We start from the raw sequence: 72,089 nt of genomic DNA, 5'->3' as shown, positions 1-72,089 counted from the left end.
GCCCGTGAAGGTAGCATAAAACGGGACCTGTGTATCTGTTGCAATGGAGGAGGAGAAGAGAACGGCATGGAGAGATGAACGAGGTTAGCTGAACCAAAGTGAGAGACTCGGCTAGTTTTACTGAGGTTAACCAGCACAAAAGAGTGTGTGACTAGAAAGCTGACCGTGTGAGAGCTTCACAACAGAGTGTGGGTGAAGTGACTTTTTGTTTCAATGGTCGCACCACCGTGCTGTGTTTCCAGCTACGATCGCCGAGGCTAAAGGCTAGCCCGGACTGCTTGGCTTCGCCAAGGAGGCAGCCGCTATGGACTGTCGGAGAGCTGGACAGTGACGGGCTAACGTGCTGTAGCAGAGACAGCATCGGGTCCGCAGGGAGTGGATTTAGTGTGGGACTGGTGAACGGCGATCTACCGAGCAACGGAACTGTAAGTCAGACTTTTGTGCTCTTACTGGGGAGAAGAGGATTTTTCTCCATCGTCCGGCGTGAGCAGCAAACAGGCCTGCAACAAGTGTGAATGTGAGTGTGTGGAGCCGATGTGTGAATATTGTGTGTTTAGTGGATTTATATAACGTGTTTTGGAGTGTATGTTAGTGAGTCACTTACCAAAAGGTGATAACATAAGTTGGGTTGTTTAATATAATTTGAAAGGGAATTATTTCATTTATACAGTGTATTTCATTTGGTTAAGGAATTGGAATATCATTTGAGTTTAAAAAAGGGATGTGTTGTACAGTATTTGTCTCTGCCCTTATGTTCAGTAAACGTTTCGTTTGTGTTAAAGAGTTGTCTGGGGTCGTTTCTTTACTACTGGTTAAGTTTAACTGTGTGTGGTAGAAGTATCGGTTTTTGTACTCGGTATCGGCAAGTACTCAGATCCAAGTATCGGTATCGGATCGGTTTGAAAAAATTGGTATCGTTGCATCCCTAATTTTCATTATTGTTTTCATCACCTCAGCATACTCATCTGACAGGGTGGAGCATAAGACAGACTGATGAATAATGCAATGGTAAGAGATTAGTTCAGGATTGTCCTGTTTCATTCTTGCTACAGCTCCTTTCTCTCTCCCCATCATAGCAGGGGCTCCATCTGTGGTTATTGAAACCACTTGGTTTGGCTCTATTCCTCGCTTTGTTAACATTTCCTTAATGGCCAGGTAAATATCCTCTCCTCTTGTAGTGCTGTGAAGGGAAGTTACTCCTAGCAGGTCTTCACAGAACTCTTTCTTATCATTGTTGAAGAACCTTACATAAACTAACAGCTGAGCATTGTCAGACACATCAGTGGACTCATCTACAGCCAAGCCTACACATGGTGTCTTAACTTCTTCCAGCTGGGACAGCACATCCTGAGCTAATATTTCGCTTCTCTTTGTGGCTGTTGATGCTGACATAGGTATTTGCTTTATTTTGTCACAAAGCTCTTCTTTTTGTTTACCCTCAAGTAATGTTTCTGCTACTGCACTCATGCACTCTTTCACAACACCTACATCTGTAAAGGGCTTTTTGTGTTTACCTAAAATCCAAGCACCTCTGACGGAACAATAATGATTAAGTTGTTGGGCGGTGAAAGAGCTGGTTAAGATCCTTGTGGATTGATCATACTGGGCTGTGAGACTGCTAATTTTCTGGGACCTGAGTTCAGACTTGGGTGGGTATGATTGTTCAAAAGCTTTGTGCTTTGTCTCATAGTGGCGTTTGACATTGCCACTTTTAATCAATGCCATGGTTTCTGAACATATGAGACACACTGGTTTGCTGCTTGCGGCCGGAAGAATGAGCATATATGCGTCGGTCCATTCAGTCTTGAAAGTTCTATTTTTGGTGTCTACTTTTTTCTTTTTTGAAAGTACCATAGTTGTTTTACCTCTTGTGACTCCCACTCACGTCGTGTCTCACTGTATCGTTAATCGTCTCGCTTGTCATTCGCCTCTCACCGTCTCTTTCCTCTGTCTGTCTGTGTCTGCACTCAGCGTTGCAATCGCTTTGAATGCGCAGATGTGATTGGCTAAGTAGTGTCACGTGGGTGGCTTAACTTGCACACAATTGGTTTGTATGTTCCCTGGTCTAATACAATGTAACGTTACCGCTTAAAATTGAATCGCCCCGTCAAAATTAAATATAATTTAACATTTTGTTAACTATACGTCCGAGTCCATATAGCATGGCGTCTGGGTTCGGACTCGGACCCTGGTCCACCTGTTAGTGACCCCTGCTATATATGATTTAGAAATTAATCATTTTACTACTATAAAATCTCATCATCTAAGTAGACAAACTATGTACTAATGTACATATATTATTTACTAAAATTAATATGTTATAAAACTTATTGTTTGCAAGCTGCTGAAAATGGGAGACCAATAACTAATGGGTCTCTATTCCTATAAAGTGGACCAGAAAAAGGTTAGTTCAGTCAAAATGAAAGTAAAATTGCAGCTAATGCACGTGAGATGAAAGAAAGTGAAAGGACAACAGAGTATAGGGAACCTTTCAAACACGCCACCTCATTGTGTTTTCATTCTTTACCAGCACAGCACATCAGATCGTCCTCCATTCACAAAGCAGGTAAGATCAGTAACATAAAATATGATGTTTGCAAAGTGTAACATTAAAATTTGTTGCCGCGTGTGTGTCAGTTTCTTATTTATGTTGTTGGCATGGTGTCTTAACCTAATGGATTCTTTTAATCCTAACAGTGATGGCAGAAGCAGCTACCAGAACAAGAGGGCGAACTTGCTTCAGATTCATCAAGTGCTTGTTTGTCTTTATAATTCTGCTCATCTTATCTCTTCTTTTCCTTATTTTCATGGCAATCTGGGCCAAGGACCAAGTGGTAAATTCCTCCTTTGTCAATCTCTTGATGTGGCAGTAATTACAGGATTATTTCCACATACATGTAAATTCTTCCAGTAATTAAGAGCTCATTAAATGTTGGAATTGTTCCTTTTCTATAATGGGTTATAAAACCCACTGTTGTTCTCTCAAGGTTCAGCAAATACTGAAAAGAGTAAGTGAAGACATTAACAAACGCAAGGTGGGTCAGTTTGCAAGTTTCTTAAAAGGCTTTGAAAGTCTGTTATGTGTGCTGACAGAAAACAAAAATAATTCATTATTTAAAGTATTTTCTTTATTAATTCCTGTATAATTAACATATTATGAAGTAATCTAATTTAGGTTATTTGTGGGATTTTTTTGCCTGTGATAATTTTTAATTACCTACCTTTACCCTTACCATTACCTTCTTGGCTAACTGAATGCTCAGACAATGCCATTGGTCAGTTGTAATGTTGGTCCTGGACAAATATATGTAGCAACAACAACACAGTAATATCAGATTGTGCAAAAGTCATACAAGTATAGTATTTCCCTGTACTTACTACACTACTCAGTATAGTCGGGTAAATTTAATTGTACTATTTTTTTCCATTAGGAAGATGGCGTGTATAGAAGACCAGCAATCACAAAAATATTTAATCTCGCAAGTTCACTGGATAGCAACGAAAAACTGGTAAATTAAAATTGACCAATTTCTTAATATTAAAATATATATTTTGTAACATAAATATGACCTTCCTGTTTGATTTTTATATGCTACTGTTTATATTCTGTAACACACTCACTATGTTCTGTTCCTTTCCTTTCAGGAAATATTCAAGGAAACCATTCAAATAGCGATAGAACAGGAAGAGAGACTGAAGGTGGGTCAGTCAGTCTCCAGTTTATTCTCAGAACGTCCATAATATGAGTAGAAATACTATATGTGAAAAGTTTTATTTTTCTCCTTTAGGAAGAATCCAGGTACAAAATGACAACCCTCTCAAAACAATTCAATGAAAAAAGGAAGGAATTAGTTCGTGAATTGGAAGAAGCAATGTTATTATCACATGATTCTCCACCACTCCAGGAAATAGTTGACATTGCATTTCACATGTTGAAAAAAACCGGAGCTTACATAGACAAGAAGCTGGATTTGCTGCAAAAATAGAGAACTCGGAAAAGATAAATCACAGGAGTAAATGATGAGCTTCAGAAAATTGTAAGAGAAACAATAAATTGAACTTGTGTTTCTGTTTTCATTTGTTGACCTATGTAACGTATATCATGTATTTGTGAAAGGACATAATCTGAATTGTTTTTGTGACTTTCTTTAATTGTATACTTCTTAGCTGCGTAAGATCTTGTCCTATAATGTTCCCTGAGTGATATTATAAAGTGAAAAGCTTCACTCCTGGTGTGAGGCCTCAGCAAGGCAGTGTAGGCAGCACAACTTGTCAGTTTTCTGCAGTTATTTACGTTCCAGTGTTGCAGTTGTTTAGGCTGTGTTTAACTTCCTTATCACATAGAGACCAGAAAAAGGCAGACCTGCATAGTGTATGATCCGTTCTGTTCTGAAACTAAACCTGAGGTTTCCAAATCTAGCTAATGCTTCCACATGTATGATCTGGTGTTGGCAGCATGTAACCAGTCACAGACATGAACAGGTCTACTGGCAAGTTGTGCTCCCACCTCATGGATTCTCTGCTGACAGTAATAATATTTTGATCATATTTGCTAATGTGATCAAAACAAAACAAAAATGTTTTGATCACATTACACAAGAATATTGAACACATAAACACATATAGTACATTGTATGAGTGTGTGTGTGTGTGTGTGTTTGTTGATGTTTAATTTACTTCTTTACTTAGAAGCGTTTTTCTGATTAGAAAAATACTGCTACAGTGTATACCATTACATATTAACATATATTAATTTAGGTAATAAAAATTCTTGGTGATTTATGTCAATTAAGGATTTGTAACTGTGCAAACTGTGACATTTATGGGGAAATAAAGCGGTTGTGGCTTCTTGGTTCTTATAAACTTGAACGGTACAGTTCTGTCATGAAAGTCCAATCAGTATCAAACAATTACAATTTGAGATATATAATTATATTGTTTATAATGGCCTTTTTTCCATAAATTTAGCATAGCATATGGTCATTTTTAATGTGGTCATTATCTCATAATTATGACATAATTCATGAAATATATGAATGATTAATGGGTTAAGTTATTTAGTTCAACACGAAGGTACTGACTAAGTCTCTGGCTTTATGTCATTGAAAGTTTAATGTATGGATGAACTGAGCAGTTGTAATCATTGATTAAAGAGGGTGAAATTTGAATAATACATAAATATATTTATGAAAATCTCAATCTAAACATTTGTGAATATTTTTTGAGTGGTGTGTATGGTGTGCTCAATACACACCCATGCAGTGAGCTAATATTGAGTATGATGATGGAGGACAAGACACTGGGAATTTCCACAGACTCACGCTTGTCTGTCATGAATTCCAGCACCAGTGGTCTGAGTCCCAACAATAAAAGTGGCTAGTGTCTGTGGAATGATGGTATTACGCAAAATTAAAGTCCAGAAAGAGTAGTCAGACATATACACTACAAGTCAAAACTGTGGACACAGCTTCTCATATAATGTTTTTTCTTTATTTTCATGACTATTTACATTGTAGATTCTCACTTAAGGCATCATTACAATTTTTTTATTTACTACATAATTCCATATGTGTTTATTCATAGTTTTGACTCAAAACATGTTTTATATTTTAGATTATTCAAAATAGCCTCCCTTTGCTTTGATTACTACTATGCACACTCTTGGCATTGTCTCTATGAGCTTCATGAGGTCATCACCTGAAATGGTTTTCCCACAGTCTTGAAGAAGTTCCCAGTTCCTGTTGAAAAATAAATGATGGTCCAACTAAAAGCAAACTGGATAGGATGGCATGTTGCTGCAGGATGCTGTGGTAGACATGCAGGTTCAGTCTGCATTCAGTTTTAAATAAATCTCCAACAGTGTCACCAGCAAAGCACCACCACACCTTCACAACTCCTCCATGCTTCACGGTGGGAACCTCGCATGTAGAGACCATCTATTCCCCTTTTCTGCATCGCACAAAGACACAGTGAGTGGAACCAACAATCGCAAATTTGGAGTCATTGGATCAAAGCACAGATTTCCACCGGTCTAATGTCCATTCTTTGTGTTTCTTGGCCCAAACAAATCTCTTCTGCTTCTTACTTTTCCTTAGTAGTGGTGTCTTAGCAGCTATTTGATCACAAAGGCCTGATTCCTCTGAACAGTTGATGTAGAGATGTGTCCGCTACTGGAACTCTGTGTGGCATTTATCTGGGCTCTAATCTGAGCTGCTGTTAACTTGTGATTTCTGAGGCTGGTGACTGATAAATGTATCCTCAGCAGCAGAGGTGACTCTTGGTCTTCCTTTCCTGGGCGGTCCTCATGTTAGACAGTTCTGTCATAGCGCTTGATAGTTTTTGCGACTGCACTTGGGGACTAACTCAGAGTTTTAGCAATTTTCCAGACTGACTGACCTTCAGTTCTTAAAGTAATGATTCTTTTTACTTATGTGATTGGTTCTTACCATAATAAGAATTCTAACAGCTGTCAAATAGGGCTGTCAGCTGTGTCTGTGAAGGTTCTCAGTCATCCAGGTCATCGTAGTCAAAGGAGCTTGCAAAGAAAAGCAAGCTTGCAATTGCAAGCTCCTTTGACGACTGTCAGCTGTGTACAGTGGCGGTCTTAGCCTGTTTGGTGCCCTGGGCGAACACCCCCACTGGCACCCCCCCACCCTGTTCCCCCGGTACCCTCCACCCCAGACCCATTGTACATACATATAAAACATATTGTACTGTAAAAACTGTTGTTGGAACCATACTGAATTTAACCAGATAAACATAAACACACACACATAGATATATAGATATATATATAAATAGAGAGAGAGTATGCATAGTATGCAAACGGCTTACAAACAGCCATCATAATTCATCAGACAATGAGAACAGGACAAATCAACAACTGACAATGACTAATTAATATTGTGCTGAACACAGTCCAAAAGATTCAGTAAGCTACATCAGTGTCCACTGTTTATTCTCATAGCCAAGTGGCTAGCAAAAGTAAACTCACGTTTTCACTATCCCTACTAATTAATGTTATCTTGTTGTATCTCTGTTGTGATCAGTGCTATCCTCTATGCTGTTGAATGCTGTGGCAGCAGATTGAGGGTCACAGATGCCAACAGACTAAATAAACTGATCCACAAGGCCAGTAATGTGTTGGGGGTGGAGCTGGACTTCCTTGGGGTGGTGTCTGAGAGGCAGATGTTGTCCAAGATAAGGACAATCATGGAAAATACCTCCCACCCACTCCATGACGCACTGGCTAGTCGCAGGAGCACGTTCAGTGAGAGACTGAGATTACCAAAAGCACCACTGAACGACACAGGAAATCATTCCTGCCTGTGGCCATTTCCCTGTACAACTCCTCCATCTAACACACTTTAAACACTGCAATAGTTAGACCCTTTTTACACACACTCTTTTCTACTCTGTAATATTCTTGTCAATGTTCTTGATATATATTTATAATCACCTCTGTTAATCCTTGATATTTATAATTGAGTGATCTATATATATTGGTGCTATTTCTTAAATGTGGAAAATCTGTAACACAATGTATTGTTTGGAGTTTAGTCTGTTACTGTTACTATTTTTACCATTTCTTCTTGGAGCAACTGTAACCCACATAATTTCCTTAGGGATTAATAAAGTATTCTGATTCTGATTGTTTCAGGACACATGACCTGCCATTATCCAATGACACATCTGCTTTCCAGTATCTTTTGCTCGTTTCTTTTCTTCTTCTTTTCTCTTTTTTTCTAAACTGAGCACCTGATGGCTTTGAACTTTTCTTGTCCTCCAGTATGAACACACATCCCCCAACCCGAGGACCACCACAACATAACCTAATAGATCTACACCCTAGTTCACAGATATGCTTTGTCAAAGATTCAAATAATTTACAACCTAAGAATAAAAATGGGTTGTAAGACTTGTTTTAAAAGTGGACAGTGAAGGGGCCTGTCTAACATGCAAGAGCAAGTTATTCCATAATTTAGGAGCAACAATAGAAAAGGCCCTGTCACCTCTGAGCTTCCTCCTGGATCTTGGTACTTCCAGGATTCCAGGATTCATCCCTACACACCAACTGGGTGTGTAGGGATAAAGAAGCTCAGAGAGGTAAGGGAGGGCAAGTCTGTGAAGACATTTTAAAACAAACATAAGAATTTTAAAATGAACTCTAAAAGACATAGGCAACTAGTGCAATGAGGCCAGGACAGGGGTTGACCAACCTATAACAGCAAAACATATGCAAGTAAGGGAAAAAGAGTTTGAGGTTGTTATGTTCTGCTGTTCACAATTAAACACGTATCCATGTCCTTCCTTCCTGATCATTTCTACGAGTCTAACAAAGAGTATCACAAAAAACATTTCAGGTGCCTACATCATGCAGCGCATTGAGAGGTAGGGGTGGGGGAAAAATTGATACTGTGTAGTATCGTGATATTTTGTTTGCTAATAATGTATCGATACAGGTACAGCAGAAATCAATATTTTGTTACAAAAAAGGTTTTTGTGCTCTGACTTCAGAGCATGTTGATCCTTTTTCTGAGCAAGACTCCTGACATTCCTTCACTGTCCAAATGTGTTTAGCGTTTTTTTGGCAGCAATAAACATGACAGTTTACTTATTTTAATTTAAGACATATTTTATTTTAATTAAGTTTAAAACTTTTTTATTTAATGTAAAATTATATTTTGTTTTAATTTACTTTCAAATTCTTCAGTTGCTGAAGGGGCTGCATAGTTTTCATAATTTGCATAGTTCAGAATAGCTATAATTGTACCAGATGGTTGCATTCAGTTAAGTTGGACTAGACTGTAATACAAACTGTTCAGTTTGTCAACAATAAAACTGACTGAAATGAGAGAAAGACTGAGTGCGAGACTTTGATATTAGATAAAATTAATATTGATAAAGTTTACCTTTATGTACAGAATCTGAATATAACAAAATATTTTTAAAAATTCCAATAATATTGTATCGTGCGTTAAGTATTGTGATAATATCGTATCGTGGGATGTATGGTGATTCCCACCTCTATTGAGAGGAGGTCAAGGGTTTGCAGCGCTGTCAACAAAGCTACTTGGCTGGCTACTTTGAGGAATTTTAAAATATAAGGCATATTTAGAGTTATTTATCAATTTGTTCTTTGCTACATAATTCCATATACTGTCATGGTCCTGGGTCAGTGACCCAGTGTTTTTGGTTATGTACTTTTACTTTTGATAGTTTTGTATTTTCTAGGGTTTAGTGGTGTTCCCTCTGGTTGGTGTCTTCCCTGCTTGTGCATTCCCTTAGTGTAGTAGGTCTCTGTGTTTAGTCCGCGTCTCTGAGTCTGTGTCATTACGTGTATGTGTTTCCTGTTTTACTTTGAAGGGCTCTGTCTTATGTCAGTGTGTTCTGTTTACGTTTCCCCTGCCTCGTCAGTTGTCATGTATTCCAGGTGTGTTCCCCTCCTGTTTCCCATCCCCTGATTCCTGGCGTGTGTATTTATAGTGTGTGTTACCGTGTCCTCGTTGCTGGTTCGTCTGTGTTGTTTCCCCTCGGTCTCCCTGCGTCTCTCCGTATGTATGTACCTCCCTGCATCTTCGTTTCTGTTTTGTTAGTTTTACCCAGTTTAGGTTCTAGTTTTATGTTCCCAGTGCCATTGTTGTTTGTATTTCCTTTTGTTTAATAAATACTCACCTGCACCTGAGCTGCCGCATTTTGGGTCCTAATATATTCCACACGTCTGCACACCGGACGTGACATATACATTGCTTCATATATTTGATGTCTTCAGTATGTATCTACAGTATAGAAAGTAGCAAATATAAAGAAAAATCATTAAATAAGAAGGTGTGTCCGGACTGGACTTTTGACCGGTAGTGCATATCCCTTCCTTGAGAGCAGTGTGATGTGACGTGAAAGAAATAAAAGCTTGTTTGCAGTTATTTCTGCCAAGGGTGGCACAACAGTAAGGCTTAGGGGCGGTTACTTTTTCACATAGGGGCAGGAAGGTTTGGATAACTTTTTTTTTCCATTAAGAAGTGAAGGTTTTATTTAGAAACAGCATTTTGTATTTACTCTGGTTATCTTTGTGTAATAATAACATAATGGTGATTCCTTACTGCTAGAGGTAACACAGTGTCCCACTGCAACCAGCAGCGACCACATGCAAGCACACACACACACACACACACACACACACACAATGCTGAGGCTAATTATGGAAGTGGACACAGCTTTGAGAATAGGACAGAGGTGTAAATAATCAGGATATTCACAAGGGGGAGGCAAGACTCAAAGCAAGACAGCAGAATAACAATAAACTCATTAACACTAAACAGTAACTAAAAAGTAGCCTAAATCAATAACAAATAAAAGTCAAAAATACTAAAATATAAAAAAATAAATTTGAGTATTACATATCAGTCTTCAACCTAAAATGTACATAATGTAATAATGTATTACTGCTCTGTCCTCTGCTACAAATGTATAACACAGATGATTGACGTCAACAGTCTTGTTGACTCTGTCAGTGCCCTGACTGTGTGTTATAAATCCTTCATATCTAATAAAATTAATGAATGTATAAATGCATTTTTTTACAGTCAGTGTTGAGGGAATTTCCAACTTATTGGTTAAAAGTAACACACTCAAAGACAAGATAATGATCTACACCAACACTAGACTCTACAAAATAAAAAGACCAACCATATATTTGTGTTCAAGTTTTAGTAGAAAATAATAAAAATAAGAAGAGGATAGTGAAAGCATTCATATATATATATATATATATATATATACATATATATATATATATCCAAAATGGGAGACGCCCCCAAGGGTGGTGGAGAATGACCAAGCTAAGATCCTGTGGGACTTCCAGATGCAGACGGACAAAATGGTGGTGGCTTTTTTTTTTTTTTCTTAACCTGTCCCGTTTGGTTCTTTTGCCATCAGAATTATTGTCTAAAGGCGAAGAAAGATGCCCAACGGATTTACTTTACCAAATGGACCATCCCAGCCTTGCCGTAATGGTCCATCTGATTCACTTTTTATTGTTTATTTTATTTTCACTTGCTGAATACGGGACAGACTTGACTGGTGGAAAGAAAGGGGAGAAAGAAAGAGGGAAAGAAAAAAAAGAAAAAAAAAAACCTGAGAAGAGGGACGGGGAAAAAGGGCAAAAAACAAAGACCAACAGAATAAGCAGACAAAAAAAAAAAAAAAAATACATATCGATCACCTGGATCACCTGTTGAGAAAGAAAAAAGAAAGCAAGCAGAAGAAGACAAGAGTAATAAACAAGATCACAATGATATATGGGAATATGACAGTAAATACTAAATATTAAACATTATGGTGCAGCACGTAAGATCGACAGCGCACAGTGTGCTTTAAGGTAGGAGCCCAAAAGGGTGTAGTTTGTGTGTGTGATCACCCGTGTGTACACCTGTGAGCATGGACGCGCTTGCTTTTAAAAGGTTCCTTCATGTAATGATCTGCTAGAGGGTGTGGGGGGCCACTGCCCCGACCTCCAGGGCATGAAGCAGGTATGGAGGAGATCAAAACTCCAGACATCCAGAGGCCCCCAGAACACAAGAGACCAAGGAAGACCAACAGAGGGGCAGCCACGCCACTATACCAGAAAGAGCTGAGGAGAGTCCCAGATGAGGGGTCACTCAGCAGCCGCGGAGCAGAAGCCAGGGGGGGTTGCAGTGACGTGCCCATGAGCTCCGCCGGCAGCCAGCTGTGCCTGAGTGAGCCCCGGGCCGAGAGGCCGAGGGCACCCCATCCCCGAAGTGGCCCGAGCGAGCCCCAGGCTCCATGCCCCGATAAGCAGCCGCCAAGGAGTGAGCCGGTGGGTACCTGGGCGCCCACCCCCGGACACAAAGAACCACCAATGCACCGATGTCTGAGGGCGTCTGCCACCGGCAGGGGAAGTGGTGGGGGGAGATGGGCCTCCAAACCTTGGAGGGCCTGAGATGTCCCCAGAGAGGTGGGGTCTGATACCCAACCTGACATATAGACACAGACAAACAGGCACACACAGATACAAACATCTATTCCCACCCTCATGCTCTCAACACTCACCCAACGTGGAGACAGACATAGAGAGACACTGTACACACAATCACACTCCCCAAGCGTACTCTAAGCCCTGGGTCTAGGTACCCTTGCCCCTGGAGGGGGAAACTGCGCCCAGACCCAGGTGGTGTTACCCTTTTCCCTGCGGTGGGGAGAAGCAGACCGCCCCGACTCCGCAGCAGCAGGGAGGCCCCACATTCCAGACCCCAGTCGGACGGCCAACTCCTCCTCCTAGCCCCCCGCTCCAGCTGGCCGCAGAGAACGGGGGTGTAGGAAGACTCCAAACCTCCCTCCACCCGCTCATATGTAGTGTTGATGTATGTGTGTTCTAAGGTGCATTTAAAACCCAGGAGGGCATGGAGCTACCTGCCAGAGCAGCAGGTAAGCGCATAGCCCCTCCTGCTAGCCCTCAATGTCTACGTGTATTTAAAATTGAGAGGTGGGCAGCGACGCCAGGGGTGAGGTGTACACCCTGATGGTGATTGGAATCCGTGTAGCGTGCCCACCCCCAAGATCCTATATGTATGTGTAATGAGAGTGTGAGTAATGTGAATGTCTAAGTTGTGGGATAAAATTGAGGCAGAGGCAGCCAGAAGGGGACAGAGGGGGGGGATGTCTCCTCTGCACCCTGGTGACACACCCCTACCCCAAGGCCCTACATGTGTGGGTGATTGTGGTGGAGCGGGAAGAGGGAGGCAGCTGGAGATGGGGAGGGAAGGAAGGGAGGGGCAAGTGACCCCTCCCTGGGGTCAGCTCCCCCGCTGACCCCAGTAGGCACCCCATACTCTGCAACCCGCCAGGGAAAGGGGGGCCCAGGCCCATCCAGACCGGGGCCCAGTGGAGCAGCGCCTCCTGGCCCCACAGAGCCCGGGACAGTCCACCTGACCCCACCACAGAGAAAACTGCACCCACCCCATCATCCACTCATCTTCCAGACTACACAAGACAATAGACGCCCAGGCTGAGATCTTCCTCCACCTCTCCTGTATCTCCCCCTCCTGCAGAGAGAGTTCCTGAAGAGAGGAAGGCTCCTGCAGGATGTGACAACCTCCCCCACCAGTTGAAGAGCCCCCCAGGTGGTTCAATGCACAGGCGGCACCCTGCGCCAGGACTGGGCCCCCATACACCCACCCGCCCACAACCCCGGCAACACACCAACCAGGACCCAAGCCCCTGAGGCTTGGCCAGGGCCCCAGCCCAGAGACGGAGTGCCCCCAGAACCTCACGCCCATCCCGGACCCACCCAGGGGCAGCCAGGCTACCAGGTCAGTAACCCACGTCCGTCAGCACAGACCCTCCCCTAGCCCTGCTGCACGCAGCCACGAGGAAACCGTCACCTAAGAGCCAACACAAAATGGTGGTGGCTAACCAACCGGACATAGTGACAGAAGAAGACGGCCGTAGTGATCGATGTAGCGGTTCTGAATGACAGCAACATCAGAAAGAAGGAACACGAGAAGCTGGAGAAATACCAAGGGCTCAGAGAAGAGCTCGAGAGGATGTGGAGGGTGAAGGTAACGGTGGTCCCCGTAGTAATCGGAGCACTAGGTGCGGTGACTCCCAAGCTAGGCGAGTGGCTCCAGCAGATCCCGGGAATAACATCGGAGATCTCTGTCCAGAAGAGCGCAGTCCTGGGAACAGCTAAGATACTGCGCAGGACCCTCAAGCTCCCAGGCCTCTGGTAGAGGACCCGAGCTTGAAGGATAAACCGCCCGCAGGGGCGTGCTGGGTGTTCATATATATATATATATATGTATGGCGGATTAATTCACGTTAAAGCGTTAATTTTGACAGCACTAGTATATTTACATAGTGTTAAATATATGCTAATAATTATCATTTTTACACATCAACACAAATCCTTATGCTCACGAGGATACAATCATTATTTAAATTGTTTAGATTTATGAAAATAAGATCAAAAAACAAGAAAGCATCTTCTAAGCAACTGTCATAGTGATTGTGTTGTAGAAACAGTTGCAGCTGAAAATGGAGGGTACAAAGCTACAAGCGCCACTGCCTGTTAATGCCTTTGTTACTTGCTGTAGATCAACCTATAGTTGCTGAGCTGGAGTCAACATGCACTCCACTACATAATTCTGGATTGGCTAGCTTTTTGTTAGCATTCTGTCTGTGTACATGTTTTCAAAGAGCTGAAGTTGTGGTAGCAATATTATAAAGATTGTTCCTGTCTTGACGCAGTTTACATTTTACCATCATACATTGCTAGTAATGTCCATGTCTCCACTTCTCAACCATTTTCCTTCGCCTGCACTTGAACTGACTGTAGCAGTGCAAGAAGAAAATAACATATTCATCCAATTTTTTTCTTTTAACATTTGATATGCAGATGTGGAGATTGCATGTGTCCCTATGGTCGTGTAGGTGTGCTCCGTGTATCCCAAATGGGTTATGGAAAGAGAACAAGAATGTGGAGCTGCTTAAGCATTCTATTTGTATTGAAGTGAAAGTTATCTGTATTCATGTCAATATAAAATATTTACCTAAGTATCTGGGGGCCTTACAAGGTTGCTGGCTTGCTTGGTTGAAAAGCTAACGTGTAGCCACCCAGGAGAAATAAAGAAAACCAAAGATCATGTGGATAACTATGACAATATGTGAACTGTCACAGTGTGACGATATATGATATAGCAAGAGACATATTTATTTGTAAAAACAATTACAGTAACAGTTACAGTCACTGCAAGTCACCATAGGCTCTTTAATGGTTGGAACTTTACAACATAGTAGTATGTAAAACTCAAGCAAGTAAAACATGTCCTCTTTCTTCAAATTTCAGAAAAACAAAGAACATGAGAAAGAAGCAAAAGAAATGGTGAGTCATTAGGTCTCATGTTGATCACGTTTTCAATAAAGTTTGGTCACACATACAGGCGATAAACAAAGAACTAAACTGTGAACTCAAAAAATTGGATTTCCTATTAGAATGTTTTTAGTGATGTGATACACTGCACATTGAGAGAACTGCAACTCATTTAAGTGTCGGGCTACAATATACACAATACAGTCAACAGAAATTGATGTGTTAAAAAATATTTTCTACAACAAGGAGGATACAAACACATGAGGAAAAAATTATTTAAAAGTATTTAAGCTCGACAGCAACTTTTTACAACAGTGCTCCAGTTCATTGGATTTTCTGGGTATTCATTCTCTTGAAGTCCCACCACAGCATATAAATTCGGTTAAGATCTGGACTTTCCCTGGGAAATAGAAACACCTTGGTTTTCTTTTCAGCCATTCTGTTGTAGCTTTGCTGGTGTGCTTTGGATCAGTGTCCTGTTGCATGACCCAATCAGATAGATGGCTTCTGGGATCCTTTAGAGGAATTCATGGTCAACTCTGGGGTGGCCAGGTCCTGTGGCTTCAAAATCAAGCCTAAAGAAACACCCCTCCACCATCGTGCTTGATAGTTGGTTTGAGGACTTTGATTTACCTTATTTTAAAACCTTACACAACCAGAAGATTTTTATTATGTTTTGATATGTACACATATTTACCATTTCTGCATATGTAGCCCTGAAATATGGTAGGGTAGGTATACTGTCTGTAAAAATGGTCTCAGAGCTGATGAGGGTGATACATTTAGGTCCATTCCTTTTCACAATTTATGATAATACCTTGAAAGGTCTTAGAAAAATGCACACACTATCGGTCCTAAGGGCACAAAACGGCCACGCCCCAAAAAGTGCTATAAAATTATTATTTATTCATATTTTTTTCCACTTTAAATTGGTCAGTCTTTTACAACTACTTCTCCCTGAAATATTCATATAAAGTTTTAATTATATTTTCGTTGTTTTAACCCTTTAAATCCCAGTTTAATTACATGAGCGCCCTGTTTTTTTAGCCCCAAAAAACAAAAAAATTAAATATTTTCCAAAAAAAACATTTGAAGTAATATTCGTTTGTTATTATAATTAGGCCTTTAGATGGACCAAAGATTGGCACCAACATTCATTTTGATCCCCTTTTATTTTTTTTGCAGGAGCCCATTTCAAAAAATGCACACACTATCGGTCCTAAGGGCACAAAATGGCCACGCCCCAAAAAGTGCTATAAAATTATTATTTATTCATATTTTTTTCCACTTTAAATTGGTCAGTCTTTTACAACTACTTCTCCCTGAAATATTCATATAAAGTTTTAATTATATTTTCGTTGTTTTAACCCTTTAAATCCCAGTTTAATTACATGAGCGCCCTGTTTTTTTAGCCCCAAAAAACAAAAAAACAAAATATTTTCCATAAAAAACATTTGAAGTAATATTCGTTTGTTATTATAATTAGGCCTTTAGATGGATCAAAGATTGGCACCAACATTCATTTCGATCCACTTTATTTTTTTTTGCAGGAGCAGATTTTAAAAAATGCACCCTCCAGAAGCCCTAAGGTCCCGCCCGAGCAGCCGGCCAAGCTGCTGCTGCACCCCGGGAGGAGTCTGCCTGTCCCGCGGGTCTGTCTCGAACAGCCACGGGGCATAGTGGTTGGGTCCCCGTGTCCCCAACACACACGTCCGATACCACGTGAAAACAAATAATATTCTGTTGTAGCCCTCAAAATAGAATGTAAGGATACTCATTTCTCATTTTTGTTTTTCATGACACAAACACGTAGTGTCTTTGTGTCATGAAGATGCGCATAATCCCAAATAGGGATGGGTATCGAAAACCGGTTCTTGTTGAGAACCGGTTCCCACTGTTTCAATTCCTTGGAATCGTTTGCCATTTTTGCAAACGATTCCCTTATCGATTCCAGTCGCCCCGAATAACGTCACCACGTTGCGGAGCGTTGGAGCGTACCTGGCAGGAAACACGGCGCCTAAGCGGCTCAAACGCTTAAAAGTTCGGTTATACTTTACGAGAATGGATGACAACAGGGCAGCTTGCAAAGTAGATATTTCATTAAGGGAGGAAACACTACGAATATGCAAAAGTATTTGCTCACAAAACACGCGATGAACTTAAATGAATGTTGTGTTTTTAATTCCGCTCCAGACTCGTGAATCTCAACCCAGCAGCAGCAGCGGTAACGTTCGCACGTCCTCTCCCGTTAATGCGGCAGGTAAATAATCAACTAACAGTGTATATTATGTTAGCGCGATCTGCCTTATTACAAAACCTGCCATTACTGTGCATTTAGGTGACCGTGATGAGACAGACAGACAGAGTCTGGCTGGCGCTCGCTGGCAGTTGTCCTTGCAGTCCACCGGTAGCGTCTCTTTTCAGGCCTGAATGTCACCGAGCAGTGACTAAGTTTGTGGTAAAAACCTTGCACCCGTTTGCCACAGCAGATGGTAAGTGAATGTGTTTAATTGTAGGCAGGGACATTACTGGATATTCTTGTGTAATTGCTACAGAATAATTTATGTTATACTTTGTTATTGCTACAGAAGAATATTTATTTTATTGTTTTACATTTACATTTTCTTTTTCCTGGGGACCCTGTGACACCCCATTGAAGAGCCATAGGCTGGATCTCTTAAGATCTCACTGTTGGGTTTATAAGGCCATGTTACTCCTAAATTTCTATCTTGTTCAAAGAGAAGATATAAAACAAAATTCTAAGCTAATCGACCTTAGTGTTCTCCTTTTTAAAAATAAGAATCGATAAGAGAATCAATAAAGAATCGAAACGTTAAACAGAATTGAAAATGGAATCGGAATCGTTAAAATCTTATCAATACCCATCCCTAATCCCAAATAGTGGAAAACATTTTCCAACATTTAATTTGGCACGGCAGGTCACATAGCACGATAGCAAGAAAGATTCTTTCTTCTTTTTTTGTCACATGCAGACTAATACAAGCACAACGCACTGAAATATATCAAAACAAAGAGCGGAGCGCTGTTTACTCACCGGAGCCTGTGCGCCGGATTAGCCCCATGGCCGCAGTCGTGCAGGCGGTGCAGCCGGACAGGCTGGTCGGGTTTAAAAGTGTCCAAGATTAGATGTGCAACCTTATCACCGACGTTTAGAAGTGATCTATTGTCGTTTACTATAAAACTAGACGATTTTATACGACGAAAAGATAGCGATTGCACCAGGATTAGCCAGAGGACGTAACCAAAGCTATACCGGAAGGAAGTCGTCGTGACGTCAAATTCCCGCGATCAGATTTAAAAATATACATTTTTGTTGTAACCATCAAACGCAATGGTAATGTAGCGATACTTATTTTTCACTTTTTCAAACAAAACATCACCATTTTTCGTACCTCAGAAAGCATGAGCTGTGTTCACTGTGCGCATTTGACGCACGCCGAGTCCAGCTCTGTACGCTGCTTCCGGAGCCTCGTCATTGTCCGTGAATTTGTCGAAATCATCCTGTGGCTCTTTCCATCGGTCTCCCCATTCGCTCACAATTTGCAGATAATTGGTGTCTCTACATGATCGATTGACAGTGTGAGATGACAGAAGCTCCATTTTCAGCTCAATTTCCAAAGCAGTTTCTTAGCGTTCCATCAATGACTACTACCAGGTCAGAGGTCATTAGACCGCAGCTACATTTAAAAATATTTTTTGAAGGGAAAAATAAAATCAATTTGTTTTTGGTCCATGCTTTTATATTTAATTTGTTTGCATTGCAATGTGGCCGTCTGAGAGAAAATACTTTTGAAAGCTTTTGAATACATTTGAAGAAAAAAAGTGTGTTTGTGTTTTTTTTTCTTTTTTTAGGCATAAAGACCTTTATATTCTTTTAAAAATATAAATGTCATCCATAGTGACACACAGCACCACTCTTTTTTTCCACTTTTTAAAGCAGAAAGACACGCTCAAAACCTGAATTTTTGGCCTTCCTTTGTAGGATCCTCAAAAATGAAATAAGGGCGCCACCTGATGGACAAATAAAAGAAAATTACAATTTTAAGGCCCTGACTCCAAAATGATACCCTGGCTTTGAGGATGCGTCTAAAAAAAGTTCAAATGATGGTGCATTGAAAAATAGCGTTTATAATGGGTTTCAATGGGGCACAAGTCGACCACTAAGACCGATAGTGTAAGTTTATTTGTAGCTTAGCCACTGAAGCTAATTTAAGGAAGTCAGACTGAAATTTTAAAATAAAATGTAACAAAACTTTTTTTTGGAAAATTTGGCTATATTCCATCCAACACAGTGCAAATGGCTTGGAACTGAAAAACCAAAAAGCCACAAAACGGCCCCAAGACCATTTATTAAAGATACAATATTTTATTGTATTGCTGACTCTGCTTAACTTGACATCACGATACTTTAATGTTGTCCAAGCTGTGGTTAATAAGACAATTAATGATTATGAAAACCTTGGCTTTTTTCAATACATGACAAACTTCAAACATTGTGTGTAGGTTGAATGTGTCTAATGTTTGTTTGGTTCTTATGGTTTGGCGCCCTCTTGTGATCTCAGTCAGTATTCTGTGAGCTTTGTCATATCTGACTACCTCAATACAAGTGCTCAGTTAGACGTGCAGTTTTTATTCTAGTAATTCTTTTGGTCCATGTATGGACCAAAATTAGAAAATTATGCATAAAGTGTCAAAGTTAAAAATAACTTCCATGTTTATTAGATCAGGCATGGTCAGAGCTGCCACCACCCTCTCAATCATCATCACAGCTTTCTTTACTAATATGTTTAAAAAAAAAAAAAAAACATTAACAACTTCTTCACACTCTTTCTTCCCGACATCACACATATTGTTCTAGGTGGTTAGTAAAATGAAACTCAATCACTTACGTTTTTTTACTCGCTAACACTATCTGTGTTTCCACAATAAGGCAAATGTTGTTGCAGAACTCAGAGCCAGCAGCAATTTGCAACAATTGCCAACTGCTGCCAAAAGATGGCAGCAACATAAAGGATGGATACAAACAGGGAGAAGCTTTATGACAGCTGTCTGAGAGAAATATTGATTTACTTTGGTAGATTATTTTTTATGTATATTTTTAGATTTGACAAGGCAAGCACTGCTAGCTTTGCTTGTCCGGATGGAAGATAACTAGTTTGCTGCTGATTGACATGTGCAGCTTTTCTCTTTAATTTTCAATGGAACTCCAATTAAAGACCAGTTAAACAAATTTAGCAAAAAGATATAAACAAAAAATCATGGATTCCCATAACCTGACAGCATGTACACAGACATGTAAAGTCTCTGCTTGTCAGTGAATTCTGGTTGGAGTGATGAATCTGTGACATATCTGCTTTTCGCAGAGACATTGTGTTTCTGTGTACATTAGTGATGGGAAGTTCAGCTCTTTCCAAAGAGCCGGTTCTTGTGGCACGGCTCCCAAAGAAGAGCTGGCTCTTTTGGCTCCCTAATGGCTCTTAAATTGCAGTCAGATGCTGCTTCATTTACATGTGTCAGTAATATTTATGTGTTTTTGCGATGCACTTGCACTCTCCTCCTCAACATCTCACTTACTGACTGAGGGGTAGTGACGTGACGGGCGATCCTGAAATATTCCAATACCAGCATTTCATGTTGCAGGATCAATTCCCTTATGAAAATATCAATATTTAATTTGATTAAATTTGGTTTTAATTGTAAATATGACATAAAGACAAAAGTAAACTCTGCAATAAGCGGGATAGTTGGCAATACCCTGTTAACAGGAACTACAATCGCCTTCCGCCTCTCATTCATGTGCGTGCTACGTACCAAAACCCAAGGCACAAAACATTCGACCACAAAACACACAATCTTGACTTGTTCACAGATCATAACTGCGTTTACTTTCAACATAGAAATTATTCTGTGTGCGATGTATGTGGGAAGCCAGTTAAATACTGTGGCAACACAACAAACCTCGTTAAAAAAAGTGGGGAGCAGGCTCTCACTCAATGGGAGTTGTCTCTTCTGATTCACTACAAAACATCGGCTGATGTTTTTGCGCATGACACATTACTAGTGTACATGCTGTCAGGATAACAAGGGAATCCATGCTTTATGTTCAGAGTCGTTTTAAGTGTGTTTGGTAGTTACAGAAATAGTTTTTCTACCTTGTAGCTGATTTACTCTTGAATGGAGTGGTAGTAAATGTGCTGATGTACCATAAACTTTTAGTGAATTCACTGATACACTTTATTTCAAAACTTTACAGAATTTGTGAAATGTGAACAATGTTCATTCAAAATCAAAATACTTTTTCATAGTTAAATCAAACAATATAACTTTAAATAGTGCGTTTTTTAATGTGGTGTACGTCCAAAAGCATAATGGATTCATTTCAAATAGTAATCCATGTAAGTGAACCTCCTCAAAATCAAATAGTTTTGGGGATTTCTGCTGTGATTAATGCACTGGTGTTTTCCTCTTTTGAAATCTCAACTATGAAAATACATGAAGAACTAAACCAAGGTTTTTTTTAGATTGTTAGTGAGTTTCCCCATTTTCATTTGTTAGAGTCACAAATGCTTTTGTTTTGAAAGCAACTGAACACAAACATTTGTAGTACTCATAGTAACTAGCACATTTGGCACACTGGGACAACTACATTTCTAGCACTTCACCTGTAACCATGCCTCCTTATACTTTTCTGCTTTAGTGTCTTGAAAAGCACAAAATAATTAACAAATCCCCCAAAATGATCTGATCTTCTGCAAGTCTTTTGCACACTCTCAATATATCCCAAAAAAGGCACGGACCTCACATTTCTCAGCTTCATCTAAGTGCTTATATCCCCCGTGCACTAAATAGATGGGACTATGATGTTCTTTGAGACTGTATTGATAGGAAAATGAAACTGTCACTCAGGTAAAAAATAGCAGTTGCGACAGTTAATCATGTGAGCACATGATTAACCAAAGGTTGAAAAGCTGTATGGGGTGGCTGTTATACCGGCAGGTATAACAGCCACCCCATAAGTATTCAGTGGGCCAAAAAGGGTGTGTGAAATGATGATATCTGCTGATCTCAAACTAAGTGCTTATTTCCCCCGTGCACTAAATAGATGGGGATACGATGTTCTTTGAGATTGTATTGATAGGAAAATGAAACTGTCACTCAGGTCAAAAGAACAAAGCGGTTGTGACAGTTAATCATGTGGGGTGGCTGTTATACCGGCAGGTACAGCTAAGTATTCAGTGTGTCAAAAAGGGTGTGTTAAATGATGGTATCTGCTTATCTCAAACTAAGTGCTTATTTCCCCCGTGCACTAAATAGATGGGACTATGATGTTCTTTGAGACTGTATTGATAGGAAAATGAAACTGTCACTCAGGTAAAAAATAGCAGTTGCGACAGTTAATCATGTGAGCACATGATTAACCAAAGGTTGAAAAGCTGTATGGGGTGGCTGTTATACCGGCAGGTATAGCTAAGTATTCAGTGTGCCAAAAAGGGTGTGTTAAATGATGATATCTGCATATCTCAAACTTAGCAAACAGTTCGACAGGTTTTAGAGCAAAACTAATCAGTGATTTATTTTTCACTGTGATGATGCCCCCACATAATCTTCAAAATATAATTCATCCACATACCAACCAATCCCACTGCCCCACAATGTATTATACCTTGGATCCCTCAGTGCTGAACATAAATAAGTCTCACAGGACAAAGCAGTAGTGATGTAGCTCACCAGAAAACCTGTGAGAATAGCTTCAAACCCTTCCAAAAATATAGCTGCAGCAGGTGAAGGTGAAGATTTAAACTGTTGCAGGATGTTGCTTATGCTTACTTACACTTAGCTGTCGGTTTCTAGGGGGTTTTTTTTCTTTTTTTTCTGTGGATCTCAGTGCAGCTTCCATTGCTCTAATAGAATTAGGTTTATTGCCCTTTAGTATTATGTTCCAGTTTGTATAATATAGAGATTAACCTTCAGTTAGTTCTGTTTGTGTTCTCTATTTCCCTATTTAGTTTTGCCTGTTTAGGTTCCTCCCAGTGTGTGTCTGTGGACTCCCTTCCCTTTGGATGTCCAGTTATGTATTTGTGTTTCATCTCCCTGTTCTGTTCTCATGTTCTTCTCCTTGTGTTTCATTCCATGTGCCCCATCTGTAATGTGTATCCATGTAGGTTTCCGCAGCCAGTGATGTCTCTCTCTCTTGCTCTCGTGTCTCGTGTTTTCCCTCGTCATATTCATGTGTATTTGTTGTATAAGTGTTCCTTCATTTGTTGTCAGGTCCTCTGTTTATCATGGGTCATTTACATGTATGTTGTGTTCAAGATGTTCCATGTTTCTGGTTATGTTTTGTTTGCCCAGTTTTGTTCAGATTATTGCTCTCTTAGTGTCCGTCTGCCTTTGTTTCTCATTCTTGCATTCGTCAAGATCCCTCCTCATCTGGTTTGTCTGCATTTGGGTCCTCACTTTCAACACATCAGCCACCGGGTCATGACAATGTCCCTATAAATGCATGAAAACACTGAGTCGCAAACCCAGTACCGTGACCGTTGCATAGTTTTCACTGCATGTTGATTTTTTCTTTCTGTCAGGTAGTCATTTATGCATTTCATGTGACAATAATTTATGTACACATAATCATGTAGTGTGTGAGTGAGGCAGATATCTGTGAAACAAAAGTGAATACGCTCAGGTAAATCTTACTGCTTCTACACAACAGGAAAAACATTATGACACACACACAAAGCAGAATGAGGACAGTAAAATGGGAGATGGAAACAGGAGTATATGTATGAAAGGACACTATGATGTCGTATCTCTTCATTTGTTCATTCACCAGCTTCTTTTCACATCACAGGTAAGTTCAGAAATTAAAACTCTTCATATGAAAGCTGATTCTAAGGCGTTGAACATATGTATTTAAAAATGTTATTAATGTGTTGCATTTTAGTTAATTTTTACATTTTTAAAATTTTTAGCATAATAATAAAACTAGAATTTAAAAATCTTCAGTCTGGAACCTTACTATTTAACTTTTGTGCTTTCATCTTCAAGACAGATTTACTCAGTCACAAACAGTGATGGCAGCAGCTCTAGCCTCAAGCAGTGGAGTGACTGTTTCCAGCACCACCAAAGGCCTTGTTCTCATGTTCACCCTGCTGTCTCTAGTTTGTCTTTCAAATGTCCTGATAGACAAGGACCAACTGGTAAACTGTCTTTTGCATTATCTTCACTGTAATTTGCAAGTTAATAGACTCTGTGAGTGACCACAAATAAAGTTTCTGATGAAATGTTTTTTTTTAATTACTTATTATTAGTAATTAAAATTACTTATTAATTATTTATTTTATTTTATTTTATTTTATTTTATTTCTCATGCAGTTTGTTGTGATGACTTCAATTCAATTCAATTTTATTTATATAGCACCAAATCACAACAGCAGTCGCCTCAAGGCCCTTTATATTGTGCATTAGATACAGAGAAAAGGATTTTGAATTCAATTCTTGATTTCACAGGAAGCCAATGAAGGGAAGCCAATACAGGAGAAATATGCTCTCTCTTTCTAGTCCCTGTCAGTACTCTTGCTGCAGCATTTTGGATTAACTGAAGGCTTTTCAGGGAGTTTTTAGGACTTCCTGAAAAGTATTTCTTTGTGCCCCCCCTGGCCCCCTGGCAAAACTTTGCTTGACCCGCCCCTGCACAGTTACCAGTTGTCAGCTACAAAGGATCCTGGTGTTATTTGTCTTTCAGAGACAGTTCATAAGTTCCCTTCAACTCATTCATGTCACCTAAAAGGTAAACCTGTTTCTCCATCACCTGTTCAGCTCTGATGATTCAGTAAGGACATCTAATGGTTTCACCTTCATGTTTCTCTCTCACCAGATATACAAACCGATATCATGATCAGCAGCTTTTACAGCTGTGGCTCCAGCAAACATCAGCTGATACTAGAAATTAATATTAAATAAATTCTAACAACAGCTGATCAAGCTTAAACGTGCTGCTGTTATTTAGCGCGACATCCACTAGTTTCCTAGCGATAAAGAAACAAGACAGACAGGATTTGCGACAGAAATGCCGATCAGCTGATCATTGATCAGTTTCATGACTGAAGTAGCAACAGAAGAGGGAGGGGGAGAGAATGAGAGAAGAAGAGGCAGCTGACAGCGAAAGAGGTGGTGGCTTGTGACATCCACTCCAGCTTTGTGTCTTTTTCCATTGTAGTTGAAGTACAGGAAAAACCTGCGTTCCGTCTCAGCTCAATAAGAAAAGCTTAATATTTTCACTGAATACGGGATGATTCCAGTTTTTACGGGACGGTTGGCAACTCTACTAACTAACCTTATGAATAAAATAAAGTTCACTATCAGTGACATCATAGCACCCACCCAGCTGTATAGAAACTCTGTCATGCTAGCTAGTACGCAGTACGAGTTATTGTAACTGACTGTTAAAAGTCAGCACAAGGAAAATGAACTCCACCTAAACTTGGTTTATATCTGACCCAGATAGACTGCAGCTCATAACTTCTTACCCAATGTTCAGTTCACCTGACACTCGGACCGGCGGCCGCCTCAGGTCTCTCCTCCTCCTGCCTCCCCTTTCCCTCATCCACCTGCTGGCCTCTGTGGAAGCTCCGCCACAGCCACCACCAAACAGCTTAGTTATTTTTACACATTGGCCAGCATCTGGCCAATCCACCACCTTCCACTGTTTATACCGTTACCAAAACAAAAAAAACCAAAACAAAGAAAAAACATCAGCCATCAGCCCACCGGGCCTTGCCCGGTATGCCTGATGGCCAGTCCAGCTATGTGGATCTACCAAACTGTAACCATGTCAATGTTTACTTTGGAATATCAGGAAAAATTCAAAGAAAACTATCAGAAATCACACCAGCAGCTGGAAAAACTGAAGGTCAGTACATGTTTCTCACATACTTGACAAACATTGTCTAAGAATACTGGTGCATTAGGAACTGTAATAAGTGACTCAAGTACATGTATGACCAAATATAATGTGGCAAGAGTAAACTGAATTTGTGGAATGTTATGAAATTGATTAAATGTTCTCCTATCAGATTGTGTTCAAACAACATGTGACTGACTCCAAACAACGAGTGACTGAGATCAAACAACAAAGAGACTTCATTACAGAGATGTTGAAGAAAACTGAGGCTTACATTGATAGGGAGGAAGAGCGTTTGGGAGGAGAAATAGAAGAAATTGAAAAGAATCTACAAAAACAGAATGAATTTATTGAATTCCTTGAGGAACTGCAAGCTGAATTGTAACTTCTGTCTCAGTGATTTCCCTTTTCTCTGATTTTCCATTTCTTTAGTTCCCTTATCATATAGTACTTGTTTAAGTTTGGTTTAATTTTTTTTTGAAGTGTCCCCCTTCTTTACAATTTTACATAAACTAGGATTTTACTATTAGCTATCATTGTCCAGATGATTTTATGTGTTAAAGATAATGTTTAAGGAATACATTTACAGAATTTAGATTTTTTTTTTCAACCATTACTTGATTTCTGCAGTGGAAACAATGTTTGTATGACCTGTCAGATAATAAAAACATTGACCTGCTACTGTTACTATTTGTTGTCAGAATATCTATCTCAAAATATACAACTTTTTTGCCGTATCCCCAGCAGTCAGCCACAAAAATGGATTAACTAAAATGCATTTGACCGATTTACAAATTATGTAAAGATAAACAAAATTGTTCAGTTTTAAAATATATTTACAGATTGCATTTATAATTTAGTGCACTCTGTAGTGCTTCACTTTCTTTTCTCCTCATGTTGTCGTTAAGGCATTTGCATGTGTCTCACAGCAACACTGTGCATGTTCCTGTAAAGACAAACAGGCAAATGAAGTTATTTGTAAAACAAATGTGAAGGCCTGAGCTTCAAAGTTAAGCTAAGATGAAAGTCTTACTGCATCTACACACATACAAACACAGTGCAACACACCTGCAAACAACCCACCCAAAACGCACACAAAAGATCTGAGCACTATTTTACCACAGAGACTGGAAGACACTGTTCCCAGTTTAAGGAAATGCACTGCACTGGTTTAAATCATATCTACCTGACAAATTTCAGTTTGTAAATGTAAGTTGGGAGTCTGCTTCATGTACAAAAGTTAGTCATGGAGTTTCAAAGAATTCTGTGCTGGGTACAATTCTGTTCACATTAAACTTGTTTCCCTTAGGCAGTACTGTAAGAAAACACTGCATACATTTTCATCGCTATAACCAGCTATATATATATCAAGGTAAGCATATGACACAAATCATTTAGTTTCAATATTGGCATGACCAGGCAAATATCTGTGAAACAAAAGTGAAAGCCTGAGTTACAACAATAAGCTCAGGTAAGTGTGACTGTTTCTGCACACCAGGAAACCAGGAAACACGCACACACACAGCAGCATTAAGCTGAGCAAAAGGGGAGGTGGAAAAATAAGTATGTGTGTAAAAGGACATTGTGATGTGCTATTTTCTTAGAAACTCAAACTCACCATATGAAATTTTCTTATTTTCAAAGAAGACATTTTAGATTCAGTTCTATTTTAAAAACTTCCTTTGTGATGCCACTTTATACTCTTTTCTCATTTTTTTTAAATAACTCTGCTGGAATTTAAAGATGTTCAGCTGGAGTTTGTACATTTTCCATTCAACTCTTAATGCTTTGCAATGTACATTTTCTCTTTAGAGACAGATTTACTCAGAACAGCGATGGCAGCAGTGACTGTTTCCAGCACCACCAAAGGCCTGTTCCTCATGTTCACCCTGCTGTCTCTGGTTTGTCTTTCAAGTGCCCTGATAAGGACCAACTGGTAAAGTGTTTGTTTTTTCTTAACCTTCAGTAATTTTGAGAGGCACTACAAATGCATTTGCTGTTTTAATCTTCCTTTTAGGGCTCTGCTTCAGTGCGGATGAGCAGATGAAGCAGATAACCACACTGATGATGAAAACTATGAAACTATTACCTGATGAAATTCCTCCAGTGGAGGGAAATCTCCCATTGACAGGCAGAATGAGGAGTTGGGTCTCCCTGGTTCCCCCTGTCATATCCAGCTTTGCTTAACTTCCCTTTTAAATCTTTTAGAGCTTTCCTTCTTCTTTACAGTCTGATTTAAAAAAATATAAAAACAAATTTGCTATCAGCTGAGTAATGTGGTCATCAAAATGGAAAACAGAATTTAACAATTTTCAATAACAAACCCTATCATGCAATAATAATACACATCTCCAAACAAAAATACACATTTCAAAGTTTTTGATCATTTATTGAATGTTGAGACATATTGCTGTGAAAACCACACGCACTGTGTCACCATGATTGCACACTGTTCACTGAGACCATGAGCGTCACTTCTTTGAAGCATTCTTCTTTTACTTTGTATCAACAGTGAAACAGCAGAAACATCATGAGCTGCTTTTATCTACCAAAAGGAAAAAGCAGAATATCTGACCTGGCTGGTTGGTTTAGGTGCATTTGGTGCCCTGTTGTCGTTAACTAAATGTCTTTGCTCACTTTCTGACTGGGCTGTATGTGGGGTTACATCATGTCAATTTGGACAGCAGTACGTGTCCACTGTAAGGCTTAGCAAGTTTCTCCAAGGTATTTAGCTCGCAGTGAACGTGAGTAGAGCTTCTAGCACATCTGTGGCTGTGCAGGCTGCCAGTTTTTTGATTGCTCTTTTTTACCCCACTGGTTTTGAGTGTGTACCCCCCACTAGTTATCTTTGGTTGCAGTTAACTTGGGTGTTAACAGTGAGTCTCTCATGACAAAATGAAAAAGAACTATGTGGGATACATACATTTCACAATTCTTGCATATATCTCTATTAATGAATCTGACTTGAGGTCTGCCATTTTTAAATTCAGTTATGTCTCTCATTAACATCAACACTCTGACTTCTTAGACTGTAAGCTTTAGTTTGTGCACAACCAAAGATGTAGAAGCCATCACTCAAACTGTCTTATGGTAACAAGAAAAAAAGACGTTTCACTACACGGCCTCATATATTTGTTCCGAGACTTCTTCTGAATTCTTTTTCTGCTGGTTTGAAACAAATAAACCATAAAAAGGATGATTTAGTCATTTTATTTGCATCATGCAGCTTCAGTCCTATGTCAGTAAGACTGTACTGTACATATATGTGAGAAATGCTGGTCTAATTATGGCCCAATTATGTTCAAATGAATTAGAGACTAACAATGTCTTCTATGTGAGAATGTTTCGTGCTGACAGACCTGCAAACTGTTCAGACTACTTGTAGCTGTCCTCGTATGTCAGGTAATACATTTATATTTATGTCACACCTCTGTCTGCTTTCCCATTTTTATAATCCTTACTTAGATTTTGATTAGATAATTTCAGTTTGTAAATTATCAGATTACATAAATGGAATACAATTCATCCATCCTCTTCCCCTTATCCAGTTCAGGGTTGCACCAGGGTTTGAGCCCTAACAACAGCTAGAATAAAACCAACCTGAGCTGTTTCAGATGCTTTTTACAATTCTGAGCTCTGACCTCAGTGTAAGGGGGCTGTATCCTCACTGCGGCTGCTTCTTGAAAGCACTTTTGCGTTCTTGTGTTCCCCCAGTGTTGCAGTGGCGTGTCTAGAAAATTTTTGTTGGGGGGGCCAGGTAGGGGCACAGATTTGGAGAAGGGTGGCAGATGTAATTGGCAGATAATGTTAAAAAAAAATTCTACCAACCGTTAAGTGTTTAGTCAGCATTCAAGGACACCAATATTTGCATAGTATTTTTACTGACATATAGTGCACATATGTTTTGGGCAAAAACATTTTTGAATATTAAAATACGAACATTTTTAACATACAGTTGGCAAATTAGCCAATGCCAATGCAAAACTTAATCTGCCTATTAAAAAAAGAAGATAATCTTCTCAAAAATTGGTGTTTGATTTTGAAACAGGGAAAAAGTGGGGAAACAACTGAAAAGACTAACATTTGAATAAAACCTGAAAGCAAGTAAATACTTTCTATGCTGCCTTATGGTAAACTTTGGTAATATTGATGTATAAAGAACAACACTGGCTGATGATGAAATACAGTCAGCTGGCATGGTGACACTGCCAGTATTAACCTGCAGGGCTGGACTGGGACAAAAAATCGGGCATTTTGACTACAGACCGGCCCACCAGGTATTAAAGCCATAAAGCCTCTGAATGAAAACAAACGCTGTTGTGACATTGATGTACACTGTCCTTTGGTACATGTATGATTTCTATACATTTTACGTCAGATAAAAACTTTTTTCGCAAGAATCAGATAATTATTTAATAAAAGCTAGATATTTTAAATGAGAATAAGTAAGAAAAGTATTTCTTTGTGTCCACCTTTCCCTGTTAATGCCCTACCTGGCCCCCCGGCATAACTTTGCTAGATCCGCCCCTGCACATTTACCAGCTGTCAGCTACATAGAAAAGGATCCTGGTGTTATTTGTCTCTCAGAAACAGTTGATAACTTCCCTTCAACTCATTCATGTCACCTAAAAGGTAAACCTGTTTCTCCATCACCTGTTCAGCTCTGATGATTCAGTAAGGACATCTCCTGGTTTCATCTTCATGTTTCCCTCTCACCAGATATACAAACCGACATAATGACCAGCAGCTTTTACGGCTGTGGCTCCAGCAAACATCAGCTGATACTAGAAATTAATATTAAATAAATTCTAACAACAGCTGACCAAGCTTAAACGTGCTGCTGTTGTTTAGTGCGACATCCGGCGGTTTCCTCTTTCTGGCGCAAAGTGGGCGATAAACAAACAAGAGAGAAAAGCCGATCAGCTGATCATTGATCAGTTTCATGATTGAAGTAGCAACAGAAGAGAGAGGGAGAGAATGAGAAAGAAGAGGCAGCTGTGCAGCATAAGGACAGAATAACTCCAGCTTTGTGTCTTTTTTTCATTCTAGCTGAAGTACGGGACAAACTGCGTCTCTTCTCAGCTCAATACGAAACGCGTATTGTCTCTGAATGAGGGACCATTCCCTTTTTTAAGGAGCCGTTGGCAACTGTACTAACTAACCTTATGAATAAAATAAAGTTCACTATCAGTAACATCATAGCACCCACCCAGCTGTATAGAAACTCCGTCATGCTAGCTAGTACGCAGTACGAGTTATTGTAACTGATTGTAAAAAGTCAGCACAAGGTAGCCTAAAGCAGATAACTCGTAAGCTGGAGAGGAAATGGCGTGTCACAAATTTAGAGGATCATCATTTAGCCTGGAGAAATAGTTTGCTGCTTTATAAGAAAGCCCTCCGCAAAGCCAGAACATCTTACTATTCGTCACTGATTGAAGAAAATAAGAACAACCCCAGGTTTCTCTTCAGCACTGTAGCCAGGCTGACAAAAAGTCAGAGCTCTACTGAGCCAACAATCCCTTTAACGTTAACTAGTAATGACTTCATGAACTTCTTCACAAATAAAATTTTTATCATTAGAGAAAAAATTACCAATAATCATCCCACAGATGTAATATTATCTACAGCTACTCTTAGTACCATCAATGTTAAGTTAGACTCTTTTTCTCCAATTGATCTTTCTGAGTTAACTTCAATAATTAATTCCTCCAAACCATCAACGTGTCTTTTAGACCCCATTCCTACAAAACTGCTCAAAGAAGTCCTGCCATTAATTAATTCTTCGATCTTAAATATGATCAACCTATCTCTAATAATCGGCTATGTACCACAGGCCTTCAAGGTGGCTGTAGTTAAACCTTTACTTAAAAAGCCATCTCTAGACCCAGCTGTCTTAGCTAATTATAGGCCAATCTCCAACCTTCCTTTCATATCAAAAATCCTTGAAAGAGTAGTTGTCAAACAGCTAACTGATCATCTGCAGAGGAATGGCTTATTTGAAGAGTTTCAGTCAGGTTTCAGAGCTCATCACAGCACAGAAACAGCTTTAGTGAAGGTTACAAATGATCTTCTTATGGCCTCTGACAGTGGACTCATCTCTGTGCTTGTCCTGCTAGACCTCAGTGCTGCATTCGATACTGTTGACCATAATATCCTATTAGAGCGATTAGAACATGCTGTAGGTATTACAGGTACTGCACTGCAGTGGTTTGTATCATATCTATCTAATAGACTCCAATTTGTACATGTAAATGGAGAGTCCTCTTCAGACACTAAGGTCAATTATGGTGTTCCACAGGGTTCAGTGCTAGGACCAATTCTGTTTACATTATACATGCTTCCCTTAGGCAGCATCATTAGAAGACAGCATAAATTTTCACTGCTATGCAGATGACACGCAGCTCTATCTATCCATGAAGCCAGGTATCACAGACCAATTAGTTAAACTGCAGGAATGTCTTAAAAACATAAAGACCTGGATGGCCGCTAACTTTCTGCTTCTTAATTCAGATAAAATTGAGGTTATTGTACTCGGCCCTGAAAATCTTAGAAATATGGTATCTAACCAGATTCTTACTCTGGATGGCATTACCTTGGCCTCCAGTAACACTGTGAGAAACCTTGGAGTCATTTTTGACCAGGACATGTCCTTCAACGCACATATTAAACAAATATGTAAGACTGCTTTCTTCCATTTGCGCAACATCTCTAAAATTAGAAATATCCTGTCTCAGAGTGATGCTGAAAAACTAGTTCATGCATTTATTACTTCCAGGCTGGACTACTGTAATTCTTTATTATCAGGATGTCCTAAAAACTCGCTGAGAAGCCTTCAGCTAATCCAAAATGCTGCAGCAAGAGTACTGACAGGGACTAGAAAGAGAGAGCAGATTTCTCCTGTTTTGGCTTCCCTTCATTGGCTTCCTGTTAAATCCAGAATTGAATTCAAAATTCTGCTCCTCACATACAAGGTCTTAAATAATCAGGCCCCATCTTATCTTAATGACCTTGTAGTACCATATCACCCTATTAGAGCACTTCGCTCTTGCACTGCAGGCCTACTTGTTGTTCCTAGAGTATTTAAAAGTAGAATGGGAGGCAGAGCCTTCAGTTTTCAGGCCCCTCTTCTGTGGAACCAACTTCCAGTTTGGATTCGGGAGACAGACACTATCTCTACTTTCAAGATTAGGCTTAAAACTTTCCTTTTTGCTAAAGCATATAGTTAGGGCTGGACCAGGTGACCCTGAATCCTCCCTTAGTTATGCTGCAATAGACGTAGGCTGCCGGGGATTCCCATGATGCATTGAGTTTTTCCCTTCCAGTCACCTTTCTCACTCACTATGTGCTAATAGACCTCTCTGCATCGAATCATATCTGTTATTAATCTCTGTCTTTCTTCCACAGCATGTCTTTCATCCTGCTTTCCTTCTTTCACCCCAACCGGTCGCAGCAGATGGCCGCCCCTCCCTGAGCCTGGTTCTGCCGGAGGTTTCTTCCTGTTAAAAGGGAGTTTTTCCTTCCCACTGTCGCCAAAGTGCTTGCTCATAGGAGGTCATATGATTGTTGGGTTTTTCTCTGTATTTATTATTGTGCTATCTACTGTACAATATAAAGCGCCTTGAGGCGACTTTTGTTGTGATTTGGTGCTATATAAATAAAATTGAATTGAATTGAATTGAAGGAAAATAAACTACCCCTAAACTTGGTTTATATCTGACCCAGATAGACTGCACGTCATAACCTCTTACCTGAAGTTCAGTTCACCTGACAATCGGACTGGCGGCCGCCTCGGGTCTCTCCTCCTCCTGCCTCCCCTTCCCTCATCCACCTGCTGGCCTCCGTGGAAGCTCTGCCATAGCCACCACCAAACAACTAAGTTATTTTTACACATTGGCCAGCATCTGGCCAATCCACCACCTCTCATTGTTCATGCCGTTACAAAAAAAAAAAAAAAAGTCATCAGCCGACCGGGCAAATGCCCGGTATGCCCGATGGCCAGTCCAGCTATGTTAAACTGTTAATCTTCCTGAAAAATTGTTTTCTGCGGTGCCGTCTTTCGTGCTTGGCTCTCCTACCTTTGCTAAGGTGATGCTCATAGTGCAGAAGCCCATGCTGCATTCACTTACACTCGGATATCTGAGCTTCACTGTGAAAACATGATCGTACATTTGATGTTTCATTGAATTTTATTGTTTTAGCTTCGGGGTGGCACCTGGGGTGGCCAGTCTGGTTGGGGGGGTGGCCTCCACCCCACTGGACACGCCACTGCAGTGTTGACCTCTTGCCCTTAATATCATTCACTGTACCTTAGGAACAACAAACCCTTGTCTTCCTTTAACCCTTTCACGCATGAATTATGACAACCTCAATCATGAAATTTTTTTTTCTTAAGTATTTTTATTCATCTTTAGGCATGAAAAAAGATTTTAGGTGGACAACACTGGCTGACCAGTGGGTGGCAGCAGGGTATGGAGTGACACATCAGTGTCCAATGTAGTGGTTTATGTGCAAGTATCAACATTGACACAAATACAAGAAAACAGCCTTTGAATAGCTGTCCACTGTAGTGACCACTATGTGTGAAAGGGTTAAGAAGTACATTCATAAAGAGGTAATCTATGGAAACACACTGGTTCACCCTCTAGTAGAGAAATCAGTTTCTCTGAAACATTTCCATAAACGAACATATGGGGAATTAATGAAATGAGTTTTTGAGGTGAAACCAGTCCCACAGTGATGAATGAAACTTCTCTGGATTCTTCTGTGGAAGAAGATGCCAGATACTGTCCTGGAAAATGTTTAACAAATACAAGACCACTATGTCAATGACAGTTACGTTAAAAGCAAATATTAAGTATTGTTGCTCACCTCTTTTTCTGATAATGTCACTTTTTAAAAAAATCATATCCTGTCAGCTCACATGGGTGAAATTTGTCTTTGGGGGTCTGGGAGCAGAAAAAACTTTTCGTTTTTTCTGCTTTTACTCGTAACTTAATTAACTAACAAATTAATTAGTCATGACAGAAGCTAATATTTCTCTCTTGACATCGTTTAAACAGTAACCGCTTTACTACAATATAAGCTAACCTTTACAACCTGGGCAATATAGAACAAACTGAGGAATAACTGAATAAACTTAAACACAAACCATGATACAAAATTACGTCAAAACGCAAGAACTCAAAGCAAGGACCATGACACACATAAAACGCACACACACACACACAAATGCACATACAGTGACGTTTTATACCTTCTCCAGAATACTGTATATACTGTATATAGTATGGCCAAACGTTTGCATCATGGGGCTAGTCCAGAATCCTTATTTTTTTTATTCCTAGTGCTATAATGATAAAGTAATAAGAATAAAAAATAAAGTAATAAATATAAAGTAAAGTATTTTTGGTGATTCATTTTGTTTCACTATCCATTCTATGCAAGGCAGAAAGCTTATTAAATGTTTAAACTGTAGATACAATAATTTTACTGATGAAAATCAGCATTTTGTCATGTTTGAAATATAAATCTAATATAATCTGTCTTAATGTATTTTCTTTAAAATACAGTGTGTGTGTTTTTATATTGTAATTATAATAGTCCATAATTATGTGAATATGCGTATTAAATAATATAATCCCTGAAATATAAGTCCTAAAGAGCCCTGCCTCACTTTAAAACTAAATATGCTCCCTAAAACGATTGACAGAGCTACAGACCCATGACACCCTTACCCAGTTAGCTCCCACCTAATGACCAGAACTACTTTTGCAGTTAATAAAAGGACAGGTAATGTTTTGTTGCAGGGAGAGGTTAATTGGAAACTGTAAATTGCCCGTAGGTCTGAACGTGGGAGTGAATGTGAGTGCGAACAGTTGTCTGTGTACATGTGTTAGCCCTGCAACAGACGGGTGACCAGACTCTTGTCGATTGTAATGGAGTCAACTGGATCTGCTCTCCCTGCCCAGTGCATGCACCTGCCGCAGGGGAAGCAAATTCTGCTGGGGAAACCAGTGAGAGTAGATTCTGGAGTTCTCCCATGCTCTTGTTAGTGATCCTCCATCCAAACGAGTGATAACCTTCAGAACAAACTAGCAGCAGTTGAAGGCCACTACAGGCCGATATCTATAGGCTGATTTCCACTAATGACACCCATTATCCATTGTTGGGCTGGACAGAGGTAAAATAGCAGGAAAGTGAGTAAATAAATAGATAAAAATAAAATGAAGAAATATTTGATTATCCAAATACTTTGGACATATAAACAAATATCTAAATATGGATTAATGATTCCATCATTTATGCTTGACCTGAAGGACTTATGATCAAAACATAGGAAGCAAACAAACACTGTCATCATCTTTGTTGTCAGTGAATAGGGGATTATGATACAGTTTCTACATATATCATCTCTGATTTTTTTTTTTTTTTTTTACTTTAGGGTTTGACAAAGGAAGCACAAGAAAAATTCTTTACATACCACATTTATTTAGAATGCATAGAAACCTATAATGTCTAAATAAAAGAATCACTGGCCAAGATCAGTAAAACAAAAGAACTCCCCAGTTTACTACAACTTTGTGCCAAATTAATATAAAGAAGTCACATATGTATAACTTGAAGGAAATGTATTTTTTTTTATGATTTAGAAACAACAAAAAATGGTTTTCATAAAAACTAAATATGCACAAACTAGAACAGACATAGAGACAGAAATGTAAGCAGTTCAATTTGTTGTTTCGTCTACAGTTTTGTGAAGCTCCCCATCACACCCAGTTTCTTTTCTGTTCTCTATTCTTGTAGCAAAGTCATCTTCTTGTCCATGTAAGTTCGGAAGTTCTTCATAAAGTGCAAACCAACCTTAATTACTTCCTTCACTGGTGGATAATCAGCTAACATATCCAGTTCTGACTGATGAATGTATTTCTCAAACAATTTATCCAATACTGTTGCTGCCATTTTGTACTTGTCTCCTGCCTGAATGGGAAAAATAAACATTTTAGCACAAACGATATAACATTTAATTCCATTTCAATGTTGTCCATTTGCAGTGTATCAGATGCCTAAAGGTATGCTGATGTTACTGTAGGTTTTGAGTTATTAATTTTATGAATTAAAAACTTTCTCAGTTAACATGTGAGTAACTTTGACTGACAGACCCACCGTTTCCTCTTGTTTTACAGCACTGCGTAGGGTTTCCTGGAATAGTTCCTGAATATTTTCCAGAAAAAAACAGCACGGTGAGTGTGACAGCTGCTGAAGAACACAATGAAAACCACAGAAGAGCCTTCTTACAGGAAGAGATTAATTATGTAAAACTATTGAACAAAGGTTATTAAATATTAATTTACCAGTTGGTCCTTGTGGGTCAGTGAACTTGAAAGATCAAATAGTTTTGTGGTTGTTTCCTTTCTATATCTGTCTTCTGCCTAACAGAAAAAAATAAGAACATTTAAATTTACCATATTATTCTACATTGTATGTAATGCAATCACTGTAGATAGGGTAAGGTAAAATGGATTTATTAAGGTATTTTTTAAACTCTTCATTTCTGCCTACACACAGCAGATTTTAAAACTTGGAGACTGACTGACCCACCTTCCATCTCTCTGCTTCTTTTATGAGTATCTTCATCTGCTCAAGCATCATCTGTGTGACCCATTGTAAATAAAGAAAAACATTCAGCAGCTAATGAGCTTGTGATGACTTAGACTGTATATATACAAATAAGTGTGTAATTGTTGAATCATAAATGGGAATTCAGCAAAAATTAATTCATCACCTGGTCTTGGGTATAGAGGGAACCTGCGACTGAAACAAGACACAGCATAGAGAAGATGAGTAATAAGCCTTTGTTGGCTATAGCTGGTCCCCTGGTTCTGGATAAGGCTGCTGCTGCCATCGCTCTTAGAACTGGAACAAACTCCCTGCTTAAAAAAGTTGAGATGTCATAGACATTTAGAGTTAATAAGTAACTGAATATATATATATATACACACACACACACACACACACACACACACATATCCACGGTGATATAAACTTATTCTGTAAATATTAATCAAAATAAATCATATTTTTGTGCATGATGACTCCTCTTACCTGCTGTGTGAACGTAAGAAGAGCTGCTGTACCGTACAGGTGGAGGATGAAAATATAATGCGATGGTATGCCACAAATGCTTTATATACAGTGCCTCTTCACTCATTTGCATCTCATGAATGTGAGCAGCGCTTTCACTTTTGTTTTCATGAAAGTAGTGTTTGTCTAGTCCTGTTTATAGGAGTAGAAGCCCATCAGTTATTGTTATGAAATAACATATTATAAAAACACGTTTTTCTACTTCATACTCTACCAGTGAGCTTTTAGGTTGACACCGCGACATGGGCGGTTGCCCAGGGCAGCATCATGGTGGGGGCGGCATCATGGCATCGGGAAAAAAAAGTTGCTGCCACCCATGCTGCCCTGACATCATGCCAGCGCATTTGGGGGATTGCATGGGCATTGATCGGTTTTCTATTGCCCATTTGCGGGGAGTAAAGGCGCCCTCCGTTTGCGAGGTGCGCCTGCTGCTTGCCACACAAGGAGGAGAGGGGCGGGGGTTTTCTGGCTCGCTGGAGCGGCATCTCCAGCTTGCACAATAAAACAATGATGAACACATATCAGTCATATTTGTCTATTATAGATGTCTATACTAATAATTTATTCTATTCCCTGGTCAAATGATATCTGGTCCAAACAGGTTAATATTGTGGTTTGATGCACATTTAAGACCTTTATCAAATTATATCACCACTTGAAGCAAACATCTTCGAATTCAGGAATTTATTGGTTCATGGATGGTACATTACCAATACAGACGCTTGTATAACTAATACACATAAGAACAATTTCCCAGTCATAGCGTAATGTGTATATATATATATATATATATATATATATATATATATATATACATCTAATATATATATATGAGAGCAGATCTAACAAGTTTTGGATTGTTTCAGTTAGATTATTCTCTTCATGTTTCTGAAAGCAGGACGCATCATAAAATTTAAAAAACAAGTACACAAGCACAAAGAGCAATTAGTATGATATTGTTTATTCAAACTAGAAAATTTTTTTAGGGTTAGCCCCCATTACCATGCTGACTATCCATAACAACTAAAAAAAGATACGAAGTGAGTTCTATAAACTGGAGGGCAGAATGATGAACACAACTATTTTCAATGGTGTAAGAGTAGAGGCAGATGCATGCCTATATAGTGGCCTACATGTCCGGGGCAAAGACATCACTAGAATCCAATACAAAGACAAAAATGCAAAATCTATTTGCAAAACATGGGAATGATATTTGTCTTTAATGTCTTTAACTGACAGCACCTCTGTGTTTAGAAAACAACATAAGTTGACAAAACATAATGTTGCAGAGTTTCAGCAAAGAAAACAAATCACAGTTCAGGAAAGGTAAAAGCAAAACAAATACATGTCCCATCCACCTCTTTAATCAAAATAGTAACAACAATGAAAAACAATCATACCAAAGTCTAAAGCATAGCTAAATGCTCTGCTTAAAATGTATTTATTTTAAAGAAGTTAGACAGAAACGTTTAAAGTTCATTCCACTGAGTTTTAGTTTGTCCTTCATTTCTTTCAAATTCTTTTCCCTTTCTTTCTAACAGCATCTTGGATTTCTCAATGAAATGAATCAAGTTATTTGTGAAATCCATCAGTGGTGGAAAATCCTCTGAAAATGATGATGTCTTTATTATATCCTGGATAGACTGAAGAAACTGTAGTTTTTCATCAGCTTCTCCTAAGGCGGCCTTGATTTTCTGAAATTTGAAAAAACAGGATGCATCAGTTGCCTAAGAACTACATATTAACAACTGTAAGTGAAGGAAAAAAATCTACTTTAATATACTTCTAGTAACTTATAGTGACTTTAATTTTACATTCAAATATTCCTCAGTTGTCTGTGAATTTGCCTCATAAACCAGGGACAGCAGCAAGAAGATGATTACAACTTTGGTGTTTCTGACACCACTCAGTGATCTGCTTTTGGAGACGCCTGCTGCTGCCATCACTGTTGAAATAAAAATGTCTGGAGAGGAAATGACAGAAAATAAATGAAATGAATAAATGAAGAATTAAACCATCTTATGATGCAGTTTTGCTGATCTTACCTGCCTGCTGAAAGGAGAAAGAGCTGCTGCACGATACAGGTGTAGACTGAAAACACAAGGGACTCAAACACTACAAATACTTTAAGTGAGCTGCGCTTTCTCTTTCATTTCACAGATGTAATATGATCCACTTTATGGAAATTAAGGCCCATCAGTTCTGACTGTTAAACAGTTGAAGAATATTCCATATATTAACAGCAGCCACGACAGAAGTATGTGGCAGAAAAGGGATGAGTTTAGGCATGTTACTCAGTGTTATTTCAAGAAAAAATACTGTTTGTGTACATGAACAGGAAAATCTAGATGGTTTTCCTGGGATTATTTTACAAACTGCCCTGAGAGTGGGTTTGTTTAACACATGGACTGCTTATAAAGACAAAGAAATGTTTTTTTACGCATTGAAACAGAATATACAAATGAACAGAAAGTGAATGTAATCCAATGTTAGAGCCAGCATCACTTTTGTTAATAATGAGACCAGTTCATATTCCAGTTTTCCAATAATAACAGTTTTCAGTTTTTCATTTAATATTCAAATAATCTTTATCATATGATCAATAGTATATCTTAACACTAAAATGGACACAACATATATTGAGCAACATTAGCATGAAGTAATATATTAATAACCTAACTATCTATGGAGATACTAGTGTTCATAATTTGATGCAAACACTCTAAACAAAAGTATAAGAAGTACAAGTCAGACACTTGGATGTCTTTATTTGCAGTGTGCTTTTTACATCTATTTGTTTCTGTGTTTCTCACATGTTATCATTTGATAATGACTGCATGTGTTGTAGGTTTGCACATGGCCAATTTCAGCAGTCAGCCACAGCTGTCGTCTTTTCTTGTGAATTTCACAGTTTGTAAAAATAGGCATTTATAACAACTTTAATGTCTTTATTCGCAGACAATGATTCTTCAGATATACCTTTAAAATAGTTCGTTTTACTAATTGTACTTGACAAAGAAATGTACATCTTTGGTGGTTGATGTTTTCATAAAAATCATAGATTTAGTCTAGAATATTCCTGTGCTTTTAGTCCGGTAGCATTAAAGGGAGCTTGACCAGATAGTTCATTATCCTCATCACCTCATTGAGGTATAACTAGAAAACATAGCCTGGCCCTTTTATGTCAGAATGGTAATGAAAGAAAGGATATATAAAATATAGAGTATATAAACTAGTTAGTCAAAAGCAGCTAAACAGCTGATTGATATTCTCTACTTTGTGGGTTATAGAATTTAAATTTTTGTGAGTCAGTAAACAATGGACACCAATCAGCCACAGTTGCCGTACTTCCTTCTGGGAAAAAAGGCAAAAAAAGCAAAGGATAACAGTTTTATTAACAATTTTTATTCACATTAAAGTATTTTATATAAATCAATAATAACTATCAACTACTTCACACACAAAATCCCCATGATCAGTGGTTTGTACTTGCATTACAACTTTTTTATAATGAAGATAATGATAAAAAAAAACTTGACAAGTTATTTTTTCAGGTTAAACCCAAGTTTACAGTTAGCTTTATTCAGCAATTTAAAATACCAAGGCCACTCTCAAGGCAAAAACTTTGAACAGAAACTGCACGGTATAAAAGAGAAGATTTGCAAACACAATACACACAATATAAGAGACAGATGCAGACTGATGTGTTACAATTCATCTTTATGTTTCTCTAGGTGTGTTAGCCGCTCCATCACAACATTTAGTTTCTCTTCATAGTCCTTGATTTCTCCAGCTGTCGTCTCAAGGTATTTGTCTACGTACTTCTTGGTGGCTTTCAGGAATGTTTTTACGTCATTCATTAAATCCAACATTGGTGGAAAATCTCCCATTGTTGTATTTAGAGTTTCAGACAAAATGTCCAATAAGCGCATAAAATCATCATAGAATAGTGGAATATAGGATCTGTCTAACTTGAGATTATCCTGGAGGAGAAAATGAAACGAGACAAATGTATAAAAATACTATTATATTCTTCTAGATTTTGGGGGGCTTTGGTTGTTCAATAGATTTATAAATATTTATATTGGCAGTTATAGATATTCCACATTACTCATTCATGCCCACAACATGGACAGAGACAGACTCACCTTCCTTGTCACTGCTGCTTGTTGTAACTTCTGAATGTTTTCTTTCAGTTCTTCCTGCAAATCCAGATAGAGAATGTCCACAAGCAGCCATGTGAAACATGTGAAGGCAAACAGTCTAACTGATAAAAGTAAAACTACAACAGATCAAAAAAATATATAGATATAAATATATCACAATCATTTTACCAGTTGGTCCTTCTTTATCAGTGAGCTTGAAAGGTTGACCAGAACCAACAGGGTGAAAATGATGAATAAACCCCTGGTAGTTGTGACACCACTCACTCCTTTGCTTCTGGATAAGTTCACAGCTGCCATCACTGTTCTGGAAAAAAACAAAAAACAAAGCATAAAGTACATTTATAAATTTCCTTCTTAAATCTTTAAAGTGAAATGTTTTAATTTGAATGGAAATGTTGTATAAAAATCTACCTGCAATATCCTCTTATAGTACAGTGTTGCTGGGGTTTTTCCACCTGCTACAGGGGAACTGATAAATGATAATACGAAGGACACACACCACAAAATGCTTTATATGCTTCGAGTGTCCCCTCCCCCTTCCCCATGACACAGCTTACCTGTGCGTGACTTGGCTTGTCTGTGGGTGTGTCTGTGTGCCTATGTTTTCTAGAAGTGGTAATATTCACTTTTGTTTTACAGGAAAACGCGAACTTCATTTCCACAAAGTTTAGCTCATGCAATGCCGTTATTTACCTTGAATTCTTAATAAAATGCTTCACATTCCTTAAATCTGTCTTTTGTTATTTTCTTTTATATGCACAGTGGGTTTGTCAAGGTTTTAATTTTAACACTAGCCAAAGTCAAATCTTCGTGTTCAGTGTGAGTTTCTTGTGTTCGTGGTTAGTAGTTATACATTGGATTTTCCCCTGTCTTTATTTTGATGGTCATTTTTTGTGTCTTCGGTTGACTTTTGTCTTCCCCTTGTGATTGTCTACATTTACATCCATATCCCCTCTTCCTATGTGTGTGTGTGTGTGTGTGTGTGTGTGTGTGTGTGTGTGTGTGTGTGTGTGTGTGTGTGTGTAAATAGCCCTGTTTTCCTCGCTTTTGTTTTTGTGAACTTATAGTCTATTAAAAGCTTGCTCTAACAAATGTGATTTCATTTTTATTTGTTTAAATCATATCACCAGTGATTTCTGTCCTGCCTTCATTTTCAGGAGAAATGTATTCTTTAGATTCAATACCAAAGGTCAGTGTTCTGTTATATTTAATATAAAATGTGATTACTTTAAAAAGATATAATTCTTAAATATGCTCTAGTTGTGCAGCAATGCCTGCATGTGGGTGCACTGGCAAATTTAATGTCAGTTGGCCTTCGTCACCATGTACGTCCACATTTAGTACAATTTGTATTCTATCATAAGCGGTGTGAGGATGTACAAACCTGCTGACATTGGAGTTGTACAGAACGCACTGTGAGATGTAACTCTGTAGAAGGGAACAAAGATGGTTCATAATCCACAGAAGCTTTTAACGGAGACTGACCTGTAGCCAAAGAGGTTAAAAAGTTGTCAGCAACCAATCCAGGGCAACTGAGTAGGCCAAGTGGAAGTGTTATAGGTTGGGGCTGCAGGGCGGCCTCAAGCTCTTGTCTAAGCCTCTCTGTGTGCCCATTGGTTTGGAGGTTGAATCCACAGCTCAGGCAGACTTTGGCTCCTAAGGAAGAACAGGAAAAAACCTTCCAGGCTTGGGGGACAAATTGAGGCCCCCTGTCAGAAACTATTTCTGTACGGATTCTGCGGAGTCTGAAAACATGGTTTACTAAGATTTTAGCAGTTTCAGAAGCAGTGGGAAGTTTATTGAGAGCAATGAAGCGGGCAGCCTTCGGGGATCTGTCTATAACCAAGAGGATGACAATCTTACTTGAATGTGGGTAGACGGTTTCAGCAACGTGGCAGCTCGAGATGTGCTGCTCTTTCTCTCATAAAAATGTGCTTCATGATCTGAAACATAAGTGTGGCAAATATGCAAATAGCTAAGAAATCAGGATGGGGTAAATCGTTTCTTACTGCACTTCTGTTAGGCGACTGAATAAAAACACAAAGTCAGCAGTCTGGCTATGAATGTCTTTAATGTTTCCCAGATCAGAATCACAGCATACAGTGTATAATAACTTCTAAAGTAAACAGAAATATCATCACCTCATTTATTTATATAATTTTACTTTACTTTTTTAAATAATCATCTTTTTTTTATTCCATTATTTAACATTTTTCTTCATCTCAAGTCTCGAGTTTCTGAGTTCAACAAAGAAAGTAGAAACAAGACAACAGGTGCAGATTTGCAATGGACACCAAGCTGAGGGTTTCTCTGTGGGTGTCACTGTCTCTGTGCACGTTTGACACTGTGGACGTGACACGGGATCATCCAATCATGAAGTTTTGCTTTGCTGACAGTTTGTGAGTGTTGACATAAAATAAATCCAGCAGTTAAACCACAGACAGGACAAAGTGTGGCTCTAACAGCTGTTGAACACACACAGACTGTGATGTACTCCACACGTCACCCATCGCTCTGCACTTTTCGAGCATCCAACTGTTTTTCTGCTACATAACATCACTGCAGGAGAAAAACAACGGACGGACAGACAGCACAGTGTGACACGAGCAGGTCAGACCACCTGTGTGATCTCATGAGTCTGTGAGGATATGAGGCATCTTATGGTATCAAAGCCCTGGAGTCTGTCAAACATGGCTACATGTAAACACTGCTACATGTTAGGTGAGCTAACATTTAACTGACTGCACTTTTTTTCAGTCTCAGTTTAGGTCATTTATGTCCTTACTGCGAATCACTGAAAGGCAAAGCTGGCTTTTATCGCTCTGATGTTACGCACATCATGCAGCACAGATTCATCTCTGATCACAAGACTCATATTTCAAAATAAAAGCGAGCTAAGGCTTGAAAAGAGGACGACGAATTTATGACAATCGCAGAGAAAAGAGCAACGAAAGGATTTAAAACTTGATGAAAATGTTTTTTCTCACTGAAAACTAGCAAATCCTAATAAACAGCATGACTGGCCCTCTGCTGTGAGGGGGCTTCAGTGGAGATGACTTCTGCTACAGCGACCTTACAGCACATGTTCTTTCTGTTTAATTTACTGTCATATTTGTTTCCGGTCCAACGTAGTTATAGTAACTAAAGTTATTTTTCTGAAAAACAACACAGAAGAATAAAAAGAAATAGGTCACTTTTGATTGCATCAACTGTAATATCGGTTTTGATTTAATAGGTATTTGCAATAAAATGGCATTACTACAGATAAAAATAATAGATGTATTTTTTTAGAAAGTGTTCTGGAAATTGTTACTGTGTATGGATACTCTTAATTACAGATGACATTTCAATGGATATAAACCTTTACAAAGTTACATTCTGTATATTTACTATTTTAAAACGTAATGCTGTTGCTGGAAATGTGCCTCATTATTATTGTAGCCCCTGATGTATGTGTGTGAGTGTATATACGTATCCTTTAATCCATATCCAGTAATCCTTTTGGGTTTTCACAGAAGTGTCATTTTTGAAGATTTGTGCTTCACTAAGTGGCAAAAGTCAGCAGGGATTTTGAAAGTGATGTGCGAGTCAGGTGTTCTCTCTGGTGAGCCTCAGCCTCTTGGTCAGCTGACAACTGATAGGGAGAGCTCTCTGTTAAACCAGCTGGAATGGAGATGTCCAAAAACATTGGAGGGCTTTTGCAAATAAGTAATGTCCTATTTCGTTTCAGACAAAATGCATTTTAGAATACTTGGCTGCACCAAGTACACAGAACTCACTACTGATGCACTCTTGACAGAAGCGGAACAAGAGCATTTTGAGCCTACTTGACTTGATGTGTACTTTGAATTCGAACCAGGTAAAAAGTGAGCAACTTTCATGACACAGGAAACTGTATTTAAGATCAAAAGGAATTTTGCCATAATTGGGCAGAATTTTTACAACAATGCTGGGTTTTTGGGACATTCATTTATATACACTTTTCTTGAAGTCCCACCACAGCATCTAAATCAGGTCAAAATCTGGATTTTCCCTGCACAATGGAAAAACCTTGATTGATTTTCTTTTTCAGCCATACTTTTGTAGATTTGCTGGTGTGCTTAGGATAAGTGCCCTGTTGCATGACCCAATTTGAGCCAAGCTTCAGCTATCAGATAGATGGCTTCACATAGAGGAATTCATGGTCAACTCCAATGTTCCCACTAATTTTTCATGTGTCTGAGCGAACACACAAACTCCCTGAGCGATCCCTTGGACCACTGTGAGCAACAGCAGACGTGTGAACTGTGGTCACAGCAGCATCGAATCCATCCAAGTTACATGGTTTATTAAAATAATCAAATTCCAGCATTTATATTTATGTTAGACTACTTTTAATTAACTGCTTTAGCCCACTTACAATAAAAAATTAAAAAAAAAATCTTGTTCATGACCTGTGTTGTATGTTAACACCAGTGTTGGGACTAACGCGTTATTAAGTAACGCGTTACAGTAACTACGTTATTATTGTGGTAACGAGCACGGTAACTAGTTATTATGCCAAAACCTTATTTTAAGTTATCTCTTATGTTCATTTAGAAGTAGGAGATACAGTATTGTATTTTATTGTTGAGTCTACTCAACTTCACGATACTTTAATGTTGTCCAAGCTGTGATTAATAATTATTAAACTAGTATAGTGCTGATAACTACAACAACTAAAAATAAATACTGCTTTAGTTTAGTAAAGTTTACATTGTTCCTCACACCCAGAGGCACTGGCAGCATTAATGTCAAATTTTCGCTCTCCTGCATCCTGTATTAAGAAAGTTAATGATTATAAAACCCTTGACTTTTGGATATATGACAAACTTCAAACATCATTGTGTGTAGGTCAAATGTGTCCAGTGTTTGTTTGTTTCTCATGGTTTGGCGCCCTCTTGTGATCTCAGTCAGTATTCTGTGATCTTTGTTTGTCTGACTATTTCAATACAAGCGCTCAGTTAGAGGTGCAGTGTTTACTCTAGTAGTCTTGGTCCGTGAATGCCTGTAGGCTTCCATGCTATGTTACAACATTGTAAGGCATGGACAGACCAACTCAGTTTTGCTGCTGACTTACAGAGTACACATCTATAGTCAGACCATTTTCTCATAGTTATACTAGAACTGGAGTCCCAAAAGCACACAGGCTAAGGCTAAGAACAGATTTACAGTTTTTATTAACAAAACTAAATGAGTCAGTTGATCAAATGTGTCCCTATGAGCAAAGGTAGAGGATTAATCAGTGAAGTGGTGATTTGTCGGGAGAATTCCTTTAAGGTGTCAAGCTGAACATGTGAGGGAATCTGAGGTAGAATTTTCCTTTTCTAAGGTATGAATAAAGAGGAGACAGTGAGGAGGTAACAGCTGGAACACCGAGGGTTTTCTAAGACAGAGGACAAGAGAGGAACAGGTGTAGGAATCATTTAACTGGAGTGAAGACTTTGATGTGCTACTAGCTGTGAAAATAGTCTATATGATCAGCTGTACGATCTGGGAATGTGTCAGTCTTACTGTAGAAACAGTCCTTACTGTTTCTACAGTAAGACTGACACATCTTACTGTATCTTACTGTATCTTCTACAGTAAGATACATATAAATCTTATAAAGTTTGTATCTGTCTTGTGTGAAACTTGTATGAAAAGCATACAAGAGTGAAAACAGATATAAGATCCCTTGAAAAATTATATAAATGAAACTTGTATGTTTTGGATACTTACTAAAACAATATATGAAAGTAATGAGAAAGTGGCCACTTTCATGAGTAAATCATAAAAAGCCTTATATGATTCACTATATGAAGTAGGCCACATCTTATGCAAGTCTTTTATAAGTTTTTACTATTTCTTTTCCATATGGGTAAATACACAGAGGGTAATGATCTGATCAAAGGCAGGGATGTTGGGAACCTATCAGGAACAGAGACAGGACCTCAAATGCAGCCAAACCTGCTGTAATGAACCGCTGGTCTGTACCATAAATTATCATTATGGGGGTTGTTGGAGCTTTGTGCACAGCAGCATTAATAACGGATGCGCTCAGTAAACTGTATAGAGCAGTCTGTCATGCACAGGAATAAGCTGTATAAAGTCCATGTAAGTTGCAATAATATTTTAATCAATTTCAGTGTTAAGTTTGTTTCTAACGTAAGGTATGTTACTGCATTTGTATCATGAGATACGTGAAAACTTTCTCGTTCTGTACTTATGTTACATGCATCCATGTGCTATTTTTTAACTTAGACATGTGTGTCGCTCAAGCTAGCAGGGCCCCATGAGAAACGGGACGAATGTTTACGTGTTCACGGGAGTTTGCACCCTTGGCAAGTGGACTGAGGTATGTGTTCAGTGTGGGTCTCAAACCTCCTACCAAGTTTGGTGCCACTGGTTTACTATGTGCAACTCCCAGCCTAAAACGCTAAAAACAAAACTTGACCTGTCTAGTCTTCAGTGGTGTACCGGGCTCGAGGCAACTTTAAACGCAAACTCAAGGGTAGGCAGCAGACCAGAGGTATAGTCTCCTACCAAACTCTGAAGCATACCCCCACCCAGGATAACCACCAAACACAATAAACTAAAACAATAAAGCAAAACAACAAACAAGTGCTTCGATGGAAGGGCAGCACAGCCACCCAGCTGAAACACACTAAAGGGACGTTGCTCAATCACAGTAAACACCATCACTCACCCACTTAAAAGTAAAACAAACTGATATTCAGTCTCCACTAAAATGTCCAAAGATCCCGGACGAGCCCCCACTTATGTTACGACCCGGCTCAAAGCCGCAACATAAAAAAGGAGATGAATATCAGAGTGAGTGTGAGAAGAGGTTTTTCTTAAAATGGCATAGCAGGTTCGCTAAAATGGCTGGTGCCACCAAGGCAAAGACAAGTGAGCTCTCAGGTAGCTCAGGTAAGCTTTTATGCACACCTGACTAGGTGTGGCCAATTAGCACCAGCTGAACACACTGAGCAGATTAGAGGCTGCAGAGGGACGTAACATACACTGACAGTGACACACACACACACAAACAGTTGCGCAAAATGGGAGGTGTAACCACAAGCATGTATAAAAGAACTTTGTGATGTGCCGTATTTTCATTTCTTCATTCATCAGCTTCTTTTGACATCACAGGTAAGTAAATCACTGTAACATGGTTTATACAGACTTCACATTTTTTTAATATAGAAATTAAAATGTTTCAGATTGAGTTGTAATTTGAGTTTTTCAGTTGTGATTCTTTGTGAATCCTTAAAGTTGCACTTTTTTGAATGATAACTCCACTGGATAATGAAGACAGTCAGCTGCAGTTTGTAAACCTTCCATTCAAATTTTAACGCTGTACAACTTTGACTTAGAGACAGAGTTACTAAGAACAGCAATGGCAGCAGTGACTGTTTGCAGCACCACCAAAGGCTTGTTCCTCATGTTCACCCTGCTGTCTCTGGTTTGCCTTTCAAGTGCACTGATAGACAAGGAGCTGGTAAATTGTTTTTTCTTATGCTTCAGTAATTTTGCTGGTCACCACAAACAAAGTTGCTGGTGTAATTTAAATTCTTTTAATAACTGTATATGCTGGATTTTCAGAAACAACTCAAAGAAAACTATCAGAACATGAAACAACAAATGGACAGACTGAAGGTCAGTACATGTTCAGAGAACCGCTATGAGAAACTTGTGGATATATGTGACCAGTATAATGTTACAACATAGTAAACTGCATTCCTGTAATATGAAACTATTACATTTTATCCCATCAGGCTGAGCGTGAGGAAAGAGTGAACTTACGTTCTGAACTGCTGAGTGAATACTTGAGCCTTGTGGACCCGTTGATCGCACTGATGAAGAAATCTGCAAAGGTTTTACCTGATGGTTTTCCTCAAGTTGACAAATTTATAGAGAACATTATGTATTATGCGATTGAAATAAAGGCTAATAATGTCAGGGAGAATGAGGAGATGGGTGAGAAAATAGAGGAACGTGAAATGAAACTGGGACAACTGAAAAAACTGATTGAAGTCCTCGAGGAAAAGCAAGCTGAATTGTAAATTCCATGTCAGTCATTTCATTTTTCTTTAATAATGCATCTTTTGTATCTGTGGTTAGTTTCTATTTCATATAGTACAGCTTCTCTTAACTTCAGTTTAACTTTTTTTTAGAGCTGTCCTTCTTCTTTACTGTCTGATATTAACAAAAAAAAAAACATTTCACTATCAGCTACCATTGTCCAGTCTCATATGTGCTGATGACAACTTTTAAGAATACATTTCCAGTAGTTACTTATTTTTCTGCCATAACTTAAATATAGAAGTGGAAACAATGTTTATATAAACTGCAAACTGCCATACAATAAAGACATTTACCTACTACTGTTATTGTTTCTATTCTTCAGCAATAAGATGACAGATTAATAACCTGCTCACATTCTTGTGAAATGAGAGTATGCCCTCAGCAGAAAGTTTATGCTGATGTTTATCATATAAATGATGACGGTATTTATAATTTAATAAGAACTATTATTATTATTATTCTTGTTGTTGTTGTGAATGTTTTCATCATTTATTTATTCATTTATTTTTTATGGTAATTTGCAGCATTCATATTTTTGCATTGAATTGGGCTAACCACATCTGCGTGTCAATAGCACAGACATCTTTATTATGAAAGCCATAATACTGGTGTTATTTGTCCATGATTTGTGTAGCCAGACTTTACTCTCAGTAGTAGCATCATTAGCGGATCACGCAGAGCTCAGGCTCGCTTTCCGGAGTGTAACCCAGGGTTATTTTATTGCCAATGGTATTTTATTTTTATTTTATTTTAAATGTTACTGAGTGTTGAGTTTACCAATGTACCATGAACGCACCGCAGCGCTGATAATGAGAAGTCCCTGCTCAGGGTGAGATGATTTTTTATTTCATTGCATCTGTCTGCACGGAGCAAGATGCACAAGCTGTTGTAGAATTTTCAGTACTGTAACATGTTGAGCCACACTATTTACTATAAAGTCATTGGTTAAAGCTAAGAAATAGCTCTAGTTGCATCTTTAGCAGGCCAAAGACGTGGAGAAAATAAGAGCTTTGTTAGATACAGATAAATAGATTACATTACTTCGTTATTCTTTAAACCAGGTGAAGAGATCTTTTATCTAGTTTTGTATTTCTCCATAATGTGTAATTTATATTGACCCTAAAATATTAAAGAAAAAACTTGGTGGCAGTGTTTTCCCTTTTAACAGGAAGAACCCTCCAGCAGAGCCTTGCTCAGGGAGGTGCAGCAATCTCCTGCAAGATGTTAGGGGTGAGGAGAAAAAGAAAAGAGCAGAGGTAAACAGGATAAAAGACACTATGGGAAAGAACCAGAGTTCAATAATAGCAACTAATGATTCAATGCACAGGTGGGTTTTTTATAGTGGTAATGTATTATGAGGTCTTTAATATAAGACGAGACCTGTTTATTCAAGACCTTGTATGTGAGGAGAATGACTCTAAATTTTAGAGATATTAGAGGTTTGTGATGGTCCTCAGATCCAGTCAGTGATGAGTTTGATTATATGCAGGTTTGACAGCGAAGGTAGAAACCAGAGACCCCACAAGTAGACAGAACTCTTAACCCCACTCATCTTAAACACAGGAGAAAAGTGAGTTGCAACACAAAAACATATTGTCACAACAAGTCATGCTGACAGCTTTCACCTTTAAAAAAGTATGTAAATAGTTTACATAGATTTGAGTTATTTCGTTCCAGTACCTGAAGTTTGGGATTATAGAAGAAAAATAAAATTATTTATTCTATTGAAAGTGATGCAGAAATGTTGAGAAACATCTTTTCTGCTTTTAAAAAAGGCATTAAATAATGCATTAAATCATAAAACAGTAGAATGTAGATGGTGAAATATAGGGTATTACACCATATGCATATATTATGTTTGGTATCCTAAGAAAAACTGTTGTCTTTTACTAAACTGCTTTATTTTTCCCAAAGGGTTGATTCTGTTCATCTGGATGCAGGGTTTTCAGTGGGTGAAACATTTCGTCACTTATCCAAGTTACTTTCCCCAACCTTATAAACAGTACATTTGCACAATAACTGAAACCAGCCCACTGAAGGAACAATGGACAGTTCCTTGATTATTAATATGCAAATTAATCAGAGACCACTGATCAATAGCCCTGAGTACCAGTCACAGAGAGTTGGCGAATGGCTGCAATCACAGCATTGTAAGATGATGAAAGATACCCTTAGGCCTCCTACTCAATTCAGATAGTCTTTCCCTTTCGCGTAAATGATGCTGTGATTGCAGCCATTCCCCAAATATCTGTGAATGGTACTCATGGCCATTGATCAATCTTCGATCAATGGTTGGTGATCAATGGCCATGACTGATTCTGAAAGTGATGTGCAAGTCAGGCGTTCTCGGTGGCGAGCCTCAGCGTCCTGGTCAGCTGACCACTGTCTGTTAAACCAGCAGGAATGGAGACGTCCAAGAACCTTGGAGGACTTTTGCAAATAAGTAATGTCTTATTTTGTTCCAGACAGAATGCATTTTAGGATACTTGGCTGCACCAAGTACACAGAACTCACTACTGATGCACTCTTGATACAAGCAGAGCAAGAGCACATCCAGGCATTTTGAGCCTACTTGACTTGATGTGTACTTTGAATTCGAGCCAGGTAAAAAGTGACATTGGCATAATTTTTACAACAATGCCCCAATTTGCTGGGTTTTTGGGACATTCATTTATATCCACTTTTCTTGAAGTCCCATCACAGCATCTAAATCAGGTCAAAATCTGGACTTTCCCTGCACAATGGAAAAACCGTGATTGATTTTCTTTTTCAGCCATTCTGTTGTAGATTTGCTGATGTGCTTAGGATAAGCTTCAGCTATCAGATAGAGGAATTCATGGTCAACTCTATCAATCATCATCACCCCTCCACCATTGTGACTGACAGTTTTATGAGAACTTTCATGTGAATGGGTGAATGCACAAGTTTGAGTGCTCAGATGAGTAGAAGAGCGCTATATAAGAACCAGTCCATTTACCTACTGGTGGTCCGGGCAAATCCAGGTTTTGATTGTGTGATTTTTTTCTTCTTTCAGAAATATGGGAAAGAAAACATGTAGTATGAAGTGAGTAGAAACTGAGGAATGCAGTAAAGAAAACTGTGTGTGTGTGTGTGTGTGTGTGTGTGTGTGTGTGTAAGAAGTGGTGTGGGTGGTGTATAACCAAGAGTGATGGAAAGAGATGTGTTAAAATGTGGACAGAAGAATAAGAGAGGGAAAGTGTTAATAAGTAGTGATGAAAATGACATATAATATGTCTTAGTGTGTTAGTACAGGTGGCTACGGAATTGGATCAACGTCCTCCACAAGCTCAGCGGCCGGAGCAAAATGATAGCTTAACATAATTGGAACCACACCCAGCCCATGTTTTGGCTGAATATTACACAGCTTCACTCCATGTACATCTTAACCTGAGGAACAAGCTTCGAACACTGCCCTAAACCCTAAACCTTAAAGGGTTCAGCAGCATGTATAAATACCATGGAAGCATGCGCTCCTGATCACAAGCTGGGAGGTTCACCTGCGACATCACTATGTGTGAATGGACTTGAGAAGACTGTCTGAGTTTCACATTTGCCATACTAGGAGTTGAAATGGCAAAGACAGAGACTGAAAAGATTGAAAGACAAAAGGCAAAGCTGAAGAAGAACGGCCCACTGGGCCCCTGACACGCCACAACCGTGAACTGCTGCAGATGCATGAGAGAGACAGAAGCTGTGAGAAGTGGGGAGAAGAGAGCATGGAGGAAAAATGAAGGCTGTTATTGTTAATGTGAGAACACATGAAAATTGGGTTGGAAAACTGTGGCCAGCTGTCTTGTGGAGGTTGAGAAAAGTCCGTAGGATCGCAACAAAGGTAAAAATAAAATGATTTGAGGGTTGTTGTTTTTTTTTGTTTTTTTGTTTTAGTAGCAGGCTGATTTTGACAGTTAGGTTAGGGTTGTTTTCTTTTGTAAGAGAAACACAGGTTTATTTTTTTATATATATATATATATATATTTAGACATGTCCTGAACAAGGCCTAATATGTTTGGGGGGTTTTTTGTAACAGTGCACTTAGGGAGAAAAAAAAACCTTCCAGGTATCATCTCTCTGGGGGTGAGATTTTGTGTGTTGATGATTTAAAAGCAGGCATGCAAGATTGGAAGTAAAAGCGCTATAAAATACTTTAATTGAGAGCAAATATAAGGTGAGCTTCTCTAGATTACAATGGGCTTCTGAGGAAATTCACCTACCTAGGACGCTGACCATATTATGGTAAGTCCCGTGTTTAAAAGGATTGTAGCGATTCAATCCATTTCAAAAGCAACAAGAATTGTTTTTATTTTTGGAATGATGTAATATTGCTGTCAGTGGATATTTAAATTCATGCACGGTTTTCCACTATCAGCAATGATTGGTACGATTGCATGTGACTGGATAAATGCATGTGATTGGTATAAATACATATGAATGGACTGTGACTGGACTGATGATGTGGACTAAGTGTGACTGACTTGAAATTGAGAAGACGGTAACTATTTTAGGATTAATCAATGCTAATGCCTAATAAACCCTAAACAGTGAAAAAGGGGTGGATGTATGTGTTTTTGTTTGCTTGTTTTTGCAGGAGCAGGAGGATGACAGAGACCAGAGGAGGGGGAGACTGGAGGTCCACATGAGTGTGGGCGGGCCTTGCAGACCTAACCCTTTAGATAGCACTTTTCTGTGTTACTGATTTTGTGTGGAGAAAACTGTGTTTTCCTGGCTGCTTGTTGGTTACAGTAACACACTGTATTGTTGGCAAATGATAAATGCTACAGGAGGAAAATGTGTATTCAATGTGAAACACATACTGTGTTAAAATCAGTATCACTCCTTTCACAGACAAGGAGGGTTGACCACATGATTTACAGCAACACCTCTGGAATCTGTTGATCCAGGCCCGACCTGCCAGGACAAACCACTGGCTAATGTTTTTTTTTTCCCTCTCTAAGGGTTCTGGCATCACACAGGCAGACATGAGTGAAATGAAGACGGTTGTGCAGTGATTACAGAACATCTTAGTGTGGGGCTCATTATCATATCGTTATTCATTTTAAGGTGTTGAGCTCAAAGTGTGAAAACAACTGAGTGACATTACTTAAGATTACTGGTTACAGTAGTTTTAATTAAACACATGGGATGATCCATGGTTTGGGCAAATTATGGTAACAGTAGTGTTTTAATGATTTGGGAAAATAAACTGCATATGGCACACTTTTGTCTGTGGTGTTGGATGCCTTATTACTCTTATAACCTACAGTTGTTTGCAAGTGTGAAGTTCATATTTACTCACCGATTTTGGTTTCTAGGTAATTGTGGTGTGGATGCAGGCTCCAGGCAGAGCCAAGAGTTAGACCCACTTACCATGACATTAATGCTGATTTTAGTCTTTAACACAGGGTTTACAGGGCTGAAGCGAAATTACTCCAGAGGAGAAGCCATGATGTTGTCTGAGAATTTGTGTAACTAACCTTTTCCTTTTTGTTATTCTCCTAGTTCTGATGAGTTGACTCATGGGAGAGACCATGTGTCAAAAGGAGGGATTCTAGGTTTAACATGAAACAATGTTTTTATGTTTTCCATGAGTGTTTTTGTTCTATGATTTTTGCAGTGATTCGTGTGATTCACAGTTCATTTACGGGTATTACATCTATGCAAGTGGTGCATCCATGTTCAGATGAGGCTTTGATGGCCTATAAGTGAAGTTCACTGAACTAAAGAGTGTGGTTTGATGATGGTTGACATGCTTTCCAAATAGAAGTTTTTCCTCCTAGCAAAAAATACAGGTGCAGCAGCCAGAGTATTGCTGGAAGAAATTGTCCCAACGGTGGAATCTCCTGACTGAGACTGGGTGCTGATCAGAAGTCTTCAGAGACCCAGCGAGAAGCAGGGACCATTCATAGCAGAGCTGACAGCCCAGGCAGTGGTTGAGGTCAAAGGTCGTGCGGTTTGGGGCCCTACTAGTCATCATGAGAAGATTCCAGAACCACAGCAATAACCATAAAGCTGCGTTGGAACGAGAGGGTGAGGGGTGAAAAGAGCGCCCTCCTCCAACAAGGGCGTGCCAAGCTCCAACTCAACGACTGCAGAGCAGACTCTGTGCCACTCAAGAGGGATCAGCGAATGAATGCAGATCACACCTACTTAAACAGCCAATCAGTTTCCCTGGAAAGCTTAGTATGTTTTTAAGTTAAGGAGGTCGTTGGGGTGACGTTAATAATCATTTTATAAATGATATGCATTTACATGACTCTCCAAACATCACAAACTCTGTTAGAGTCCTGAGCCTGAGTAAAAGTGATTGGAGTAATTATAGCATGCAAGTTTTACAGCAACTTGTGCACATTTTGTAGGGTAGGTAGACTGATTATCTAGCATGTCAGTTCCTGATGTGTAAGTGCATTAGGCCCTCATTGTCTGAGTAAACATAGTAACAACAGTTGTGAGTTCTTTTGACATGTGTACTCAACTTTGACACATTTGACACCGTAAAGATAGGATTTGGGGTTCATCACATTTCACTGAGGGATTTTGATAGACCTCAAACATGCTGGAAGCACCTAAAGAAGGAGGTTGTTCTTTGAGAATTAAATGTGGTTGTTTTGGTTTCCCCAATCACTGATGTGGGCACAGTAAAGATAATTGTAAATGGCCTTGGAGAGGGTTTACACCTTTTAAACTGGCTGATGGCCATACAATAGTAAAGAGTACAGTACACTGCATAGACAGAGAGGAAAGATCTATAATTCTGTTGTAAAATGTAGCTCAGAAGTGTTTGATATATGTTGGCTGTGTGGAAATTCATGGCTACTTTTGGGTTTTACTTTAAAACTTGAGAAGCACTAACATCAGTGTTAGTATATGTTTGTGGTATTAATTTACCTACAGGTTCAGACATATTCAGTGTCCTTGATGGCAAACATCTGGACAGGGCAAAGCAAATGGCACAAAGGAGTGTGTGATGTTTGGTGAGGCATGTGTGCCTCAATCCCTAATAACACTGGGGAAGGGGGTCTTTTACAGAAACAGTTAATAAATTGGGAGATTTAATGATAAAGTGGGAAAATATATCACACACCTAAAAACTTCCTTATCTTAACAACGGGTTCTTATGAAAGAGCAGCTTGATGTAACCGAGGATGAAGTTTTCTTTGCAGATGAAAAACGAGCACTGTTTCATTTCTTATATGATCTCATATTGTGTTTTCTTTTATGATATAACTGCCATCCTTCGAACAAAGGGTGGAGACTCAGATGGAGAGAAGGTGACCATAAAATGTGAATTTGTTGGTTCCTTCTGACTTTAGGGAAGATGGACATTGTGAATTCTTTGAGTACACAATGGTGCTGATGTTCAGTAGTTCGAAAAGAAATCTCCATGTGTTTTTATGTGATTCTTAATTAATTATTTTTCATTCTTAATTGTGGTATCACAAAGGGTGGAATGTAGTGGCAGATTTCTTTTCTCATGTATTAATCACATATTTAATCATATCACATTAGTTATAGTAATATCACTTTCTCACTTTACTATAGTAAGAGAACTCCTGTCACTAGTTTACACGCATGTGGAAAGTTAACACAGTGAGGCCATTATAATGGGTGACGTTGAACAGATAGTGGGACTCCTTCTGCTTATCAGGGATGTAAATCCTTAGGTGACAGCCAAGCAGAAAACGAGGTCATAATTCTCTCCGTGAGGGAGAAGGTATAGCCCCCCCCCGTGAAAGGGGCCAACATGTGAGAGTTTGTGGAATGTTCTTTGTATGTGTCTCTGTATATAAGATGTAAGGGCGGTGGCCACAATCCGGAGATGGTCCTGGTGTTTCACTGGGATGCTCTCTCCACATTGCAATGTGTTTATTAAACCCACTTCAAATCAAGCTCGCTGGGTGTGTTGCAGGTTATTGTTAAATTTTCCACGACACTAGTTATTCTTGGTCCATGAATGCCTGTGGGCTTCCATGCTGTGTTACACCATTGTAAGGCATGTACAGACCAACTCAGTTTTGCTGTTGACTTACAGAGTACACATCTATAGTCAGCCCATTTTCTCATAGTTATACTAGAACTGGAGTCCCAAAAGCACACAGGCTAAGGCTAAGAACAGATTTAAAGTTTTTATTAACAAAAAAAAATAAGTCAGTTGATCAAATGTGTCCCTATGAGCAAAGGTTGAGGATTAATCAGTGAAGTGGTGATTTGTCGGGAGAATTCATTTCAGGTTCAAGTTGAACATGTGAGGGAATCTGAGGTAGAATTTTTCTTTCCAAGGGATGAATCAAGAGGAGACAGCGAGGAGGTAACAGCTGGAACACCGAGGGTTTTCTAAGACAGAGGACAAGAGAGGAACAAGTGCAAGAATCATCTAACTGGAGTGAAGACCTTGATTTGCTACTAGCTGTGGAAATAGTCTGTACTCACAGCTGCACTCACACCAGATAGCAAAGAGTGGAGGAGAGTAAAAGAAAGAAGCACTCACACAATGGGAGTTGCCAAGGCCATAAATCATCACCTTTGTGAATCTTTTTTCCATAAATGTGGTTTGTTTACAGGAAAGTGAAACAAGCAATAAGTACAGTTTCTCATTGTGGCGGAGCCTGGTCTGTGGCGTGGCTGCGGAGGAGGCTGGTGTCTTCCCTTGTGTTGCTGTAGAAGACCTGCCCATCACTCAAGGTCTTTGCAAGACTCTGAATGATCAGCATACTAGTTTTCTCCCCTCATCAAACCCTGTGCCTGACTGATATTGACATACAAAAACTTTATTTTTCTTTTATGCATCATTCGCAGCTGTCATCCAAACCTATTGACAAATTATGTAAAAGGTGAGCAGAATTGTTTGTGCACATTTGAAATATTTAAACAGTATGTGTATTTGTTGTATGTTTTGTGTACTTTTTTTCCCTCTGGTTGTCACCTTGGCATTTTCATGTGAAACAGGCAAATATCTGTGAAACAAAAATGAAAGCCTGAGGAGCTAAGTGCTAATGCCTCTGCACACAGACCACACTGCAGCACACGCACACACACACACACACACACACACACAAAGAGTTGTGCAAAAAACTGAGCTGTAACCACAAGCACGTATAAAAGAACTTTGTGATATCTTCATTTCTTCATTCATCAGCTTCTTTTGACATCACTGGTAAATAACTCACTATAACATGGTTTTTACAAAGACTTCACATTTACTTATATAGATATTAAAACGTTTCAAACTGTGGATATATGTGACCAAATATAACGTTACAACATAGTGAACTGTCTTCATGTAATATGAAACTGTTACATTTGATCCCATCAGGCTGGGCATGAGGAACGAGTGAACTTTGGTTCCGAACAGTTGAGTGAATACTTGAGCCTTATGGACCCATTGATCACACTAATGAAGAAATCTGTGAAAGCTTTACCTGATGGCTTTCCCTTTCCCCGACAAGAACAACAACTAGTCATTTTGACCCTTGTTGTTCCTGAATGTCACTTTAACAGTAAAATTCTGCTGTTGATAGGGACAAATGTGCTTTTAAAGGTTTGTGGACAAGATGGCCCCAAGTTTATTCACAAGCTACACTCTAAGCAGTTTGCAATGATCTTTCAACATGCTGTCCAAGCACAAAGGAATGGTACCCATTCCTGCCCTGTCACGTTGTTTAGTAAAGGGACAGTGACAATCCCTGCAAGACAGAAACACTGTCTGATCGGAAATGTGAGATTAAGAAAGAACAACCGGAACACAAGTTTTGTCCTTGAGTCGCATGAGCAATACAAGTTACCAGGTGGATTTTTTCTCGAGTTGGCTTTAGTAAACATTCCTTTTAATGTCAGCAGTAAAGTACCTGTCATTGTACACAATGTTAGTGACTATGCTGTTACGTTGCAGTCAAATAGCATTGTTGCTCAAGCTGTGCGGCCCAATATGTTTGTTCACTAACATCTAGTCGAACTATGAATCTTACAAGTTGAAATGAACTAAACAATGACAACCACACATTCAATCTTGATAATTCTCTCATCCCAGAGCAATGGAAAGAGCATATTCTGGAAAAGCTGAGATGTCACATGGCCACACCACAGTTGTAAAACACCAAATCAAATTGACCAATGAAAAGCCCCTCTAAGCACGGCCAAGGCCCATATACCCAAGTGACAGGGAGGCTGTAAACAACGTCTAAGAGAACTACTTGATGCAGGTATCATTCGAGAGCCACAAAGCCTTTTTCCCTCACCAATTGTATTGGCAAGGAAAAATAATGGGTCGAAAAGGCTATGCATAGATTACTGTAAATTAAATCTAAGAACTATCCAAGATGCATATACCCTGTCAAAGACTGAGGAAACATTCACAGCTCTCAGTGAAGCTAAATGGTTTTCGGTCATGGACCCTAAGTCCGGTTACTATCAGGTGGAGGTAGCTGAGGATAACAAACCTAAGTCCCCTTGGCTTCTTTGAATTTAATAGGATGTCACAAACTCCCCAGGCAACTTCCGACGCCTGATGGAGAAGTGTGTAAGGCAATCTCATCTCACCGAAGTGCCTGTCTTTTTAGATGACCAAACTGCGTTCTCGGACACTTTAGAAGAACGAGAATCTTAAAGTACGGACAGATTTTTTTAATTTATAAATGGCCTGTATTTGTATAGAGCTTTACTTAGTCCCTAAGGACCCCAAAGCACTTTACACTAGATTCAGTCATTCACCAATTCACACACTGGTGATTACAAGCTACATTGTAGCCACAGCTGTCCTGGGGCGCACTGACAGAGGCGAGGCTGCCGGACACTGGAGCCACTGGGCCCTCTGAGCACCACCAGTAGGCAATGGGTGAAGTGTCTTGCCCAAGGACATAACGACTGGGGCTTTCTGAGCCGGGGCTCGAACCGGCAACCTTCGGATTACAAGATAAACTGCCAACTCTTGAGCCATGATCGCCCCACAGAAAAAGGTTTCTTTAAATTTCTGGATCTCATGCAATATACATTCAGCAATTTCATTTTTCTTTTATGCATCATTCCCAGCTGTCATCCAAGCCTATTTACATATTATGTAAAAGGTGAACAGAATTGTTTTTGCACATTTGAAATGTTTAAACAGTACATTTATTTGTTGTATGTTTTGTGCACTTTTTTTTCTCTAGTTGTCTTCTTGGCATCTTCAGGTTTTTTTTGTGTGAAACAAAACTGAAAACCCGAGGAAGCTAAGTGCTAATGCCTCTGCACGCAGACCACACTGCAGCACACCCAACCGCACATGCACGCGAGCACACTCTCTCTCTCTCACACACACACACATACACGCACACACACACACACACACAAACAAAGTGTTACGCAAAATGCGAGGTGTAACCACAAGGATGTATAAAAGAATTTTGTGATGAGCCAAATCTTCGTTTCTTCATTCATCGGCTTCTTTTGACATCACAGGTAAGTAACTCACTATAACATGGTTTATACAGACTTCACATTTTCTTATATAGAAATTAAAAATGTTTCAAATTCAGTTGTTTCAGTTGTGATTTTTTGTGAATCCTTAAAGTCGCACTTTTTAAAATTTCAAATGATAACTCCACTGGATAATGAAGACGTTCAGCTGCAGTTTTGTAAACCTTCAGTTCAACTCTTAACACTGTATAACTTACACTTAGAGACAGAGTTACTCAGAACAGCGATGGCGGCAGTGACTGTTTGCAGCACCACCAAAGGCTTGTTCCTCATGTTCACACTGCTGTCTCTGGTTTGCCTTTCAAGCACACTAATAGACAAGGAGCTGGTAAATAGGTTTTTTTTCTTAACCTTCAGTAATTTTGCGAGTCACCACAAACAAAGTTGCTGGTGTAATTTAAATTCTTTTAATAACTGTATATGCTGGATTTTCAGAAACAACTCAAAGAAAACTATCAGAACATAAAACAACAATTGGACAGACTGAAGGTCAGTACATGTTCAGAGAACTGCAATAAGAAACTTGTAGATATATTTGACCAGTATAATGTTACAACATAGTAAACTGACTTCCTGTAATATGAAACTGTTACATTTTGTCCCATCAGGCTGACCGTGAGGAAGGAGTGAACTTCGGTTCTGAACTGTTGAGTGAATACTTGAGCCTTATTGACCCGTTGATCGCACTGATGAAGAAATCTGCAAAAGTTTTACCTGATGATTTTCCTCAAGTTGACACATTTATGGAGAACATTAAGAATTATGCGATTGAAATACAGGCTAACACTGACAGGGAGAATGAAGAGTTGGGTGAGAAAATAGAGGAAACTGAAATGAAACTGGGACAACTGAAAAAACTGATTGAAGTCCTTGAGGAAAAGCAAGCAGAATTGTAACTTCCATGTCAGTCATTTCATTTTTCTCTAATAATGCATCTATTGTATCTGTGGTTAGTTTCTATTTCATATAGTACAGCTTCTCTTAACCTCAGTTTAACTTTTTTTTAGAGCTGTCCTTCTTCTTTACATTCTAATATAAAAAAAAACATTTCACTATCAGCTACCATTGTCCACAGTCTCATATGTGCTGATGACAACTTTTAAGAATACATTTCCAGTAGTTACTTATTTTTCTGCCATTACTTAAATATAGAAGTGGAAACAATGTTTATATAAAATGCAAATTGCCACACAATAAAGACATTTACCTGCTATTGTTATTGTTTCTATTCTTCAGCAATAAGATGACAGATTAATAACCTGCTCACATTCTTGTGAAATGCAAGTATGCCCTCACTAGAAAGTTTATGCTGATGTTTATCATATTATTGATGACGGTATTTATAATTTAATAAGAACTATTATTATTATTCTTGTTGTTGTTGTGAATGTTTTCATCATTTATTTATTCATTTATTTTTATGGTAATTTGCAGCATTCATATTTTTGCATTGAATTGGGTTAACCACATCTGCGTGTCAATAGCACAGACATCTTTATTATGAAAGCCAGAATACTGGTGTTATTTGTCCATGATTCATAAGCATCATGCTCCATCTATAGTTATACCTTTACTGGTTTCCTGTATTAACACCTTTTATACATTTCACGTAGTATTACTTTTTTGGGTGTTGAGTTTACCAATGTACCGTGAACGCACCGCAGCGCTGATAATGAGAAGTCCCTGCTCAGGGTGAGATGATTTTTTATTTCATTGCATCTGTCTGCACGGAGCAAGATGCACAAGCTGTTGTAGAATTTTCAATACTGTAACATGTTGACCCACAGAGTTAATATATTCTGTGAAGAATATTCTGGCTGGTTTTTCTATATAGTAGAAATGTACTGCTAAGGACTGAGCGGTGCCATCTAAGGATTGAATGCCACTTGAGATGTCTACAAAAGATGTTCTCAATCCAAAGGCCACCTGTGTCTTTGGAGGGTGGTAGGGTACAACGATTTCCTTTTTTATTTTTATTTTTTCTTAAAGGGATTCACATTTTTCCTGGGATCTCAGGACACTTTATATTGCTACTGGTGCTGTCAGCGTTAATCTCATTAAAATGACATTAACGCCATAACCGCATTAACGCGGCAAATCTCCGTTTGTGAGTTAACGCAGATCGCCCCGTGCTTATGGGAAAATAACAGTAATCTAATTACCGGTTTTGCAATAGTAATCCCTTACTTTACTTGTTACTTGAAAAAAGTAATCGGATTACACGGGTTACTTGTAACGCGTTACTGCCCATCTCTGATCATGAACGGTGCGAGGATGTACAAACCCGCTGACATTGGAGTTGTACAGAACGCACTGTGAGATCTAACTCTGTAGAAGGGAACAAAGATGGTTCATAATCCACAGAAGCTTTAAACAGAGACTGACCTGTAGTCGAAGAGGTTAAAAAGTTGTCAGCAGATCCAGGGCAACTGAGTAGGCCAAGTGGAAGGGTTTTAGGTTGGGGCTGCGGGGCGGCCTCAAGCTTTTGGCTATGCCTCTCTGTGTGCCCACTGGTTTGGAGGTTGAATCCACAGCTCAGGCAGATTTTGGTTTCTAAGGAAGAAAAGAAAACCTTCCAGGCTTGGGGGACAAATTGAGGCCCCCTGTCGGAGACTATTTCTGTAGGGATTCATTCTGCAGAGTCTGAAAACTAAGATTTTAGCAGTTTCAGAAGTTTATTGAGAGCAATGAAGTGGGCAGCCTTAGAGAATCTGTCTATAACCAAGAGGATGGCAGTCTTACTTGGATGTGGGTAGACTAGTAACAAAGGAAGTGAGACCATGAGCGATAGGGAACAGCTAACGGTTGCAGCAACCCAGCAGCTTGACACATGCTGTTCTTACTCCGGACAGAGATGGAACAGGCCGTGACATAGTCCCTCACATTTTTTCTCCAGATTGTCCCAACAGACATAGCACCTAAGTTGACAAATAGTTCTGCTTACCCCCAGGTAGCAGGCAAATTGTGCAGTGTGCCCCTAATGGATGACGGCAGAACAGGCAGCCACAGGTACATAGTGACGGTTTGTGGCTCCTGAGCAGGGATCAGAATCTCCTTGCAGGTGCTGCTGGATGAAGGACTCGATATCCTAGGTAAGATTTCCAATAATGCAGGTTGTGGGCAGGATCGGCTCCAGTTCTAACTGATCTGTAATCTGTGAAAACTGGAGAGCGACAGCATCAGCTTTTGATAAGAGAGAACGAAATGGAATCAACCCAAAAACAGAGACCAGCAGGTTTGGCGAGCATTTATCTCTTGTTTGAAGGTAGATAAACCAGGTTCTTGTGGTCGGTCCAGATGGTGAAGAGCTGCTCTGCTCCCTAAAGCCAGTGACACCACTCTTCCAGTGCCAGTTTGATTGCCACGAACTCTCTGTCCCTGATGTCATAATTTCGCTCTGGGGGAGATAACCACCGATACTTAGTACACATTTGGGAACACGGACTGGAATATTTTTTTCTTTTTAGTTTAAGAAGCACACTTTCTGAATCCTGGTAAATGAATTACTCCGTGATGTACTTTTTTTGTTGTTTGTTTGTTTGTTGTTGTTTTGTTGTTTTTGTGGCTGACATTTTCATCTTCTCACACATCCTCAAACAATCTACAGTCATGTCTATTTACTATAAAGTCATTGGTTAAAGCTAAGAAATAGCTCTATATGCATTTTTAGCAGGCCAGTGAAAGATCTGGAGAAAATAAGAGCTTTGTTAGATACAGATAAATAGATTACATTACTTCGTTATTCTTTAAACCAGGTGAAGAGATTTTTTGTCTAGTTTTGTATTTCTCTATAATGTGTAATTTATATTGACCCTAAAATATTAAAGAAAAAACTTGGTGGCAGTGTTTTCCCTTTTAACAGGAAGAACCCTCCAGCAGAGCCTTGCTCAGGGAGGTGCAGCAATCTCCTGCAAGATGTTAGGGGTGAGGAGAAAAAGAAAAGAGCAGAGGTAAACAGGATAAAAGACACTATGGGAAAGAGCCAGAGTTCAATAATAGCAACTAATGATTCAATGCACAGGTGGGTTTTTTATGGTGGTAATGTATTATGAGGTCTTTAATAGAAGATGGGACCTGTTTATTCAAGACCTTGTATGTGAGGAGAATGACTCTAAATTTTAGAGATATTAGAGGTTTGTGATGGTCCTCAGATCCAGTCAGTGATGAGTTTGATTATATGCAGGTTTGACAGCGACGGTAGAAACCAGAGACCCCACAAGTAGACAGAACTCTTAACCCTGCTCATCTTAAACACAGGAAAAAAGTGAGTTGCAACACAAAAAAATATTGTCACAACAAATCAGCTTTCACCTTTAAAATGCTGTGTAAATAGTTTACATAGATTTGAGTTATTTCAGTCCAGTACCTGAAGTTTGGGGTTATAGAAGAAAAATTAAATTATTGATTCTATTGAAAGTGATGCAGACATGTTGAGAAACATCTTTTCTGCTTTTAAAAAAGTCATTAAATAATGCATTAAATCATAAAACAGTAGAATGTAGATGGTGAAATAGAGGGTATTACATCATATGCACATATTATGCTTGGTATCCTAAGAAAAACTGTTGACTTTTACTAAACTGCTTTATTTTTCCCAAAAGGTTGATTCTGTTCATCTGGATGCAGTGTTTTCAGTGGGTGAAAAGTTTCGTCACTTACCCAAGTTATTTTCCCCAACCTTATAAACAGTACATTTGCACAATAACTGAAACCAGCCCACTGAAGGAACAATGGACAGTTCCTTGATCATTAATATGCAAATTGGCATGACCATTGATCAAAGACCACTGATCAATGGCCCTGAGTACCAGTCACAGAGAGTTGGCGAATGGCTGCAATCACAGCATTGTAAGATGATGAAAGATGTACCCTTAGGCCTCCTACTCAATTCAGATAGTCTTTCCCTTTTCGCGTAAATGATGCTGTGATTGCAGCCATTCCCCAAATCTCTGTGAATGGTACTCATGGCCATTTATCAGTGGTCTTCGATCAATGGTTGTTGATCAATGGCCATGACTGATTTTGAAAGCGATGTGCAAGTCAGGCGTTCTCGCTGGTGAGCCTCAGCGCCCTGGTCAGCTGACAACTGTCTGTTAAACCAGCGGGAATGGAGACGTCCAAGAACCTTGGAGGACTTTTGCAAATAAGTAATGTCTTATTTTGTTTCAGACAAAATGCATTTTGGGATACTTGGCTGCACCAAGTACACAGAACTCACTACTGATGCACTCTTGATAGAAGCAGAGCAAGAGCACATCCAGGCATTTTGAGCCTACTTGACTTGATGTGTACTTTGAATTCGAACCAGGTACAAAGTGACATTGGCATTATTTTTACAACAATGCCCCAATTTTTGGGACATTCATTTATATACACTTTTCTTGAAGTCCCACCACAGCATCTAAATCAGGTCAAAATCTGGACTTTACCTGGGCAATGGAAAAACCTTGATTGATTTTCTTTTTCAGTCATTCTGTTGTAGATTTGCTGGTGTGCTTAGGATAAGTGTTCTGTTGCATGACCCAATTTGAGCCAAGCTTCAGCTATCAGATAGATGGCTTCACATAGAGGAATTCATGGTCAACTCTATCAATCATTGTCACCCCTCCACCATTGTGCTTGACAGTTGGTATGAGAACTTTCATTTACCTCATTTTAAACCCTTACACAACCAGAAGATTTTTATTATGTTTTGATATATCGAGGTGACCACTCACCGCTGAGCATCAACGGCTCCTCTGTGGAGATCGTCGACAGCACCAAATTCCTGGGCGTCCACCTGGAGAAAGACCTCGGATGGTCCCTCAACACCAGCTTCCTGCACAAGAAAGCCCAACAGCGTCTCTTCTTTCTGAGAAGACTGAGAAAGGCCCAGCTTCCACCACCGATCCTGACCACCTTCTATAGAGGAACTATCGAGAACATCCTGAGCAGCTGTATCACTGCCTGGTTTGGGAACTGTGCCATATCGGACCGCAAGACCCTACAGCGGATAGTGGGAACAGCAGAGAAGATCATCAGAGTCTCTCTCCCCTCTATTAAGGACATCTACACCACACGCTGCATCCGCAAAGCCACCAGCATTGTGGCTGATTGGACACACCCCTCTCACACACTCTTCACACTCCTGCCGTCTGGAAAAAGGTACCGAAGCATTCGGGCACACACATCCAGACTGTGCAATAGCTTCTTTCCACAAGCCATCCGTCTCCTCAACAAAAAGGGACTGGACTGATAAACACGCACACACACACACACACACACACACACAAACACACACACTCTATCACTCAGCTCAACTCAACTACCTCAAAGCATTGAGACTGGACTTACACATCAACCTGTAAATGCTCTTTTTGCACAATATTTTTATGTTTACTGTTCTTGCACTACCTACATACCAAGTATGTTTACGGTTTCCTTTGCACTACCTACCTAGTTAGATAGTTAGTTTTAGTTAGATAGTTAGTTTTTGTTAATTTATGTTGTAATTTATGCTAGGTCAGTCTGTCCTGTCTCTAGTTAGCTAGTTTAGTGATTTTCTGTTAATTTATGTTGTAAATTTATGTTGCATGTAGCACCTTGGCCCTGGAGGAACGCTGTTTCGCCTCACTGTGTACAAACTGTATATGGCTGAAGTGACAATAAAGCTTGACTTGACTTGACTTGACTTGATATGTACACATATTTACCGTTCTGCATATGTAGCCTGTAAATATGGTAGGCATACTGTCTGTAAAAAGGGTCTCAGAGCTGATGAGGGTTACACATGTAGGTCCATTCCTTTTCACAATTTACCATCTTATTTTAAGTTATCTCTTATGTTCATTTAGAAGTAGGAGATACAATATTGTATTTTATTGTTGAGTCTACTCAACTTGACCATACTTTCATGTTCTCCAAGCTGTGGTTATTAATTATTAAACTAGTATAGTACTGACAACTACAACTACTAAAAATAAAGAATGCTTTAGTTTAGTAAAGTTTACATTGTTCCTCACATCCAGAGACACTGGCAGCATTAATGTCAAATTTTCGCTGTTCTGCATCCTGTATTAAGAAAGTTAATGATTATAAAAACCTTGGCTTTTGGATATATGACAAACTTTAAACATCATTGTGTGTAGGTTGAATGTGTCTAATGTTTGTTTGTTTCTTATGGTTTGGCGCCCTCTTGTGATCTCAGTCAGTATTCTGTGAGCTTTGTTATATCTGACTACTTCAATACAAGCGCTCAGTTAGAGGTACAGTTTTTACTCTAGTAGTCTTGGTCCATGAATGCCTGCAGGCTTCCATGCTGTGTTACAACCTTGTAAGGCATGGACAGACCAACTCAGCTTTGCTGTTGACTTACAGAGTACACATCTTTAGTCAGGCCATTTTACCAGAGTTACACTAGAACTGGAGTCCCAAAAGCACACAGGCTAAGGCTAAGAACAGATTTAAAGTTTTTATTAACAAAACTAAATGAGTCAGTTTATCAAATGTGTCCCTATGAGCAAAGGTAGAGGATTAATCAGTGAAGTGGTGATTTGTCGGGAGAATTCATTTCAGGTTCAAGTTGAACATGTGAGGGAATCTGAGGTAGAATTTTCCTTTCCAAGGGATGAATCAAGAGGAGACAGCGAGGAGGTAACAGCTGGAACACCGAGGGTTTTCTAAGACAGAGGACAAGAGAGGAACAGGTGTAGGAATCATTTCACTGGAGTGAAGACCTTGATTTGCTACTAGCTGTGGAAATAGTCTGTATTCACAGCTGCACTCACACCAGATAGCAAAGAGTGGAGGAGAGCAAAAGAAAGAAGCACTCACACAGTGGGAGTTGCCAAGGCATTAAATCATGACCTTTGTGAATCTGTTTTCCATAAATGTGGTTTGTTTACAGGAAAGTGAAACCAGCAATAAGTACAGTTTCTCATTGTGGCGGAGCCTGGTCTGTGGCGTGGCTGCGTAGGAGGCTGGTGTCTTACCTTGTGTTGCTGTAGAAGACCTGCCCATCACTCAAGGTCTCTGCAAGACTCTGAATGATCAGCATACTAGTTTTCTCCCCTCATCAAACCCTGTGCCTGACTGATATTGACATACAAAAACTTTATTTTTCTTTTATGCATCATTCGCAGCTGTCATCCAAACCTATTGACAAATTATGTAAAAGGTGAGCAGAATTGTTTGTGCACATTTGAAATATTTAAACAGTATGTGTATTTGTTGTATGTTTTGTGTACTTTTTTTCCCTCTGGTTGTCACCTTGGCATTTTCATGTGAAACAGGCAAATATCTGTGAAACAAAAATGAAAGCCTGAGGAGCTAAGTGCAAATGCCTCTGCACACAGACCACACTGCAGCACATGCACACACACACACACACACACACACACACACACACACACACACACACACAAACAGTTGTGCACAAAACTGAGCTGTAACCACAAGCATGTATAAAAGAACTTTGTGATATCTTCATTTCTTCATTCATCAGCTTCTTTTGACATCACTGGTAAATAACTCACTATAACATGGTTTTTACAAAGACTTCACATTTACTTATATAGATATTAAAACATCCAAACTGTGGATATATGTGACCAAATATAACGTTACAACATAGTGAACTGTCTTCATGTAATATGAAACTGTTACATTTGATCCCATCAGGCTGGGCATGAGGAACGAGTGAACTTTGGTTCCGAACAGTTGAGTGAATACTTGAGCCTTATGGACCCATTGATCGCACTAATGAAGAAATCTGTGAAAGCTTTACCTGATGGCTTTCCTCTAGTTAACACATTTCTGGAGAACATCAACCTGGTTTTCATGAAGATGTCCCACTTATGGTGCTATAAGAATTAAGTGAAGGAATTTAAAGCTAACACTGAAGAATGAGGAGTTGGGTGAGAAAATAGAGGAAATTGAAATGAAACTGGGACAACTGAAAAAAACTATTGAAGTCCTTGACGAAAAGCAAGCAGAATTGTAAATTTCATGTCAGTCATTTCATTTTTCTCAAATAATGCATCTATTGTATCCAGTGTTGGGTGTAATGCGTTACTAAGTAACGCGTTACTGTAATTAAATTACTTTTCCACTGAAAAAGTAGAGTAACTAATTACTGTTCATTTTTAGGTATTTTAATTACAGTTACTTAAAATGTACTTGTGTTACATTATAAAATAATTAAACTCACTGAATATCATTATTTAATTTCAATAATTCATCTTCTAAACGTAGAAGTAAACTCTGCCGCTTTAACATCACTGTAGTGCAGCTGCACGTCATTTCGTCATTTCACTGATTGTATCTGTGGTTAGTTTCCATTTCATATCGTACAGCTTTGCTTAACTTTAGTTTAACTTTTTTTTTTAAGACCTGTCCTTCTTCTTTAAAGTCAGGTGTGCTGATGACAACTTTTAAGAATAGTTGTCATCAGCACACCTGTTCCAGTAGTTACTTCTTTTTCTGCCATTACTTAAATATAGAAGTGGAGACAATTTTTATATAAACTACAAACTGCCACACAATAAAGACATTCACCTACTACTGTTACTGTTTCTTTTCTTCAGCAACATGATGACAGATTAATGACCTGCTCACATTCTTGTGAAATACAACTATGCCTTCAACAGAAAATGTCTTATTTAATAAAGTTAATAAATCATCATCATCATCATCATCATCATCATTATTATTATTATTATTATTATTATTATTATTATTATTATTATCATTATTATTAACGTTGTTGTTGTTGTGAATGTTTTGATCATTTATTCATTTATTTGTACGGTGCAGCATTCATATTTTTGCATTGAATTGGGTTAACCACATCTGCGTGTCACTGGCACAGACACCTTTGTTAAGAAAGCCTGATAACTGGTGTTTGACGGTAACTGGAGAAACGCTTTCAGTTTTTGTCTATGATGTACTTTCATTAGCATCATGCTCCATCTATTTTTACACCTTTACTTTCCTAGTTTTTCTAGTTTCTTATATTAACTCTTTCCATACATTTCATGTATTTGTGTAGCCCAGGGTTATTTTATGGCCAATTGTATTTTATTTTATTTTATTTTAAGTGTTACTTTTTTGAGTATTGAGTTTACCCATGTACCGTGAATGCACCATAACGCTGCTGACAGGAAGTCCCAGCTCAGGCGCATCTGTCTGCACCGAGCAACAAGCTGTCGTAGAAGTTTCCGTCCTGTTGAGCCACAGAGTTCATGTATTCTGTGAAGAATATCCTGGCTGGTTTTTCTATGTGGTAGAAATCTGCTGCTAAGGACTGAGCGGTGCCATCTAAGGACTGGATGCCAATTGTGATGTCCACAAAGGGTGCTCTCAGTCCGAAGGCCACCTGTTTCTTTGGTGCTTGGTGGGAGACAACGATTTCCAATTATTTATTTATTTATGTATTTTTATTTTA

At 39.0% G+C, this 72,089-nt stretch overlaps 2 protein-coding genes and 2 long non-coding RNA genes across 6 annotated transcripts; 3 read left to right on the top strand and 1 right to left on the bottom strand.

Moving 5' to 3' along the window:
- The first annotated feature begins 2,351 nt into the window (after positions 1–2,351).
- On the top strand, positions 2,352–4,073 carry LOC112845387 (uncharacterized). The gene is made up of 6 exons (XM_025904800.1): positions 2,352–2,566; positions 2,698–2,834; positions 2,988–3,035; positions 3,432–3,509; positions 3,646–3,699; positions 3,789–4,073. Exons 1-6 carry the CDS (start codon positions 2,452–2,454, stop codon positions 3,984–3,986), a joined length of 630 nt encoding a protein of 209 aa, XP_025760585.1. The 5' UTR covers positions 2,352–2,451; the 3' UTR covers positions 3,987–4,073.
- A 21,614-nt stretch (positions 4,074–25,687) lies between these two features.
- Positions 25,688–26,486, top strand: LOC109199720 (uncharacterized). The gene is made up of 2 exons (XR_002060035.2): positions 25,688–25,814; positions 25,978–26,486. It is a non-coding gene; the product is annotated as an uncharacterized LOC109199720 (long non-coding RNA).
- A 12,314-nt stretch (positions 26,487–38,800) lies between these two features.
- Positions 38,801–40,084, bottom strand: LOC102077449 (uncharacterized). Its single transcript, XR_268000.2, has 3 exons — positions 39,992–40,084; positions 39,761–39,909; positions 38,801–39,640 (listed from the first exon to the last, which is right to left on the bottom strand). It is a non-coding gene; the product is annotated as an uncharacterized LOC102077449 (long non-coding RNA).
- Positions 40,085–49,102: 9,018 nt separating this feature from the next.
- On the top strand, positions 49,103–62,885 carry LOC106097127 (structural maintenance of chromosomes protein 3). 3 transcript variants are annotated; one of them, XM_019355036.2, is made up of 4 exons: positions 49,103–49,264; positions 49,489–49,613; positions 62,102–62,155; positions 62,275–62,885. In XM_019355036.2, exons 2-4 carry the CDS (start codon positions 49,512–49,514, stop codon positions 62,560–62,562), a joined length of 444 nt encoding a protein of 147 aa, XP_019210581.1. In that variant the 5' UTR covers positions 49,103–49,264; positions 49,489–49,511; the 3' UTR covers positions 62,563–62,885. The 3 variants fall into 3 exon arrangements, with proteins under 3 accessions (XP_019210581.1, XP_013122244.1, XP_025760587.1); XM_013266790.3 differs by lacking the exons at positions 62,102–62,155; positions 62,275–62,885 and adding exons at positions 49,718–49,771; positions 49,891–50,335 and having other exon boundaries at positions 49,113–49,264; positions 49,491–49,613; XM_025904802.1 differs by lacking the exons at positions 49,103–49,264; positions 49,489–49,613 and adding exons at positions 61,360–61,648; positions 61,870–61,994.
- Positions 62,886–72,089: the final 9,204 nt, after the last annotated feature.

This window comes from Oreochromis niloticus, unplaced genomic scaffold (assembly GCF_001858045.2).
Source record: "Oreochromis niloticus isolate F11D_XX unplaced genomic scaffold, O_niloticus_UMD_NMBU tig00007204_pilon, whole genome shotgun sequence".
Lineage (NCBI taxonomy): Eukaryota > Metazoa > Chordata > Actinopteri > Cichliformes > Cichlidae > Oreochromis > Oreochromis niloticus.
Note: the sequence above shows the minus strand (reverse complement) of the source record. Positions and strands in the feature narration are given on the sequence as shown.

Coding starts and splice junctions, on each gene's coding strand:
- LOC106097127 (XM_019355036.2), top strand. CDS start 49,512: ATGGCAGCAGTGACTGTTTGCAGCACCACCAAAGGCTTGTTCCTCATG. Junction 49,614..62,101: donor CACTGATAGACAAGGAGCTG/GTAAATTGTTTT, acceptor CTGGATTTTCAG/AAACAACTCAAAGAAAACTA. Junction 62,156..62,274: donor AACAATTGGACAGACTGAAG/GTCAGTACATGT, acceptor TTGTCCCATCAG/GCTGACCGTGAGGAAGGAGT.
- LOC112845387 (XM_025904800.1), top strand. CDS start 2,452: ATGAAAGAAAGTGAAAGGACAACAGAGTATAGGGAACCTTTCAAACAC. Junction 3,036..3,431: donor AAGACATTAACAAACGCAAG/GTGGGTCAGTTT, acceptor TTTTTCCATTAG/GAAGATGGCGTGTATAGAAG. Junction 3,700..3,788: donor AACAGGAAGAGAGACTGAAG/GTGGGTCAGTCA, acceptor TTTCTCCTTTAG/GAAGAATCCAGGTACAAAAT.